Here is a 57,994-nt window from a genome sequence, read left to right as displayed (position 1 = left end):
GCTATATTACTATATTACTCTGTTATTATATTGCTATATTACTATATTACTATATTACTCTGTTATTATATTACTATATTACTCTGTTATTCTATTGCTATATTACTATATTACTATATTACTCTGTTATTATATTGCTATATTACTATATTACTATATTACTCTGTTATTATATTGCTATATTACTATATTACTCTGTTATTCTATTGCTATATTACTATATTACTCTGTTATTATATTGCTATATTACTATATTACTATATTACTCTGTTATTATATTACTATATTACTATATTACTATATTACTCTGTTATTATATTGCTATATTACTATATTACTCTGTTATTCTATTGCTATATTACTATATTACTCTGTTATTATATTGCTATATTACTATATTACTATATTACTCTGTTATTATATTACTATATTGCTATATTACTATATTACTCTGTTATTCTATTGCTATATTACTATGGTAATCTGTTCCTATTTTATGTTACTATGTTTAACCCTTTCCACATTGAAATATTTCAATCACTTTCTTTCTCAATTTTTTCAGGAATTTCCTATGATCCCGGCTTAGTTGCTGCTCGTTGATTCCTTTTTTCCGACTTCACTTTGCTGGTCGTATGTAGGTGATGTTTAGGCTGGGTTCACACGACCTATTTTCAGACGTAAACGAGGCGTATTATGCCTCGTTTTACGTCTGAAAATACGGCTCCAATACGTCGGCAAACATCTGCCCATTCATCTGAATGGGTTTGCCGACATACTGTGCAGACGACCTGTCATTTACGCGTCGTCGTTTGACAGCTGTCAAACGACGACGCATAAAAATACAGCCTCGGCAAAAGAAGTGCAGGACACTTCTTTGGACGTTTTTGGAGCCGTTTTCTCATAGACTCCAATGAAAACAGCTCCAAAAACGGACATAAAAAACGCTGCGAAAATGGCGCGAAAAACGTAAGTTGCTCAAAAAACGTCTGAAAAGCAGGGTCGGTTTTCCCTTGAAAACAGCTCTGTATTTTCAGACGTTTTTGGTCACTACGTGTGCACATACCCTCAGATTCACCAGGTCTGGCCGTAATGAAGCCTAAGACTGTCCGTACGTGTTCATGTTTAGCGATATTGTGCCGCATGGCCAGGAACTGCACTGCCAACTCGTATCTGGTTTTACCGTGTATTATCGTGTTTTTTAAATTCGTTTTTTGGCTGTGCAGCTTCTACAGGGAGAAAAAACAAATTTCACTTGTACAAGCCACGCAGGCAAAAATCGCATAGCAAAACGGCAGTAATTCACCGTGAAACCATGCGCGGGTTGGCCACACGGTTATTCATTGCGCGGCACACGACTGCTATGTGCCCTAATGTGTCTGGTTGAACTGCACCCAATTATTTATAAGATTTGCTTAACTAGTCGACTGATTAACTAAAGGGGGCAATTACTTTCTTTCCACAGAAGCAGCTGATATGAAATAACTTTCTTCCCTCCATAGGAAGTGACGTCATTAATCAGAGTGACAACGTTCCGGTGATGTCATGATTCATTTTGATGGGATTCCTTTTTCTTTCCAGGTCACTGACGGTGACATCAATCAGGATGAATCATTGGGTAGGAAGTTTGAGCGTCCTCTTTGCCTTTATCATGATGCCGACATCGCAGGTACGTTCCTGAGCCGCAGAACTCTTCATGTCCAAGTTTCTAAGAACATCAACCTGATTGGACATAAGGGGTTTCCAACTCACGGGAGACCCTGACTTATTTATAGTGTGAGGGTCATGTTCCCACACACAGGATCTGCAACAGAATGTCTAGAACAACGCTAATAAATCCATGACAGAAATTCGCACCAAATAGTTTGTTTTTGCTGCTCACGTTGCTGCAGTTCTGTTGCGGAATTTCTGCTCCTCACTTAAGTCTATGGGCCAAACCCGCAGCGTCTCCACAGAGAACCCGCGACATCACCGCACAGAACACGCGGCGTCACCGCACAGAACACGCGGCATTACCGCACAGAACACGCGGCGTCACCGCACAGAACCCACGGCGTCTCCACACAGAACCTGCGGCGTCTCCGCACAGAACACGCAGCATAAATTGATATGCTGTGGAGTTGAAAAACGCACCACAGAACACTTTCCGTGCAATTTTTATGCATTTTTTTTCCCGGCCTTAGGGCGTGTTCTGGGTGGATACGTTGTGTCAAGCTTCGCTGCCTAACCGCCCTGAACATCGCAGGGAATGCCGTCCGAAAAATCGCACCACATTGTGGTGTGTTTTTCTTTGCAGAATTTCCACTGCGCATAGCAGCGCCGGAAAAATAAATAAAAACGTTCACACTTACCCGCTACCACTACTCTGGGTGCGGTCCGGCCTCCTGGGGTAACGTTGCAGGTCGTGTGACCACTGCAGCCTCTGATTGGCCTCTGATTGGTTGCAGCAGTCACATGGGATGAAACGTTATCCTAGGAGGCCGGACTATTTATGGACGATCTGCCAACCTTAGTCTTCGTCCTTATCTACCTGACGTTGTCTTGGCCATGGTTTCTTCTTGATTGTACAGATGCTTAGAGCTGCGGTTACTGATGTTCATGTTTGGTTTTTAGGAGCAAAGCCAAACTTTGGACCTTGCAGAAGAAGCATTCGATGACCAATACTTGGGGTGCAAACGGGACATGGAGAATAAACTTGAGCAAAATGATGTTCTTCAGATTGAAAAGAGTAAAAATAAGAAATTTAAGAGAGCCTGGGAAGAAGCCAATCAGCTGTGGGCGCTAAGGAAGAACGACCTACAGACCAAACTTCCGCAAGCGTTTAAAGATGATCACGGGATCGCTCTAATGACCTACACAAGTTTCATCAGAGAAGACTTCAACAACGCAGCGAGATCGGCAGGAAAGTCCTACAAAAGCTACATGGACAACTTTGACTTCAAATGGCTCCATTTTTACCTGACCGCCGGTCACGAGCTCCTGTTACAGAGTAATCTGCGCAGTCGCCACACAGTCTACAGTGGAATCGATGACAATGTCGAGGTGACGCCAAATGGCAGCACCTACGTCAAGTTTGGCCACTTCTTATATACATCGTTACAAGAGGACAAATCAACGGTTATGGGCAACAAGTCGTTATTAGTCATACACAATTATCCCGGGGTCAATGTCGAACAATTCTCCCAATTTTCCTGTGAACGAGAGGTTCTGGTCCCGGGATACGAGGTTTTCAGTCTCTCCCCAACGGAAGTGGAGGATGTTTTCGAACTCAATACAAGAAAATTTTGCAGCAATTTTAACTGTGCTTATATTAAGGGTAGGTACTGGTGCCTTAACCCCTCCATGACCCTGCGGAGGTCTATTTGGGTTTAAAGGGGTTGACATTTTAGCGGTAAAGTTTGTGAATTTTCTTGTCGCTCGCTAAATTTGTAACGTGACGACATAAAGGGCGGGATCTCCAAAGGACACATAATTATCGCCAGAATTTGAATGTAATGCTTCATCTCCCCTATGGGGGTGCTGCAGGGAAATTGAAATCTGCAGGGGTTCACACAGAGATTACAGCAGATCACCGGGGACAACCTGTGATCATCTTATTTTCAAAGAACTCGTCAAACAAAAAGCGATTGTTTAACGTAGAGAACCCCTTTAACCCCTTCAGGACCAGACAATCCTTATTATTTTTTCATCGGCACATTCCTAGAGCCGCACCTGTTTTTTTGCAGGACAAGATGTTGTTTTTATTGGTACCTTTTTCGGGTACATGGGACTTATTGATTAACTATTATTATATATTTTTTTGGGTAACGGGATGGAAAATTAATAATTACGCCATTGTTTTCACCGTGCGACTTAAATAAGGTTCAATCGTGTCAATACCATATATATAGAAAAAAAAAATTATTTTCTTTTAGGTGAACACTTTTTTTTTTTTTTTTAATAAACTTTCTTTTACTTCAATTAATAATTTTTAAAGTCCCGCTAGAGAACTTCACAATGTGATCTGATCGCTTGTATAATACTTGGGTTTACTCCGTCTACCAAAACATATTGACTGTCAGACTACGTAAGTGCCGCTGTCGCTATTGACTTAGTCATTTAAGACATTAAACGGCCGGGATCGAAGATATCTCCGATCCCGACCGTTGCAGCGGCAGCTCAGTTGTGAGTCACAGCCGGAGCCCCACAGCGATCGCGCGCGCACCCCGGGCGATCAGAATGACAAGCATGTACGACAACTAACCGCCGTAGATGACGGGGTTCATGACTGTCATTCTGTGTGGAGGGGTTCATGACCGGTCACATGCGGGTAGAAACGCTGCAGCTTTTATTTTTGACACTAGTAAAGTGATTTTTGCATCTTCTTCGTGGGAAAATAACGAAATACAGAAATAATGAGTGAAAATTCAGCCATTGTAAATGTTAAAATCTCTCATCTCTATCAATATAAATCATTACTACAATAAAATACGGAGAGCGAGTCACGGGAATAGACGGTAGCAGAGCAATGAAAGTTCAATAGCAGCATGATGGCCCGCGACAGCGAAGTATAAAGTGACACATAAAACATATAAAGTGTCAGTGTAGAGGAGCAGCGTACCACAGCAGCACATGAGAAGGAGCCGCGGGGGCGCCGCCTGACCCCGGGACCTCTGTTTCAGCGGGACGCGTTTATTCTTCGCATTTCATTGTTGTAATAATTGACTTTGATAGAGATAATAGATTTTATCATTCACAATGGCTGAATGTTCACGCATTTGTTCTTTATTGGTTATGTTGCTTGTGTTTGAGTGCGATATTCACCGCCGTGTACGATGCGAAGATGTGGCCATTTGTTTGGTGTAGATAGACTGCTATATAATTGGGTAACTGCGCCGGGTCTAGTAATGCCCCATGCTCACGAACGTGCTTTTGCGGCCGCAATTCCCCCGATAATCCACATGAGAATTGTGACCCCATTCATTCCTATGGGGCCATGCACAGGACCGTGGTTTTTACGGTCCGTGCATGGCCCAGGAGCCCGGACCGCAGAAAGAACGGGCATGTCTTATTACGGCCGTCTTCTGCGGTCCAGGCTCGTAGAAAATAATGGCCGCGGCCATGTGCACAGCCCGCGATTTGCGGGTGGCTCGCGGGTGACAGTCCGCTGCCGGCCGACTCTAAAATCACGGCCGTGCACATGGCTACGGTCGTGTGCATGAGGCCTTAGGGCCAGTAACATGATCACGTGGCCGGTCTTCAGTGACCAATGAGAGCCATGTTGCTGCCGCTCCCTCCAATATGTACTATTGTCCGGGTGTGACTGCCACCTCTGCACCCCTTATGGCTATTCTCTTGGCTATCAGTCGACATTAAACCTAACCCTATAAAACTGTGGCACAATGGAATACAGCCCCTGGGGAGCGCTCAGACGCGTCGTAATTGCTTTGTATTTCCACTGCGTAAATATACTCTGCGGAAAACGTTACAATGACGCTGACGGTAAAAATATTCTGCAACGCAAGGACTAGAGACACCTGTCGGAGTTGTAGAATATGTTCCCCCTAGGCCTACAATGCAGTGCGTCCCTGCACCCTTAGGCCCTGTTCACACTTTTTACATTTTTTTGGGCGGAATTCCACCTCCCATTCATTTCATTTGAAGTCAGACGCTTCTTTTTCCGCTAGCTGATTTTTTCAGATAGCGGGAAAAAGAAGCATCCTGGCCGATCTTCGGGTGGATTCTGCCCGAACCTCCTATTGAAGTTAATGGGAGGATGAATCTTCCTGCCGACGGCAAAATCCGCCATGTGAACTGACTATTAATGGTCACTGTAAAAAGACGTATGGGTGGTCATTATGGGGTTAATCTGGCTGTCAAGCGTACGAGCGTCTGGTGTTACACTGCATAACATCACAAATATTCATAACGTAGAAAAGACACACGCAGCGGGGAAGGGGGGACGGCTAAAACACCAAGACATCACAGGAGATTGTAAAGGAGGGGGTCACAAATATACTTACATAGTAGATGTATACGTACACAATAAACATATACACACTGTGACACACACAAGAATATATATATTGTAATACACACACACACACACACACACACACACACATACACGCTGCAACACACAAACACACACTGCAACACACACACACACACATACACGCTGCAACACACACTGCAACACACACACACACGCTGCAACACACAAACACACACTGCAACACACACACACACACACATATATATATATATATATATAGTGATACACATATATACAGACACACATACATATACACAAACATACCGTATACACTGTGGGGTGTTCTGGAGAAATGTCCGTTCCATTGAGGCCGCACCTCCCAACTTACAGGATCTGCTGCTGACGTCTTGTGCCTGAGACCACAGGAACCTTCACACGTCTTGTGGAGTCCATGATGATGGGTCACAGCTGTACAGAGGCACGAGGACGACTACACAATATTAGGCCGGGGGTTGTAAATTTTATGGCTGATCAATGTGTATATATACTCTACTAATCGGAAATGGTTTTCTTTATTCAGGGGAGTACTCCAAGCTGTCTGTCCATGAATGTGTGAAGGCTGTAGGTAAGTGTCCAGTCCGTGCCCCCATACAATGTACATATAACTAAGGAAAAGTATTATAAGTATGTCTCCCCTGCCTCCTGCAATGAACAGATCAGTGAAATAGAACTTCTGTCCCCACCCTGCAGAGTCTGCGTACCCCTTTGTAGTTACAGCCTGTCTCGTCTGCCTCCTGCTATTGACAGATCAGTGACACAGAGTTTCTATCCACACCCGGCAGAGTTTCAGTGTATCCTATTCTATAATACTTCAGCCTGTCTCCTGCTAGTGATAGATCAGTGACACAGAGCTTCTATCCACACCCGGCAGAGTTTCAGTGTATCCTATGTGATGCAGCTTCAGCCTGTTTCCTGCTAGTGATAGATCAGTGACATAGAACTTCTGTCCTCACACTGCAGTCTCAGTGTATCCTATGTGATGCAGCTTCAGCCTGTCTCCTGCTAGTGATAGATCAGTGACATAGAACTTATGTCCTCACACTGCAGAGTCTGTGTACCCCTTTGTAGTTTCAGCCTGTCTCCTCTGCCTCCTGCTATTGATAGATCAGTGACATAGAGCTTCTATCCACACCCGGCAGAGTTTCAGTGTATCCTATGTGATACAACTTCAGCCTGTCTCCTGCTAGTGATAGATCAGTGACATAGAACTTCTGTCCGCACAATGTAGATTCTGTGTATCTCTATGTAGCTTCAGCCGGTCTCCTCTGCCTCCTGCTAGTGATAGATCAGTGACCGAGAACTTCTGTCCTCACACTGCAGAGTCTCCAGTGTATCCTATGTAGCCTCAACCTGTCTCTCCTGCTAGTAATAGATCAGTGACATTCTGCACTCACACTGCAGAGTCTCTGTGTGTCCTATGTACAGTAGTTTCAGCCTGTCTCCCCTGCCTACTGCTATTGATAGATCAGTGACATAGAACTACTGTCCCCTTATTGCAGATTCTCAGTTTATCCTAGGTGATGCAGCTCAGTCTGTCTCCTCTGCATTCTGTAGTGATAGATTTATCTCTGTCAGTTTTTAGGAGGCAGTGAGAAGCAGCATCTCATAGAAATACACTGGACTCTCTGCACAAAGCCCTCACAGATAGTATAGACAGTTAATGTGACACTGATAGAATATTGCTGGTGAGTCAGCATGACATGTGCAAAAAAATGTTTCCCAAAAATTGCCAGAGTGCTTCTTTAGAGGGATTACATGGAGGGAATAAATGCTGAGTTACGTCATGTCTTCTAATCCAGTCACATCCAAGGCTGCAGACTGTATTTTACTCGCTGCCAAATAGAATAATCTTGCCGATACATCCTTGGAATAATTTGATAATCCCATAATGCATTATGTTCTGCTGCAGAAGCGGTTATACACTACAACTACTACAATACAATGCAGCAGAGAATGCTCAGGACAGACACTGAACCAGCAGGGGTTGTAAATTTCTGCAGCTTGTGATATAATAGAAATGTAGAAGAACTGTAAATGAAGGAGTGAATTACAGTATGTCAGATGTCAGATATGATAAGATTTGTGGGGACACCTGTGACTCATCATTTGCATGTGATTATTTCTGCAGCTTCCTCTGGCAGGATACACGGCACAGTCTTCTCCGCTGCAGTCACACTTCTCCTGGTGGTTGTGGTTACTCTCCTGTGAGACATTTGTTACTCGGTTTTGCCTTTATACACATGAATGGCGACACACAGCGCCGTCAAATAATTCATCACAATTCTAATAACCATCGATACAATGTTTCTTCCGTTACTGCTCATCTCTTTCTTGCTGGCAACATTGTTTTTGACCCTAGCGGGATTACTGACTAGGGACTGTTCACTTCAAAGTCAGCTCTGCTACATTACCTGTTTTGCCTCAGCTATACTCAGGTGCATTACACAACCCCACACTGCAGCGGCTAAACAGTCATTAACCCCTCCTGTGCTGGAGTCTTGGGCTTTGCCTCTTGTTGCTGTTCTATTGGATGCTGCTAATGAACTCTGCTATATAAACCCTGTCTGTCCCATCCTCCTTTACTTGAGGATCGTGTATTACTCCTGATTGTGGGTCTGCCCAGACTGGTGGGTTCTGCCACCAGGTCCTACTCTGTTGCTGGTACCTGTGCTCCTAGTATTGTCTCCTACTAAAAAAATGTTTTTCTAATCCTCTTGATAATAAAATTGATCAGATTAAACAATTTATTAATTGCCAAAATAGTGGAGTCATTAATGCGGCACAATGTCCCTGTCCAAAACGATATGTAGGAAAGACGATTCAGGAACTCAGAAGACGTATTTCCAAACATATCAGCTCAACCAATAGGAAAGAAGACGCCTCTCTGTCCCGGCATGTTAGAGCAGTGCATGATGGGAACATTAAATCCCTACAATTGTGGGGTATTACACAACTTAAACTTGGACCCAGAGGGGGCGATCTTGATCGTAGACTTTTGCAGGAAGAGGCTCGTTGGATCCATCGCCTCAGTAGCTTGAACCCCAATGGTCTAAACGAAGGTTTTACTGTCTTGGCCTTTCTGCCGTTTTTATCGTTATTAATACAATTTGTATCATATGATCGTTGTTCTAGTAGGTGTAATATAATAACCTTACTACGTAGGGGAACTTCATGTATTAATAATGTCTTTGGCATCTGTGATGGTGTATTATGTGTGGTTTATTGTGAGTCCAGAGAGGAATGATCCTGTAATCAGGTACCACAGGTCGTGTCTCCAGCCTATGGACAATCAGACGAGTCAGAGGTGCAGCCACAAGACATAAAGTGTCCTCATTGTCCAGTCTCTACAGGGGGTCATCAGAAGGCACCACCATCACTCAGCTAGAGACCAGCAAACCAAGCAGATCCAATTATCCCCCCTGTGTCCTCATCCCGGCTGTGGCAATACCCATAATAGTACAAAGGACACAACTCACATACAGACAGTAGAACTACAAACTAAAGTCATTATAATGATGGTGACTAGAAACTGCCAAGATGTCCCCCCCCCCCCCTGAGGGGTATATAAGGGCTTGTCCTGGCGAGGAGGGGGATCTCCTGGATGTAGACTTTACTGAGAGCTGAAGCTGAGGCCGGCGCTCTGAGGATGTTCCTGTGATTACCTGATTTTGTGGACTGTGTGTTGTTCCTGCAGTGAAGGCGACTTGTTCTGTCAGCATTGGATGCAATAAATTGTGTTGGAGCTGCCCTGTCGTCACTGGCTCTGCTGATCGTGTATTAACATAATGAACCCCATGACAACTGGTGTCAGAAGTGGGATCAACAGAGCGCAGCCACATGGAGAACCACCCAGCGAATGAGTTCCGGAACTGGACCATACTTCGTCTCCAAGAACGAGCCCAAGAACTTGGCCTGTACTACCAGGGAATGTCTAAAGAGTCATTAATTGACCTACTGGCGAGTGCTAGCCAGGTGACCTCCTCCCAGCTGGCTAATGAACATGATCCGGAGACAGGAGCTCTTACCACAAAAAGCCAATGGTTGTTGTGGTACGAGGAGGAAATGGCAGCTCTGGGATCAGTCGTTACTCCGGAGTATCAGTTGGAAGCTGCTCACATGGCAAAACAGAGACAAACTGCAATGGAGGCCGAAAGTGGGCAGAATATTACCTGGGGGTGAGAACCAGAGAATCCGGGAACCTTTACGGGTCACCCGGAAGGAATTCAAGACGTTTAATGAGGAAACTGGGGATGTGGAAGAGTTTTTCCAGGACTTTGAGCAGCAGTGCGCCCTGCTGGATGTACCCACCTCAGATTGGATGCGTGTTTTATTGGGGCTCCTTGAAGGGGGAGCCGCAGAAGCATACCGGACCCTAGACGCACAGTGGAACCGGGACAATGACATTGTATAACAAACTATTTTGGATTACTATGCCGTCACCCCAGACTCACATCGGGCCCAATTCGGAGACCTTTCCTGTACTTCTGGAAGATCTTTTAGGATGTATGCCCATAAAATTTCCCTGGCATGTCAGAGATGGCAGGAAGCCGAGAGCGCCTTCGCTGTGGACGCTATTCTGCAAGCGTTCCTGAAAGAACAGTTTTATACCAATTGCCCACAGGAAATATGGGAATGGGTCCGCGAATGTAAGCCACCAACATTGAATAGAGCTGCAGCCCTGGCTGATGAGGCACTTACCATCAAACTTCAGTGGAGGAGGCTGCTGAACAAAAAACCTCAACCTAACCCAGGGCATCTTGTGCACTCTATCCTGCCTGAGGAAGAGTTACCACCACCCCTACCAGAGTGGACTGCCGAAGCCTGCACCATGGAGACCCCCTCTGGCATGCATGGCATTCAGCCTCTTGCACAAAGTTACCCAGAGAAAAGGCAGCGCCATCTGCAGGATGTTTTGGTTGATGGATACAAAGTGACTGGCTTTAGAGACACTGGGGCGTTCCTGACCCCCTGCCAATCATTGAGGAGCCATTTCAGCGTATAGCTGTGGATATAATAGGACCTTTGGCGCACCCCAGCAGAACAGGGAAATGGTTTATCCTGACGGTGGTGGACTATGCCACCCAGTATCCTGAGGCCGTGGCTCTGTCCAGCATTACAGCCATGAAGGTAGCAGAGGCTCTTGTTACCATCTTTACCCGAGTAGGGTTCCCCAGTGAAATACTATCAGATCAAGGAACTCAGTTCATGTCAGACCTGGTCCAGTCTCTCTGGCACACCTGTTGCATCCGAGCCATTCGCACCACTCCATACCACCCCCAAACCAATGGACTGTGTGAACGTTTCAATGGAACCCTAAAAAATATGCTACGCGCCTTTGCAGACACTGAACGGGACTGGGAGCAATACCTGCCACATCTCCTGTTTGCCTACCGGGGGTTACCCCAAGAGTCAACCGGATTTTCCCCTTTCAAACTGCTCTATGGTCGGAAGGTCCGTGGGCCCCTGACCCTTCTAAAGCAATACTGGGAGGGAGATATCCCCGACACTAGAGTACCTGTCATTCCTTATGTTCTGGAATTTCGAGATCGCCTTACACGACTAACTACCTTGGCTAAAGAACACCTGCAAGAGGCCCAGTACCGCCAGGTAAGATGTTCCTGTGATTACCTGATTTTGTAGACTGTGTGTTGTTCCTGCAGTGAAGGCGACTTGTTCTGTCAGCATTGCATGCAATAAATCCTGTTGGAGTTACCCTGTCCTCACTCGCTCTGTTGATTGTGTATTAACTTATCGAACCCCATGACAACATTATTTCACATTATATCACATGTTACCACATTATATCACATGTTATTGCATTATATCACATTATATCACATTATGTCACATTATATCACGTTTTCATATTATATCCCATTATATTACATTGTGTCACATTATGTCACATTATGTCACATTATATTACATTATATCACATTATATTACATTATATCACATTATGTCACATTATATCACTGTCATGGGGTTCGTTAAGTTAATGCCCGATCAACAGAGCCAGTGACGACAGGGTAACTCCAACAGGGTTTATTGTATCCAATGCTGACAGAACAAGTCACATTCAATGCAGGAACAACACAGTCCACAAAATAAGGTAATCACAGGAACATCCTCAGGGCGCCGGCCTCAGCTTCAGCTCTTCTTAAGGTCTAAATTCGGAAGATCTCCATCCTCCCCAGGACAAGCCCTTATATACCCCTCAGGGGAGGAACATCTTGGCAGTTTCTAGTCACCATCATTATAATGACTTTAGTTTGTAGTTCTACTGTCTGTACGTGAGTTGTGTCCTTTGTACTATTATGTGTATTGCCCAACTATTGTCTGCCACAGCCGGGATGAGGACACAATGAGGGGAGTTAATTGGATCTGCTAGCTTTGCTGGTCTGCACCTGAGCTGAATATAACTGTGGTGCCTCCTGATGACCCCCTGTGGAGACTGGACAATGAGGACACTTTGTCTTGTGGACTTCACCTCTGACTCGTCTGATTGTCCATAGACTTGAGACGCGTCCTGTGGTACCTGATTACAGAATCATTCCTCTCTGCCGATGACTCACAATAATCCACACATAAAGCACCATCACAACCTCTCCCCTCATATAATAAGTGAGCTGGCCATGTGGCCTACACGGGCCGCTGGCCACCTCACTCATAAGCCACTTATTACAGTTCATTAAGAACAGTCCACAGGCTCTAAAGAAAGTCCATTGCACATGTACATCCGGGCAAAGAGCAATGTCTGGAAACACCATCACAAAGTTCAAAACATTTCTGCAAATGTTCCACATCATCTGTTCGTTTTGGAAGAGCTGACCTGGTGGCTTCCAGGATAGTCCAGCCCGTGTGATGGAGTCTCTGGGGTCAGGAGGTTTCTTGGGACCTTTTATCCAGCTTACAGGTTTCTGTAGACTCCGCATGGTCCATCCAAACACTTTCCTCCCCACTGAATCCCACCACAATATATTGGGTAATGCTGGCCTACTATCTGACCCGTCACCCAGGCAAAGATTATACCAGAAAATACAGTCACTGTTCAGAATTGTAGTGAGTCCTGAGAATTTGGTGGCAGAAGATGGGGAGGTAGAAGTCGAATTGGTTTGAGAAAACAAGGGCCATGGCCATATTTGAAAAGGGTCTGAAGTCTCACCATCATGAAGGTCACCACTGCTGTTGGGACCAGTGTCTTGTTGTCCTTCGCAGACCTGCTCCTCCAACGCTCCTTCTTCCACCTTAGAACTCGCTAACACTCCAGTGTCATCCTCATCCATGTTGGAAGACTGTGCGCCTGGAGAATCCACACTGAGCGTAACATCCACAACATCATTGGTCAAAGACAAATCAGACCCCAAGGTAACAATAGAGTTGGGTTCCTCAACCTTTTGGAAATCCTGGGGTAAATGTAACGCAGGAATTACATCGCCAGAAGCACAAACATCACTCACTAGTGGGTCTGTTGCGTGTGCCTTAACCTCAGTTGGGCTTTCAGAACTTGCACTGGTGATCTCAGTGCTAAAGGTTTCAGGAGGTCCAGTGCTAGTTATATCTCCTGTGTCTTCATCATCCACACCAGTGCTAGTTATATCTCCTGTGTCTTCATCATCCACACCAGTGCTAGTTATATCTCCTGTGTCTTCATCATCCACAGAATTTGTCTCTGTAGATATATTGACACCCTCTGTATGCATTCCTTCTGGTCCTGAATTAAGTTCAGAATCTTTTCCCTCTTCCTGGTGCTCCCATGTCTTATGGTATAAGCTGCCCACAGACTTCACATCACTCACCTCAGGACATTCTGGAGCTTTCTCTGGAGATCTGTAGCGATCCGAGCCTGGAGCAGCAGCACAATCCTTATAACACTGTGCTGGCCGTTCACACCATGTTTGCGGCACCTGTCGCTCCGCTTGTGCCAGACACTAATTCCAGTCCCAGTCCCAGAACTTATCATCCTTGGAGGCCAAACATCCCAGAACATCCATGGTCTCCTGGTACAACTCCCTAGCTCGCACAAGAACTTGTTCCTTCCTTGCCATAGTCAGAGCCTTATCACAAGCCCAGCGTTCAATGTCTTCTGTAGACTTTGGTCCGAGACAGTCCATTGTCTCCTGGTAAACCACAATTGCTCTCCTCACGATAGGCATCCTGGTGTGCAGACCTCTGTCCATCTCTCCTGCGCTCTGTTGATCCCACTTCTGATACCAGTTGTCATGGGGTTCGTTAAGTTAATACACGATCAACAGAGCCAGTGACGACAGGGAAACTCCAACAAGGTTTATTGTATCCAATGCTGACAGAACAAGTCATATTCAATGCAGGAACTACACACAGTCCACAAAATAAGGTGATCACAGGAACATCTTCAGAGTGTTGGCCTCAGCTTCAGCTCTCCTTAAGGTCTAAATTCAGAAGATCTCCATCCTCCCCAGGACAAGACCTTATATACCCCTCAGGGGGAGGAGCATCTTGGCAGTTTCTAGTCACCATCATTATAATGACTTTAGTTTGTAGTTCTACTGTCTGTATGTGAGTTGTGTCCTTTGTGCTATTATGTGTATTGCCACAGCCGGGATGAGGACACAATGAGGGGAGATAATTGGATCACGTTTGTTTGCTGGTCTGCACCTGAGCTGAATATAACTGTGGTGTCTCCTGATGACCCCCTGTAGAGACTGGACAATGAGGACACTTTATGTCTTGTGGCTGCACCTCTGACTCATCTGATTGTCCATAGGCTGGAGACACGACCTGTGGTACCTGATTACAGAATCATTCCTCTCTGCTGAGGACTCACAATAAACCACACATAATGCACCATCGGTATAGCACTTTCTACACATCTTGAGTAGTTGGATCGGAAACGAAGCGGCATCCCGACATTACCCAGCATGCATGAAATGTCTACAGAAAATACAAAAAATATACACATTACGTCACATTATATCACATTATGTCACATTATATCACATTATGTCATATTATATCAAATTATGTCACATTATATCAAATTAGGTATATAGATAGATATGAGATAGATAGATAGATAGATAGATAGATAGATAGATAGATAGATAGATAGATAGATGTGAGAGAGATAGATAAATAGATAGATAGATAGATAGATAGATAGATATGAGATAGATAGATAGATAGATAGATAGATATGAGATAGATAGATAGAAAGATAGATAGATAGATAGATAGATAGATATGAGATAGATAGATAGATAGATAGATATGAGATAGATAGATAGATAGATAGATAGATATGAGATAGATAGATAGATATATAGATATGAGATAGATAGATAGATATGAGATAGATAGATAGATATGAGATAGATAGATATGAGATAGATAGATAGATAGATATGAGATAGATAGATATGAGATAGATAGATAGATATGAGATAGATAGATAGATAGATAGATAGATATGAGATAGATATATAGATAGATAGATAGATAGATATGAGATAGATAGATAGATAGATAGATAGATAGATAGATAGATAGATATGAGATAGATAGATAGATAGATAGATATGAGATAGATAGATGATAGATAGATGGATAGATAGGAGATAGATAGATAGATAGATAGATGGATAGATAGGAGATAGATAGATAGATATGAGATAGATAGATAGATATGAGATAGATAGATAGATAGATAGATAGACAGATAGATACTTTATTTATCCCCAAGGGGAAATTGGTTTACAGTTGTAACTCCCATTTTCAGTACATATTTTACAAAACAATACAATATACAACGACAACATGTAATAAAATATGTATTAAAAGCATCATGACACACTATAAAGACATATTATAAAGTGCAGTGGCTTTTGGCATAAAAGATATTTTAAATCGATCACTATAACAGCTTTGTTTATCAATTAAAATAATATATAACTCCTCTACTTTAATTGCACTAATCTTCCTTAATAACCTTTTATTTATTACCCCCTCAGATAACGGCTCCTCACTGACCATCATCACTTTCCCTTTTTGATCACCTTATTCAATTTATTCTTTTCAGCTTCTCTAATGTTACCTCCCAACAGAGAGCACCATAAAATATAACGCCAGCGACCACAGAGGTACCATCATTTTATCACACACATTAAACCAGCGCAAATTATGTAAAAAATACCACCGGCTCATTGCCTTTTTATAGACCTTTTCTGTATTCTTGATCCAATCCAAATTCTGGTCCAAATATATACCCAAATATTTGTACGATGTCCCTCTCTCCACTTCCTGATTCAGAATAGACGCCGGCGCCACTATCTCTTTTTTTCTGCGTAAATCAATAATCATTTCTTGTGTTTTCCCAATATTTAATTCCAACCCGTTATCCACACATCACAAATTCAGATATCACACCCCTATATTCTTTATCACAGTCTCCCTTTACCGCCCCCATAATCACGGAATCATCAGAGAATTTCTGCAGATGACAACTTCCAGTATTGTACCTAAAATCTGCCGTATATAGCACAACTAAAACCGGCGATAACACCGTCCCCTGTGGTGCTCCAATATCACTTATTTCTATCCTCGATGTACATTCCCCACTCCGCACACACTGGGGGCGTCCCCTTAAATAATCAAATATCCAGTTAGACACTCTAGAGTTAATTCCTTCCAATTTATTTTTCATTAGGTCCGGCCTTATTAAGTTAAAAGCAATAGAAAAATAAAAAAACATGACTCTCACTATCACCCCCTGCACCTCCAAAAAAGAGTACGCCCTATGTAAAAAATATAAAACTGCGTCCTCCACCCCAATTCTACGTTTATAGGCAAACTGTAGCGGATCCTCGTATTCTACCACAGCTGATTTAAGGTTCCCCAACATCAGCCTTTCAAACCCCTTCATCATATGAGAAGTTAACACCAACGATCGATGATCACCCACCCTCAAGGGTTTTGGTATTTTAGGAATTGGGACTATACAAGATGTTTTCCACCTTCGGCACTTTTTCCATCATCAAACTCCAATTATATAAATCCGCTGTAATTTCACACAATGCATCAGCAGACGTTTTTCGTACCCTAGTCCTAATCCTGTCCGGGCCTGGCGCCTTCCTAACACTCCATTTTTTTTAGCTGTTCTCTCACATCGTCCGCTGACCCAATAAAAACACCTGTACCACATCCATCCCTATTAATTGCATCATCTTTTCCCATCACATGAGATTTAATCATAGGATCCACTATACCACCCCCAACATTTGAAAATCTTTTGAAATAAACATTCAGTACATTTAATTTTTCCTCATCCATATCGACCATCCTTTGTTTGTTCTCCATCCCTGTTATGGCCTTCATTCCTGACCAGACCGACACCACATTATTTTTAGCAAGTTTGAGCTCCAGTTTCCTTTTATACGCCTCCTTACTTTCTTTTATACTCCTCCTTACTTTCTTTTATATTCCTCCTTACTTTCATTAATACGCCTCCTTACTTTCTTTTATACGCCTCCTTACTTTCTTTTATAGTCCTCCTTACTTTCATTAATACGCCTCCTTACTTTCTTTTATACGCCTCCTTACTTTCTTTTATACGCCTCCTTACTTTCTTTTATACTCCTCCTTACTTTCATTAATACGCCTCCTTACTTTCTTATATACTCCTCCTTACTTTCTTTTATAGTCCTCCTTACTTTCATTAATACGCCTCCTTACTTTCTTTTATACTCCTCCTTACTTTCTTTTATACTCCTCCTTACTTTCCTTTATACGCCTCCTTACTTTCTTTTATACGCCTCCTTACTTTCCTTTATACGCCTCCTTACTTTCTTTTATACTCCTCCTTACGTTCTTTTATACTCCTCCTTACTTTCCTTTATACGCCTCCTTACTTTCTTTTATACGCCTCCTTACTTTCCTTTATACTCCTCCTTACTTTCTTTTATACGCCTCCTTACTTTCTTTTATACTCCTCCTTACTTTCCTTTATACGCCTCCTTACTTTCTTTTATATTCCTCCTTACTTTCTTTTATACACCTCCTTACTTTCTTTTATATTCCTCCTTACTTTCTTTTATACTCCTCCTTACTTTCTTTTATACGCCTCCTTACTTTCCTTTATATGCCTCCTTACTTTCTTTTATACTCCTCCTTACTTTCCTTTATACGCCTCCTTACTTTCTTTTATACGCCTCCTTACTTTCCTTTATACGCCTCCTTACTTTCTTTTATACGCCTCCTTACTTTCCTTTATACGCCTCCTTACTTTCTTTTATACTCCTCCTTACTTTCTTTTATACTCCTCCTTACTTTCCTTTATACGCCTCCTTACTTTCTTTTATACGCCTCCTTACTTTCCTTTATACGCCTCCTTACTGTTATACTCCTCCTTACTTTCTTTTATACTCCTCCTTACTTTCCTTTATACGCCTCCTTACTTTCTTTTATATTCCTCCTTACTTTCTTTTATACTCCTCCTTACTTTCTTTTATACGCCTCCTTACTTTCCTTTATACGCCTCCTTACTTTCTTTTATACTCCTCCTTACTTTCCTTTATACGCCTCCTTACTTTCTTTTATACGCCTCCTTACTTTCCTTTATACGCCTCCTTACTTTCTTTTATACGCCTCCTTACTTTCCTTTATACGCCTCCTTACTTTCTTTTATACTCCTCCTTACTTTCTTTTATACTCCTCCTTACTTTCCTTTATACGCCTCCTTACTTTCTTTTATACGCCTCCTTACTTTCCTTTATACGCCTCCTTACTGTTATACTCCTCCTTACTTTCTTTTATACTCCTCCTTACTTTCCTTTATACGCCTCCTTACTTTCTTTTATATTCCTCCTTACTTTCTTTTATACTCCTCCTTACTTTCTTTTATACGCCTCCTTACTTTCTTTTATACTCCTCCTTACTTTCTTTTATACGCCTCCTTACTTTCTTTTATTTTATACTTCAACTCACTTTTCACTATTCTGATCGCTTCATCATCCCGATCTTTATAGGCTTTTTTCTTTCTGTTTAATAACTCCTTGAGATCCTTTCCTACCCATGGTTTGTTGTTTTCAAAATACTTCACTTGCACCTGAGGTACGATTAAATCAGTGCAAAAATGTATATAATCTGTTATGTGTTCTGTAACCTCATTAATATCACATCCGTCTACCCCAACGCCAAAAACACCCCAATCTGTTACTTCAAAACAGCCATTTAACCGCTCCTCGCTTTCCTTAGTCCATTTTCTTACAAGTTTAATTTCAACCGGGTTTGCTTTTACAATTGGGCAATATACAGGCCGACTTAATACCAAGTTATGGTCCGAAAGACCCAATGGCGGTAGTTTATCGGTACTATATGATTTCCTCACGTTGGCATACAACAAGTCCAGCATTCTGTCGCCTCTTGTTGCACCTTCCACATACTGCATAAAGCTTGATAAGACTCCACTCAATGACACATGATTAAAATCCCCTGTTAATACAAAAAAACTGTCAGGATATTCAGTCATGAAACCTGATATTACAGATGATAAAACATCACATGCCACTTTAGCGTCCCCAGACGGCGGAATATACACCACCCCCACCATCAGAACATTAAATTCCCTCGGCAAGTAATATGGTCTTATTCCCACCGCAACCAATTCGATATCGATACTACAATAAGTCTTTTTCACAGGGATATGCCCTGGATGACTCCATTTACTATTAATGTACAGAACCACTCCTCCCCCTCTATTTTTCCCTGTACTCTCAAAGTCTCCATCCGCTCTTACTAATTCGTACCCTGGAACTTCAATACTTGCATCGGTTATATCCCTGTGGAGCCACGTCTTGGTAAAAGCCAAAATACTACACTCCCTCACATCACGAACAAACAACCCCATTGCTACCAGCTCGTCCATTTTATTTCCAAGAGACCTCACATTTCCCATTAGAACAGGTGGAAGCGCCAGTTTATACCTCCTTCATTTTGCCAGTACCTTATGGTCCGCCCTGCACCCCCTAAACGGCCTCCATACTTCCCTAGGAATCCTCACTAATTTAATAATGCCTTTCGGCATATCCTTACGAATCTGTATTAACTCTCTCCTTGAATATTTAATCACAACAATGGTAGCCCTGCTAAAAACCACAGAAAAACAATTCAATTCCTGTTTAGAATCCGCAAACAGTTCCTCCTTTATTCCTCCAGAATACTGAGGTCCCTTTGGACTTCCGGAGTCCTGAGTGTCCGCTATCTCCATGGAATAACCAGATGATTTAAGGCACGATGATAAATCAGATTCCCCTAACTGCATCCTCAATAAGGATAATATTGGAAGTATGGAAAAAATGGAAAACAGCATGTGGCAAAACAGCCCTCCTAATCCCTCCATCCTTTTTCGCACTGGTTGGCTCATCAATCCGGCATGGGCCCCTCTGTCCGTGCTGGCAATGAATGTCAAGTAATGGCGGACAGGCACCTCCCCGGTAGGCCTCCAGTAGTTTACCAGCAGGTTCTCACCTCTCCGGCAGGCCTCCAGTAGTTTACCAGCAGGTTCTCACCTCTCCGGCAGGCCTCCAGTAGTTTACCAGCAGGTTCTCACCTCTCCGGCAGGCCTCCAGTAGTTTACCAGCAGGTTCTCATCTCTCCAGCAGGAATTCAAAGTCATTGCTGGTCCGTGCTCTTTCACAGCCAGACCAGCACTTCCTCCAACTTCCCTCCAGACACTCCTCAGTCTTTCACTGCCGGCCCCCTGCGGTTTAGGTCAATGCACCATGCGGTCCTGCTCTCTCACAGCGGGTCCAACACCGCGCCTCCTTCTCTCCAGGCACCCCACAGACTTTTTCATCTGTTCACCTACACTTCTCGGTCTGTGTACCACGTGGTCTGGCTCTCTCACAGCCAGACCAACAGCACCTGGAGCACACGTACCTGGAGGTCTGGCTCTCTCACAGCCAGGACACCGCTTCCTCCTACCCCTGTGCTGGAGCGCTGGTTCACCGAGACATCCACCTAGAACTCCTCACGATTCCTCTCCTCTCGTCATCCAGCGCTAGGTCACTCACTGCCGGCTCATTCACGGCTACACAGCCGCACAAAACTGACACACTGCCGTGGGTCGTGCCGCTCAACTGCCGACTCAAACACCCACTCCAAGCTCCCGGGGGCTACTACCTTTGACGAACCGCGTCTCCTCCTGGATCCTCCGACCCGCTCGTCCTCTACACCGAAAACGAGCCGCTTACAGGAGGTAAAATATGTCACATTATATCATATTATATCACATTATATCATATTATATCACATTATATCACGTGTTTTGTCATAATTGTAATCATCACATATTTTAGCTACGTGCTAAGACCCATCATATTTTTAGCTATGCAGCAGATTCATAGTCTGTCTAAGAAAGAGGACGTATCTTTTCAGCTTGCGGTGAGACATTTCAAAAGAAGAACAAAACTGCAGAACTGCAAAAACTTAAATAGATTTAAGATTAGAGAATAAATTTTTAAAATGGATGATAAAGTCCAGGCTTCCATCTCAGGTCAAAATACTCACTACACCCCTAATTTAATTCCTAGAGGGGTAGAGTCTCGGAAATAGGGTCACATCTAGGGAATTTCTACTGCTTTGCAAATGCGACATGGCACCCAGACACCAATGCAGCAACATCTGCGCTCCAAAATCCAAATGGCGCTCCTTCTGTTCTGAGCCCTGCCGTGTGCCTAAACAGCAGTTTATTACCATATATGGGGTATTGCCATAATCAGGCAATACCCCATATGTTTGGAGAAAAAGTACCCCAAATAGCTTTACAAATGTTGGGGCGCTTTTTCTCCTTTATTCCTTGCATTCCTTCTATGTTTTTTCAGAACAAAAGGCGATTTTCATTTTCACAGACGAATTCAAATACATTTAGCAATAAACCTGTGTGGTCTAAATGTTCACTATACCCCTAGATAAATTCTTTGTGGGGTGTAGTTTCCAAAATAAGGGTCTTTGGGGGGGGGGGGGTTCCACTTATTTGGCATTACAAGACCTCTTCTAACCTGACATGGTGCCTAAAATATATTATATAAAAAAAAAGAAAGCCCAAAATCCTGTAGGTGCTCCTTTGATTCTGAGGCCGGTGTTTATCTCACATGTGGGATATTTCTAAAAACTGCAGAATCTGGGCAATAAATATTGAGTTGTATTTCTCTGGTAAAACGTTCTGTGTTACAGAACAAAGAGATTACAATTTAATTTTGGCAAAAAAAAAATGAAATTAGTAAATCTCACCTCTATGTTGCTTTAATTCCTGTGAAACGCCTAAAGCGTTAAGTAACTTTATAAATGCTGTTTTGAATACTTTGAGGGGTGCAGTTTTCAAAATGGGGTGATTTATGGGGACTTTCTAAATTATCAGGCTCATCAAAGCCACTTCACATCTGTACTGGCCCCTGTAAAAATAACCTTTTGAGATTTTCTTGAAAATGTGAGAAATTGCTGCTAAATTTCTAAGTCTTGTAACGTCCTAGAAAAAGAAAAGAATGTTCAGAAAACGATGCAAACATAAAGTAGACATTGCTAAAATTGTCTTACCCGTAATTGTCCTTTCCTTGAATCCAAAAGGCAGCACAATACAAATGGGTTAGTCAGTCAAGAAAAAAACCGCATGAGTGGTTAATCAATGAATCAGCGCACTTAACCAGCATAGCCGGGTGTCATGGGGTTCGTTAGGTTAATACACGGTCAACAGAGCCAGTGACGACAGGACAACTCCAACAGGGTTTATTGTATCCAATACTGACAGAACAAGTCGCCTTCACTGCAGGAACAACACACAGTCCACAAAATCAGGCGATCACAGGAAACTCCTCAGAGCGCCGGCCTCAGCTTTGGCTCTCAGTAAAGTCTCCATCCAGGAGATCTCCTTCCTCCCCAGGACCAACCCTCATATACCCCTCAGGGGGAGGAACATCTTTTCAGTTTCTAGTCACCATCATTTGTTATAATGACTTTAGTTTGTATTCCTACTGTCTGTATGTGAGTTGTGTCTTTTGTACTATTATGTGTGTTGCCCAACTATTGTCTGCCACAGACGGGATGAGGACACGGGGGGGGGGGGGGGGGGGAGATAATTGGATCTGATTGGTTTGCTGGTCTCTAGCTGAGTGATGGTGACAATAAGGACACTTTATGTCTTGTGGCTGCACCTCTGACTCATTTGATTGTCCATAGGCTGGAGACACAACCTGTGGTACCTGATTACAGAATCATTCCTCTCTGCTAAGGACTCACAATAAACCACACATAATGGTGCCATGAAAAACTACAGCTTGTCCCACAAAAAAACAAACCCTCAAATGGCTATATAGATGAAAAAATAAAAAAATTATAGCTTTTGGAAGGTGGGGAGGAAAAAACAAAAGTGATAATCCAAAAAATGACTGAGGGGGGAAGGGGTTATGGCCTCTTGTAGCTATAAACAATCTTCTAGAGAAAATTCCTAGTAGCAAATACTACTCTAAAAATTACTCTAGTAACAAAGATATAGTAACGATTGTAATTCTCTTAAAGTAACTTTCTTACATCTCAACATTACACTTTAACCCCTACCCGCACGAGTAAGTAACTGTACGTCGTTGCAGGAGGTTACTTCCCGTACGAGGACGTATAGTTACTGAGTTTTTCCGGTGCACACTGTCACCGAATTTTAGCAGCGATCAGAGCTGCAGGTAAAAAAAAGAAAGTGTAAAAAGTAAAAAAAAAAAGTTAATAAACAAAAAAATAGGAGTGTAAAAAGTTAATAAAAATGTTTTATAAAAGTGTAAAAATAAAAGTTTTTGTTTTTCCATAATAAGTCTCTTATTATAGGGAAAAAATGAAAACGTTAAAAAAAGTACACATATTTGGTATCACCGTGTTCGTAACGACCCAAACTATGAAACCATAATGTTATTTTTTCCGCACAGTGAACGCCGCAAACAAAATAAACGGAAAACTATGTCAGCATCGCTATGTTTTGGTCACCACCCCTTCCAAGATATAGAATAAAAAGTGATCAAAAAGTCGCATTTACCCCAAAATAGTACCAATAAAAACTACAACCCGTCCCGCAAAAAACAAGACCTCCCACAGCTTTTTTATGACGAAAAAATAAAAAAGTTACGGCTCAGAATATGGTGTCTCAGAAAATAAATTATTTTATAGAAACGTAATTTTATTGTACAAACGCTGCAAAACGTAAAAAACGATACACATATGGTATCGGCGTAATCGTACCGACCCGCAGAATAAAGTAAAACGTAATTTATTGCGCACGGTGAACGCTGTAAGAAATAAAGAATTTAAAGTGCCAAAATCGCTTTTTTTGGTACATTTAAATTTAGAAAAATGCTAATTTTTGCTACAATTTGAAGTTTTTCACAAATAAATATTGAATTTATCGACCACATTTTTTCACTAACATAAAGTACAATATGTCACGAGAAAACAATCTCAGAATCGCTAGGATAGGCAAAAGCATTCCGGAGTTATTACCACATAAAGTGACACGTCAGATTTGCAAAAATCATCTGTGTCCACAAGGCCAAAACAGGCTTAGACACTAAGGGGTTAAAGATTGCACATTTTTACCAGCTTATCTGGAGGTAAACGAAACTCCATAAATCCAGTGTCAATAGTGATACCAAGAAATACAAGACAAGTACAAGGTAAAACCCTCTTTTCTTTTGCTAACGGGATGCCCAAAACAATCAGCCAAATCACAAAACGATTGTAGAACTAAAAAACATTCAGAAGAACCAGAACTTCCAATAAAAAGAATGTCATCGAAATAATGTCAAATTCCACCTCCAGAATCCTCCTTTGACACGACCCATTCGATAAAACTAGAAAATGTCTCAAAATAAAAGCATGACAACGTAAAACCCATGGGGAGAGATTTGTCAAAATAAAAGCTACCATTAAATTAAAATCCTAACGAGTTAAATCCTTTAGTGCAAACTGGTAAAATTCTGAATGCAGATTTAATATTGGCTTTAGCTAATAATGCCGACTGACCGAAACGTCTTAAAAAACCCAATGCCGAGTCAAAAGAAGAAAATTCTACTGAAGCTGAAGACTGGTCAATATCATCATTCAATGACAATTTATTAGGATGAGATAGATGATGTATTAAATGATGAGCGTTTGGTTCTTTCTTAGGGGGACAGCCTAAAATTCTGAAAGGGAGGAGAACTAAAGGGCCAGCAATCCTACCATCTACAACTTCTTAAAGGGAATGTGTCGCTAGAACATTTTTTTTTTTTAGTTAAACAATTCGTATTTGAGTGATTACACATTGTTTTAATTTTTTACATTTTTTCACAAGTTAGGAAATATTATAAATTAGATTCTAATTTATAACATTTCCATGTGCTGGCCACTAGAGGGAGCAGTTCCAAAAATTGCAGTATGGTCAATGTGGTAAAGCAACCTCATTGATTTATGCTGCAAATTTGGAGTGGACACACTCTCTCTAGTGTCCCCACACAGTCCCCCCTCCCTTCTTCTGGCTAGTGCCAGGAGAAGGAGGGGTTTGAATCTTCAAACCTCCTACACTGTGTGCCACCATCTTCTGAGCGACTGCACAGTGTAGGAGGATTAGATACAGTGCTCAGCAGACAGTATCACACGAACATACACGAACATAATACACACATCACATACACGAATATAGATTACCTACTCCTTCCGCCGCCGCCGCCTCCGTTCCTATTCCCTGCGCCTTCGCTTCCTTGAACATATGGCCGGAAGCCGCGGCCGGAAGTGGTCATCTTACTGTACGGCCGCGGCTTCAAGTCCACATGAAAATGGCGCCGGATTTCGCGCTGCGAACTAGCTTCGTTTTGGTCTATGTGGGAGCGGTGCATGCGCCGTTCCCACACAGACAGCGTACACTTCAGAGAATGGAACGGCTCCCATTTGCATTCTCTATGGGGTTGTATGTGCCGTATTCCATCTCTGTATGTGTCGTTAATCGACACATACAGAGATGAAAAGAATGGCTGCCCCCATAGAGAAGTAATAGTAAGAAAAAAGTAAAAAGTAAAACATGAGAACACAAATAAATAAAATTTATGTTAATATCATATTAAAAGCAATATTATATATAAAAAAAATAAATTCATGACACCTTCCCTTTAACAATCAACAAACAGTGGATATAAAAGTCTACACATCGCTGTTAAAATTGCCAGGTTTTGTCATTTCAAAAAAATCAGTCCAAGATGAATCATTTCAGAACTTTTTCCATCGTTAATGTGACCCATAATCTGTAGAATTCCAACTGAAAAACAAACTGAAATCATTTAGAGGGGAAAAATAAAAATAACAAAACTACAGTAATGTGATTGCATAAGTGTGAACACTGTCTTATAATTGGGGATGTGGTTGTGCTCAGAATTAGCCAATCAGATTTAAGCTCATGTTAAATAGTAGTCAGTACTCAGCTGCCATTATTTATAGTGTGTACAAGGGCTGGTCTAATGGTGGATTTCACTTGCTTGTGTCTCCCACCATTACTACCTCCTTTATTATCAGGGTCACTAGGGTTACGCCTAGTTTCCCTACCTTTTCCTTATACTAACGTTAATCTACTTGCTTTGCTGCTACTCAAGGGAATAAGACCGTACAGTAAATACAATTGTGTAGTAAATAAAGGCTAATATTTATTACTAACAATAATCACACTTATATATAAAATACACCAAACACAGAACACAGTAACTGATCAGAGTATAGTATCAGTATACCCCTATACATATAACACGTTAACCTATACTGAGTATACTCACACTATACGTAGTACAGTAAAATCCCACCACCCACTTATCTAAACATACATATGAATACAGTTACGTTACAATACAATACACATGAACATGCTCACTGTTTCTGTCCCACTTCCACCTAGCAATAACTATCCCTGTACACTAAGGGTTAATCAGGTAACAGGCACAGCAAGGGTTAACTTAGGAACTCAGGAGGATAAAGGGTTAACAAGGGGAATGGGTTGCTGTATGCCAGGGGAGAGCAGGTAAATAGTGGGAAAGCAAGTTACTGCAGAGGTTACTCAGGGCTGCAAGGGTTATTTAGGGAACTCAGGGCTACAAGGGTTAACAGGGTATGGGAATGCGCAGGTGAGGAGCTGGGGAGAAATGGTTACTTAGGGTGTATAGGGGGAGAAGATACTTAGCGGTTCATGTGGCCCAAGTTGGTGTGGTCTATCAGGAAGGGCCATGAGGGAAGAGCAGACCAGGAGGGAAGGGGAGTCCGTTGGGAGCCGGGGAGCAGGCAACAAGAGAGCGAAGTGTGGGACCGTTTGTCCTTTTAAAACCCTTCCGTGCACATCTGTGTAACATCACATGCTCATGCACGTGCAAGGGGGAGGGCATTGGCTTATGGCTACCTCATGGAATCACATTACCTGGTGAGGGGGATGGAAGCAGTTGGAACTTCGTGCTTCCTGGATTTGTTCTAATGTCTTCTCCCCCAGAGGGCACAGATATACACCTAACTAATATCTGACATAGAAAACACTTCCCTTTACATAGTGATTCGGAGTAACCCCATATAAAGTTCAGCTCCTCTATTAGGATTTTACTGACATTTTCTTTGTTGCATGTTACAGTAAAAGCTGTGATCCGTAAAAAGCTTACAACACATCAAAGCGATCTGATTGTAGAAAGGCATCAGTCAGGTGAAGGGTACCAAAGAATTTCCAAGGCATTAGATCTACCATGGAACACAGTGAAGACGTCATCAAGAAGTGGATACATTTGGCACAATAGTGACATTACCAATAACAGGATGTCCCTCAAAAGTTGATAAAAAGACAAGACGAATATTGGTCCGGGAGGCTACAAAGAGGCCTACAGCAACATTAAAGTAGCTCAGGACTTTCTGGCAGGCATTGGTTGTGTAGTGCATGTGACAACAATCTCGCATCTTCTTCATATGTCTGGGCTGTGGGGGAGGGTGGCAAGACTGAAGCCTTTTCTAACAAAGAAAAACATCCAAACTCGGCTATGTTCTGCAAAGACCTACATCAAGTCTGCCAAAAGCATGTGGGAAAATGTATGCATGGTGGAGGCAGCATTATAGAGCACGGTGGAGGCAGCATTATGGAGCACGGTGGAGGCAGCATTATGGAGCACGGTGGAGGCAGCATTATGGAGCACGGTGGAGGCAGCATTATGGAGCATGGTGGAACCAGCATTATGGAGCATGGTGAAGGCAGCATTAGGGATCGTGGTGGAGGCAGCATTATGGAGCATGGTGGAGGCAGCATTATGGAGCGCGGTGGAGGCAGCATTATAGAGCATGGTGGAGACAGCGTTATGGAGCATGGCGGAGTCAGCATTATGGAGCACGGTGGAGGCAGCATTACGAAACACGGTGGAGGCAGCATTATGGAGCATGGTGGAGGCAGCGTTATGGAGTATGGTGGAGGCAGCATTATGGAGCATGTTGGAGCCAGCGTTATGGAGCATGGTGGAGGCAGCGTTATGGAGCATGGTGGAGGCAGCATTATGGAGCACGGTGGAGGCGGCATTATGGAGCACGGTGGAGGCAGCATTATGGAGCACGGTGGAGGCAGCATTATGGAGCACGTGGAGGCAGCATTATGGAGCACAGTGGGGGCAGCATTATGGAGCACGGTGGAGGCAGCATTATGGAGCATGGTGGGGGCAGCATTATGGAGCATGGTGGAGGCAGCATTATGGAGCATGGTGGGGGCAGCATTATGGAGCATGTTGGAGGCAGCATTATGGAGCACGATGGGGGCAGCATTATGGAGCATGGTGGAGGCAGCATTATGGAGCATGGTGGAGGCAGCATTATGGAGCACGGTGGGGGCAGCATTATGGAGCATGGTGGGGGCAGCATTATGGAGCATGGTGGGGGCAGCATTATGGAGCATGGTGGGGGCAGCATTATGGAGCACGGCATGGCAGCATTATGGAGCACGGCGGGGGCAGCATTATGGAGCACGGTGGGGGCAGCATTATGGAGCAGGGTGAGGCAGCATTATACTTTGGGGCTGTTTTTCTGCATCTGGAACTGGGGCTTTAGTGAAGGGAATTATGAACAGTTCCAAATATCAGTCAATATTGGCACAAAGCCTGCAGCCTCCGCTAAAAACTGAAGATGAGGAGAAATTTTACCTTTCAGCATGACAACCCAAAGCAACAAAAGAAGAAGATCAGCCGGAACCCAGACCTGAATCCCACTGACAATCTGTGGGGTGACCTGGAGGGGGCCGTACAGAGGAGATGCGAAGTCAGGATGTGCCATGTGATCGACTTCTACCCAAAAAGACTGAATGCTTCATAAAGTCAAAGAGGAATTCAACAAAGTGTTAATTTATTATTTTTGCTCTTTATTTTTATTTTTCCACCTTAAAAGATTTCAGTTTGTTTTTGAATACAATTGTACAGATTATAGGTGACATTAAAGGTGGAAAATGTTCTGATATGATTTATCTTGTACTGATATTGTAACATGACAAATACCTGGCATTGTAACCGGGGTGTGTAGACTTTTTATATCCACTGTATGTAAATCAACTGACTTCAGATTGTTAACCCAATTGCAACCAACACCTGGGAACTCTGGCCCATAAAAGCCACAACTAAAGCCCGATTTAATGAGCTCCGCTTTCACTTTCTCTGGGTACATTTCTAACCAGGGAAGCATTCTGGACATCTCACTGGCGTCAGTGCTCTTAGGTAAGAACTCTTTGGCATTAGGTTATTGTGCATTAGGTTGTTTGGCATTTACCCATATGAGGGGTCCCAGCACAGAACGAACATTCGTGGTCATATCTACAGTTATTAAGCCACTTACATTGACCTTCTTTGAAGGCGAAACAAACTCCTTTACGAAAAGTGCGAGTACGTGTAGAATAAGAATTAGATGAAGAATTAAATGAAGAATTAGATGAAGAATTAGATGAAGAATTAGATGAAGAATTAGATGAAGTATTAGATGAAGAATTAGATGAAGACCTCTGTGGCAACATAAGGTTTAGCCATAGGCCCCAACTGTAATGGCAGGAAGGAGGTGAAGGGAAAGTGAGCCCTAATCTACCCACCGCCCTGTCCCTGCCTACTTGCAACGACCCGCCCTAGGCGACGAGGTACAACTGGGCGGCGGTCCCTACGCTGTCTAAGTGCACAGGAAAACAAACAGGGAACACGCAAGGGAAGGGGCAGTAGCCACGGAACGCCACGAGGAAACGGAGCGGCGAACCAACAGTCAGGACCAGGACGAAGTGAGTACACCCGAGCGGGCACGGAGACAGAAGCAAGCCAGGGGCAAAGCAAAGCAGGTCAAGCAGAACTGCAGCAAGGCAGAAGCACGGCAGAAGCAGGCTGGAGCAAGCAGCAGTGGGGCCAGGAATCCAAAAGAATTACAAGCACTGAGGGAGAGAACAGGGCAGGTAATAAAGGACAGGGGGCGGAGCTAACTCCGACAGACCAGGCCGCGATAGGCTCTCCCACTCCTGAGCCTGCCACCCTGGTTGGTGGGAGATGGTGTCAGTCGAACAGGTCTGGCCTCAGGTGTGGATTGATTAATCCCAGGAGTATACCTAGATGAAGTACCTGGCAGATCCCTAACAGTACTCCCCCTTTTATGAGGGGCCACCGGACCCTTACTAAGGGGACCCGGTTTAGTGGGGAAGAGAAGGTGGAACCTCCTGATCAATACCCCAGCGTGAACATCACGGGCAGGTACCCAAGTCCTCTCCTCCGGCCCGTATCCTCTCCAATGGACCAGGTACTGGAGGGAGCCCTGGACCATCCTACTGTCCATAATCTTGGCCACCTCGAATTCCACCCCCTCAGGGGTGAGAACGGGAACAGGAGGTATCCTCGAGGGGGACCAGGACGGGGAGCAGCGTTTAAGGAGGGAGGCATGGAAGACGTCATGTATGCGAAAGGATGGGGGGATGTCCAGACGGAAGGATACAGGGTTGAGGACTTCAATGATCTTATAAGGTCCAATAAATCGGGGAGCAAACTTCCTGGACGGGACCTTAAGGCGCAAGTTCCTGGACGACAACCAGACCAAATCCCCGACGACAAACCGGGGGTTAGCAGAACGTCTACTATCCGCCTGAATCTTTTGTGCGCTCTGGGACGCCTCTAGGTTCTTCTGAACCTGGGCCCAGACAGTGCACAGTTCCCAATGAACATCCTCTACCTCAGGATTATTGGAACAACCAGGGGAGACGGAGGAGAACCTTGGGTTAAACCCGAAATTACAGAAAAACGGGGAGACCCCTGACGAGTTACTGACCCGGTTATTCAGGGAAAATTCAGCAAGGGGAAGGAATGAGACCCAATCGAATTGACAGTCAGAGATGAAACACCTTAAATATTGTTCCAGGGATTGGTTGGTCCTTTCCGTTTGGCCATTAGTTTCGGGATGGAAGGCGGAGGAGAAGGACAGATCAATCTCCAACTTTTTACAAAAAGCTCTCCAAAATAAGGAAACAAATTGTACCCCTCTGTCAGAAACGATATTGACTGGGGCCCCATGGAGACGCAGGATGTGTTTCACAAACAAAGAAGCTAACGTCTTGGCGTTAGGTAGCTTCTTAAGGGGCACAAAGTGGCACATCTTGCTGAAGCGGTCGACTACCACCCACACCACCGACTTGCCCTGAGATGGAGGCAAATCGGTGATAAAATCCATGGAGATATGGGTCCAAGGTCTCTGGGGAATGGGCAAGGAACATAGTAGGCCCGCAGGTCGGGACCTAGGGGTTTTGGACCTAGCGCAAACCTCACAAGCGGCGACGTAAGCCCTAACATCTTTAGGCAACCCAGGCCACCAATAGTTTCTGGTAATGAGGTGTTTGGTGCCCAAGATGCCAGGATGACCAGATAGAGCGGAGTCATGGTTTTCCCTGAGTACCCTCAGCCGGTATTGCAGGGGAACAAACAGTTTGTCCCCAGGGACGTTCCCGGGAGCTGCACCCTGATCAGCCGCGATATCAGAAGCTAAATCAGAATCCGTGGCAGAGACGATTATACCAGGGGGTAAAATACAAGCAGGATCCTTCTCGGAAGGAGGATTGGCCATGAAACTACGTGACAGAGCATCAGCCTTAATATTCTTGGACCCAGCCCTATAGGTAACCAAGAAATTAAATCTGGTAAAGAATAGTGCCCACCGAGCTTGTCTAGGATTAAGCCTCCGGGCCGATTCTAGGAAAACCAGATTCTTGTGATCCGTAAGGACCGTTACCTGGTGTCTGGCCCCCTCCAGGAAGTGCCGCCACTCCTCAAAAGCCCATTTAATGGCTAGAAGTTCGCGGTTGCCAATATCATAGTTACTCTCCGTGGGCGAAAACTTCCTAGAGAAGTAAGCACAGGGGCGGAGATGGGTGAGGGAGCTGGTACCCTGGGACAAGACGGCCCCCACTCCCACCTCGGAAGCGTCAACCTCCACAATAAATGGCTCCTCTTGGTTGGGCTGAATCAGCACGGGGGCCGAGATAAAGCACTTCTTGAGAGTCTCAAAGGCCTGGACGGCCTCAGGGGGCCAATGGAGGACATCAGCACCCTTGCGGGTAAGGTCCGTAAGAGGCTTAGCGACGACCGAGAAGTTGGCAATAAATCTCCTGTAATAGTTGGCGAACCCTAAAAAACACTGTAACGCCTTAAGGGAGGCAGGTTGGACCCATTCCGCCACAGCTTGAACCTTGGCAGGGTCCATGCGGAATTCATGAGGAGTGAGGATTTGCCCTAAAAATGGTATCTCCTGTACCCCAAAGACACATTTTTCAGTCTTAGCAAACAGATTATTCTCCCGAAGGACCTGGAGCACCTTCCTGACATGCTCCACGTGGGAGGACCAGTCCTTGGAAAACACCAGTATGTCATCAAGGTACACAACAAGAAAATTACCCAGGTACTCTCTCAGGATTTCATTAATAAAATTCTGGAAGACAGCAGGGGCATTACACAACCCAAAGGGCATGACCAGGTATTCGAAATGACCCTCGGGTGTGTTGAACGCAGTTTTCCACTCATCCCCCTCTTTGATGCGGATAAGGTTATATGCCCCCCGTAGATCGAACTTAGAAAACCATTGGGCTCCCTGAACCTGATTAAAAAGATCCGGAATCAAAGGAAGTGGGTACTGGTTCCTTACGGTGACCTTATTCAGGTTACGATAATCAATGCACGGCCTAAGACCACCATCCTTCTTCCCCACGAAGAAGAAGCCAGCACCTACAGGAGAAGTCGAGGGGCGAATGAAACCCTTGGCCAGGCATTCTTGGATATACACCCTCATAGCTTCACGTTCAGGACATGAAAGATTAAATATCCTACCCTTAGGAAGCTTGGCACCAGGCACCAAATCGATAGCGCAATCGTAATCTCTATGGGGGGGCAACACCTCGGAGGCCTCCTTAGAAAACACATCGGCGAAGTCCTGAACAAACTCAGGAAGCGTGTTTACCTCCTCCCGGGGAGAAATAGAGTTAACAGAAAGACATGACATAAGACATTCATTACCCCATTTGGTGAGATCCCCAGTATTCCAATCAAACGTGGGATTATGCAACTGCAACCAGGGAAGGCCTAAAACCAGATCAGACGATAATCCCTGCATCACCAGTACAGAGCACTGCTCCAAATGCATGGAGCCAACCAGGAGTTCAAAAACAGGAGTATGCTGAGTAAAATAACCATTAGCAAGGGGAGTTGAGTCGATTCCTACTACAGGGATAGGATAAGGTAAATCAATACAAGGCATCTTTAGAGACATAGCAAATTCCACAGACATGATATTAGCAGATGAGCCAGAATCCACGAAAGCACTGCCCGTGGCAGACCGGCCAGCAAACGAGACCTGAAAGGGAAGCAAAATTTTATTGCGTTTCACATTAACGGGAAATACCTGTGCGCCCAAGTGACCTCCCCGATGATCACTTAGGCGCGGAAGTTTTCCGGCTTCTTATTCTTGCGCCTGGGACAGGTGTTCAGTAGATGCTTGTCGTCCCCACAGTAGAAGCAGAGACCATTCATTCTGCGAAACTCCCTACGTTGTCGAGGGGACATGGAGGCCCCGAGTTGCATAGGTACCTCCGAGTCCTCCGTGGAGGGGCGAGGAGACGGGACCTCGGGGGGGATCGCAGAAAAGTCAGAGGGGAGCACACTGAAGCGTTCTAGCTGACGTTCCCTGAGACGTCGGTCAAGTCGTACTGCTAGGGCCATAACCTGGTCAAGGGAGTCAGACGAGGGGTAGCTAACCAGCAGATCCTTCAGGGCGTCAGATAATCCTAACCTAAACTGGCACCTTAGGGCCGGATCGTTCCACTGAGAAGCTACGCACCACTTCCTAAAATCAGAACAGTATTCCTCAACCGGTCTCCTACCCTGACGTAAGGTCACCAGCTGACTCTCGGCTAAAGCAGTCCTGTCAGTCTCGTCGTAAATGAGTCCGAGGGCAGAGAAAAAACGATCAACAGAGGAAAGTTCAGGGGCGTCAGGAGCCAAGGAGAAGGCCCACTCTTGGGGCCCTTCCTGGAGTCGGGATATGATGATACCCACCCGCTGGTTCTCGGAACCTGAGGAGTGGGGCTTTAGGCGGAAATACAGTCTGCAACTCTCCCGGAAGGAGAGAAACGTCTTACGGTCCCCTGAAAACCGGTCAGGTAACTTGAGGTCGGGTTCTAGAGGTGAGGTGAGGGGTACTACTAAAGCAGCGTCACCCTGATTGACCCTTTGGGCCAGGGCCTGGACCTGTAGGGAGAGGCCCTGCATCTGCTGGATCAGGGTCTCAAGGGGGTCCATGATAGCGTCAGCGTAGGAGAAATGGTAGACTAGGTAAGGGCTTGTAATTATGTAATGGCAGGAAGGAGGTGAAGGGAAAGTGAGCCCTAATCTACCCACCGCCCTGTCCCTGCCTACTTGCAACGACCCGCCCTAGGCGACGAGGTACAACTGGGCGGCGGTCCCTACGCTGTCTAAGTGCACAGGAAAACAAACAGGGAACACGCAAGGGAAGGGGCAGTAGCCACGGAACGCCACGAGGAAACGGAGCGGCGAACCAACAGTCAGGACCAGGACGAAGTGAGTACACCCGAGCGGGCACGGAGACAGAAGCAAGCCAGGGGCAAAGCAAAGCAGGTCAAGCAGAACTGCAGCAAGGCAGAAGCACGGCAGAAGCAGGCTGGAGCAAGCAGCAGTGGGGCCAGGAATCCAAAAGAATTACAAGCACTGAGGGAGAGAACAGGGCAGGTAATAAAGGACAGGGGGCGGAGCTAACTCCGACAGACCAGGCCGCGATAGGCTCTCCCACTCCTGAGCCTGCCACCCTGGTTGGTGGGAGATGGTGTCAGTCGAACAGGTCTGGCCTCAGGTGTGGATTGATTAATGCCAGGAGTATACCTAGATGAAGTACCTGGCAGATCCCTAACACCAACATCCTTAACTCCCCATATAACTCCGCGATGTTCTGCCTGAATAATTTGTCATAAGTGAACCATGACGTACCCACAAACTTCCTATAGGCACAAACAGACCGGCAGAATTTATTAGTGATTTCTCATTTAAAACAACCGCAACTATACAAAAACCCTGCAGCCAGTTACTAGAGGATTTTGGAATGTTCTTCTCTTCTCTTCTTCTCTTCTCTTCTTCTCTTGTCTTTTCTTCTCTTCTCCTCTCTTCCCTTCCCTTCTTCTCTTCTCTTCTCTTCTCCTCTCTTCCCTTCTTCTATTCTCTTCTCTTCTCTTCTCTTCTTCTCTTCTCTTCTCTTCTTCTCTTCTACTCTTCTCTTCTCCTCTTCTCTTCTACTCTTCTCTTCTCCTCTTCTCTTCTACTCTTCTCTTCTCCTCTTCTCTTCTACTCTTCTCTTCTACTCTTCTCTTCTACTCTTCTCTTCTACTCTTCTCTTCTTCTCTTCTCCTCTTCTCTTCTCTTCTTCTCTTCTACTCTTCTCTTCTACTCTTCTCTTCTCCTCTTCTCTTCTTCTCTTCTCTTCTTCTCTTCGCTTCTTCTATTCTCTTCTCTTTGCTTCTTCTCTTCTTCTCTTCTCTTCTTCTCTTCTCTTCTTCTCTTCTGATTTATTTTCATGTTTAATAATAAACTCTTTAGCTGATGGCAGTATTGACAGTATCTCTACAGACTCATTACACCATATTGTTTCTTTAATACTCCGTGTTAAGTGGAAACCTAAAGCTGATAATTCACAAGTTAAAGCTTCTATAATACAAACTTGTGGAACCCCAACACCCTATTCCAAACCTGGGGTGCTTGTAGGAGGGATAATAACAGTCCTGCCTGACTAATATTAATATTGGCAGACCAGGCGTCACCAGTACTTCCAGTATTAGGGGATTTTTTAAATAAATCAGTTGTGGCTAACAAAAAAGTATTAAGCACAGTCAGGAGCGTATTTGGAGTTGGTGCGGCCCTAGGCACATCTAGTGCTGACGCCCCCAATAAAGCATTTTTTTTTCGCCGCAAAAATCACAACTTGTGCTATTTGTTGTGGGTTTTACCTCCCCAATGAATTCAATGGGGAAAACCTGCAACAGAAATCCAGCGATCCCGCAGCATAAATGGACATGCTGCGGATTAAACAAACGCACCGCAGGTCAATTTATGAACGGTTTATCGGTGGGTTTTTTATTCAGCGCGTGGATGAGATTTATATAAACCTCCTCCTCTCTGCTGCTACTGTATTATGCTGCCGATTTTTCACGATGAAATCGATTGGGGAAAATCTGCAATATTACGCAACGTGTGAACTTACCCTAAAAGAAATGCTCAGTGCTACCCCATTAACATTCCCTCCCCGGCCCCCACATGAACACTGGGGCCCATTTCTCCTAATATTGATTAGGTCACGGTTTATTTATTTACATTTTTTAAATACTCTCTTCCCGACTGGAGCAAATTACGTCCCGCCGGTTACATCAGTACATTGTCACTGTCACTGCTACGTTCACTGTCACAGACCCAGGAAGGTAAGTAGGATAATGTTTTTGTTTTTTTAATGTTTTTTTACAGGTTCGGTCATTGGACTATTTCGGATTCGAGGACTATTTCCATGACAGCGTTTTTTTTTTCTGTTTTTTTTCTGGGGTTTTTTCTGTTTCAATATGTCTTTATTATACAGTTGAGACATCAGAAAATATATGTGAACAGTTCTACTCGCAGGTAGAAGTAAATAGTTAAAGTCTCAAATAAAATGAAATAGTTAATTCCTATGAGTTTTAACATTTTGAGAAAATCGAATTCAAAATAATCTGGATAATAAAAGAAAGATAAATAAAATAAATGTGATGAAGAACGTGTACAGGTCATCATAAAGAAAAAAATGTATACAACAGACCGATCTCTACAGAACCGGCCATGTCTTTGTATACTACGGGCATAAATATATTCATATTGATAGTTTGTATTGACTTTTTTAATGATGTCTGTGATGGTCGGGACGTTACATGTTTTCCATCTGAACGTTACAGATATTAATATATGACATATTACAATTTGGAATTGTTTGGGAATAACATCAATCCCAAGCAGTAGTAACACAAGTTCCGGCGTGAGGTTGATATTTTGAGTTGTAATCTCATTTAGTAGGGCGCTAATTGATTGCCAACAGGTTAATAATAAAGGACATTCCCAAAATATGTGTAGTATGGATCCTAAATGGTTACAACTTCTCCAACATTGGGGGGGGGGGGGGGGGGGGGGGTGCATCACTATATATTCTGGAAAGTTTATACGGAGTGAGATATCATCTATAGAATATTGTATAATATCATTCTTGATGATTCTCGGCAATTTAGATTTAGGGCATGACCACACGTGGCGGATTTCCTCCGCAACTGTCCGCATCAATGCCGCACAGAATCTGCGTTGCAGATTCTGCTGCGGATCTGCACAAAATGTGCAGTAAATTGATGCGGACTAGCTGCTGCGGACTGCAGGAAAAGTGCTTCTCTTCTCCCTATTCAGTGCAGGATAGAGAGAAGGGACAGCACTTTCCCTTGCGAAAGTCAAAGAAATTCATACTTACCGCCCGTTGTCTTGGTGACGCGTCCCTCTTTCGGCATCCAGCCCGACCTCCCTGGATGACGCGGCAGTCCATGTGACGGCTGCAGCCTGTTATTAGCCTGTGATTGGCTGCAGCCGTCACTTAGACTGAAACGTCATCCTGGGAGGCCGGACTGGAGACAGAAGCAGGGAGTTCTCGGTAAGTAAAAACGTCTATTTTTTTTACAGGTTGCTGTCTATTGGGATCGGTAGTCACTGTCCCGGGTGCAGAAACAGTTACTGCCGATCGCTTAACTCTTTCAGCACCCTGGACAGTGACTATTTACTGACGTCTCCTAGCAACGCTCCCGTCATTACGGGAGCCCCATTGACTTCCTCAGTCTGGCTGTAGACCTAGAAATACATAGGTCCAGCCAGAATGAAGAAATGTCAAGTTAAAAAAGCAAGACGCATCCGCAGCACACATGACATGTGCATGACAGCTGCGGACTTCATTGCGGAAATTAGAATCTCCATTGAAGTCAATGGAGAAATTCCGCCATGAGTCCGCCACTGCTCCGCAACAGACAGAGCATGCTGCGGACACCAAATTCCGCTCCGCAGCCTATGCTCCGCAGCGGACTTTTACGCATCGTCTAAACGAACACTGCTAAATTAAAGTGTAAGTCAATGGACAAACGGCTCCGCTGCGGATTAACGCTGCGGAGTGTCCGCAGCGGAATTTAAGTGAAATTCCGCCACGTGTGAACCCAGCCTTATGTGTTTGATTTTCAATAGTAAGTGATTGGGATCCAATCTGATAAACCGTGTTAATACCTTGAATCATTTTTAATTGGTCATTTAAGTACGTAGAAGCCGGCACAGGTAGGGAAAGTCATGGACATGGAATTTCTCTCATAATAATTCTTATTTGTAGAAATTTGTAGAATTGAGTTTTATCTCGTTTGTATCTGAATGATAAGTCAAAGAAGCAACAGCGATTATTCTCCGTACATAGATCATCTATATGTGTTAACCCTGCGTTTATCCAGATGTTTATGTCAAGATCTGGAAGAAAGTCGTTCAAGATTTGGAATGGGATTCTCTCTATTTTGGTGGCATATCAAGATGTTTATATTTAGTCAAATTGTTCCAAATTTGTAAAGTAGCGTGTACTGTAGATGTGGAGCCGTGTTCCGGCTTATATTTCATGGCTTTTAAGTATTAACGAGGGTTGTGTTTTTTTTTTTATTTCAATAAAATATTTTTTCTGTGTTGGTGTCTATTTTAACTTAATTTCTACTGCCTTAGTAATGGCGGCTGTCTGATTGACAGCGTCCATTACTAAGCGGGGCTTAATGTCATGCCAGTGAAGAGGCCAACACTAACCCCCATTATTATCCCGATACCCACCACCACCAGGGGTGCCAGGAAGAGCCGGGTACAATCCAGTACCCAACCATCCGAAGCGATGGACGGGCACTTGGGCGGCCGCAGGCTGGTATTATTAGGCTGAGAAAGCCCAAAAACAATGGGCCTTCCCACCCTGGTAATGCTCCCTGCTGCTGTGTTGTATCTGTCTGGTTATGAAAAATGTGGGGAGCGCATGTTGTTCTTTGCAATTAATATTATTTTTTTCAAAAATGTCGTGGGGTCCCACCACTTTTCATAACCAGCCAGATACAATAAAGCAGCAGCAGCCGAGCATTACCAGGGTGGGAAGGGCCACTGTTTTATGGCGTTCTCAGCCTAATGATACCAGCCTGCGGCCGCCCCAGTGCCCGCCCATCACTTCAGATGGACAGGTTCTGGATAGTACCCGCCTCTTCCCGGCACCCCTGGTGGTGGTGGGTACCGGGGTAATAATGGGGGTTAGTGATAGCCTCTGTACTGGATAACACTAAGCCCCGCCTTAGTAACGGACACTGTCAATCAGCCGGCAGCCATTAATAAGGCGGTAGTAATAAAGTTATAAAAAATACAGACATAGAAAAAATATTTTGTTGAAGTAAACCCGCCCCCCCCCCCCACACAACCCTCATTATCCATTTTATTGAAAATAAAAAACACTGTCATGGAAGTAGTCCTCGAATCCGACGTAGTCCAACGACCGAACCTGTAAAAAAAAGACAAACACAAAAAAAAATATTATTAAAACACTAATAACTAATAAAGCAAAACCATTATAAGGCCATGTTCACAAGCAGTTTTATGCAGGCAGAAAAATCTGCCTCAAAATTACTTTAGAAATTTCGAGGCAGATTTTGACCTGCCTGCACTCTCTTTGACGCGTTTTTTTCGGCGACCATTGAGGGCAAAAAGCGCAGCGAAAACCACTTTCTCTACCAAAAGTGGTCAGAGAAGGAAATGGCTGAAAAAAGGGCATGACGCTTCTTTTTCCCTCTAGGGTTTTTTCGCTTGCGGGAAAAAAAAGCCTCCGCCTCCCATTGATTTCAGTCATTTTGAGGCAGATATAGAATTGATAGCGTTATGTGACAGGGTTTTTTTTTGCGTTTTTTAAGCTGTTGAAGCGAATGCAAAAGACGCAGGAAAAAAATTCCAAACGAGCGACGCAGGAATTTACTGCCCCCTATTAATGTCAATTGGAGCTCAGAGGTGGAAACCACTTGAAGACCATCAGCCCCCCACTCACAGTAAAATAACCATCAGCCCCCCACTCACAGTAATGACCATCAGCCCCCCCACTCACAGTAATGACCATCAGCACCCCACTCACAGTAATGACCATCAGCCCCCATTCACAGTAAAATGACCATCGGCCCCCCCTCACAGTGATGACCATCAGCCCCCACTCACAGTAATGACCATCAGCCCCCATTCACAGTAAAATGACCATCGGCCCCCCCTCACAGTAAAGACCATCAGCCCCCACTCACAGTAAAATAACCATCAGCCCCCCACTCACAGTAATGACCATTAGCCCCCACTCACAGTAAAATAACCATCAGCCCCCCACTCACAGTAATGACCATTAGCCCCCCACTCACAGTAATGACCATCAGCCCCCCCCACTCACAGTAATGACCATCAGCCCCCCACTCACAGTAAAATGACCATCGGCCCCCCCTCACAGTAATGACCATCAGCCCCCCCACTCTCAGTAAAATGACCATCAGCCCCCTACTCACAGTATAATAACCATCAGCCCCCCCACTCACAGTAAAATTACCATCAGCCCCCACTCACAGTAAAATGACCATCAGCCCCCCACTCAAAGTAATGACCATCAGCCCCCACTCACCGTAATGACCATCAGCCCCCCACTCACAGTAGTGACCATCAGACCCCCACTCACAGTAATGACCATCAGCCCCTCACTCACAGTAATGACCATCAGCCCCCCACTCACAGTAATGACCATCAGCCCCCCACTCACAGTAATGACCATCAGCCCCCCACAGTAATGACCATCAGCCCCCCACTCACAGTAATAACCATCAGCCCCCCACTCAAAGTAATGACCATCAGCCCCCACTCACCGTAATGACCATCAGCCCCCCACTCACAGTAGTGACCATCAGACCCCCACTCACAGTAATGACCATCAGCCCCTCACTCACAGTAATGACCATCAGCCCCCCACTCACAGTAATGACCATCAGCCCCCCACTCACAGTAATGACCATCAGCCCCCCACTCACAGTAAAATAACCATCAGCCCCCACTCACAGTAATGACCATCAGCCCCAACATACGGTAAAATGAGCATCAGCCCCCCAACTCACAGTAAAATGACCATAAGCCCCCCACTCACAGTAAAATGACCATCAGCCTCCCACTCACAGTAATGACCATCAGCCCCCCTCACAGTAATGACCATCAGCCCCCACTCACAGTAAAATGACCATCAGCCCCCCACTCACAGTAATGACCATCAGCCCCCCACTCACAGTAATGACCATCAGCCCCCCCACTCACAGTAATGACCATCAGCCCCCCACTCACAGTAATGACCATCAGCCCCCCACTCACAGTAAAATAACCATCAGCCCCCACTCACAGTAATGACCATCAGCCCCAACATACGGTAAAATGAGCATCAGCCCCCCAACTCACAGTAAAATGACCATAAGCCCCCCACTCACAGTAAAATGACCATCAGCCTCCCACTCACAGTAATGACCATCAGCCCCCCTCACAGTAATGACCATCAGCCCCCACTCACAGTAAAATGACCATCAGCCCCCCACTCACAGTAATGACCATCAGCCCCCCACTCACAGTAATGACCATCAGCCCCCCCACTCACAGTAATGACCATCAGCCCCCCACTCACAGTAATGACCATCAGCCCCCCACTCACAGTAATGACCATCAGCCCCCCACTCACAGTAACATGACCATCAGCCCCCCACTCACAGTAATGACCATCAGCCACCCACACACAGTAATGACCATCAGCCCCCCACTCACAGTAATGACCATCAGCCCCCCCACTCACAGTAATGAACATCAGCCCCCCACTCACAGTAATGACCATCAGCCGCCCACTCACAGTAATGACCATCAGCCCCCCACTCACAGTAGTGACCATCAGACCCCCACTCACAGTAATAACCATCAGCCCCTCACTCACAGTAATGACCATCAGCCCCCCACTCACAGTAATGACCATCAGCCCCCCACTCACAGTAATAACCATCAGCCCCCCACTCAAAGTAATGACCATCAGCCCCCACTCACCGTAATGACCATCAGCCCTAACACGGTAAAATGAGCATCAGCCCCCCAACTCACAGTAAAATGACCATAAGCCCCCACTCACAGTAAAATGACCATCAGCCTCCCACTCACAGTAATGACCATCAGCCCCCCTCACAGTAATGACCATCAGCCCCCACTCACAGTAAAATGACCATCAGCCCCCACTCACAGTAATGACCATCAGCCCCCACTCACAGTAATGACCATCAGCCCCCCACTCACAGTAATGACCATCAGCCCCCCCACTCACAGTAATGACCATCAGCACCCCACTCACAGTAATGACCATCAGCCCCCATTCACAGTAAAATGACCATCGGCCCCCCCTCACAGTAATGACCATCAGCCCCCACTCACAGTAAAATAACCATCAGCCCCCCACTCACAGTAATGACCATTAGCCCCCACTCACAGTAAAATAACCATCAGCCCCCCACTCACAGTAATGACCATTAGCCCCCCACTCACAGTAATGACCATCAGCCCCCCCCACTCACAGTAATGACCATCAGCCCCCCACTCACAGTAAAATGACCATCGGCCCCCCCTCACAGTAATGACCATCAGCCCCCCCACTCTCAGTAAAATGACCATCAGCCCCCTACTCACAGTATAGTAACCATCAGCCCCCCCACTCACAGTAAAATGACCATCAGCCCCCACTCACAGTAAAATGACCATCAGCCCCCCACTCAAAGTAATGACCATCAGCCCCCACTCACCGTAATGACCATCAGCCCCCCACTCACAGTAGTGACCATCAGACCCCCACTAACAGTAATGACCATCAGCCCCTCACTCACAGTAATGACCATCAGCCCCCCACTCACAGTAATGACCATCAGCCCCCCACTCACAGTAATGACCATCAGCCCCCACTCACAGTAAAATAACCATCAGCCCCCACTCACAGTAATGACCATCAGCCCCAACATACGGTAAAATGAGCATCAGCCCCCCAACTCACAGTAAAATGACCATAAGCCCCCCACTCACAGTAAAATGACCATCAGCCTCCCACTCACAGTAATGACCATCAGCCCCCCTCACAGTAATGACCATCAGCCCCCACTCACAGTAAAATGACCATCAGCCCCCCACTCACAGTAATGACCATCAGCCCCCACTCACAGTAATGACCATCAGCCCCCCACTCACAGTAATGACCATCAGCCCCCCACTCACAGTAATGACCATCAGCCCCCCACTCACAGTAATGACCATCAGCCCCCCACTCACAGTAATGACCATCAGCCCCCCACTCACAGTAACATGACCATCAGCCCCCCACTCACAGTAATGACCATCAGCCACCCACACACAGTAATGACCATCAGCCCCCCACTCACAGTAATGACCATCAGCCCCCCCACTCACAGTAATGAACATCAGCCCCCCACTCACAGTAATGACCATCAGCCGCCCACTCACAGTAATGACCATCAGCCCCCCACTCACAGTAGTGACCATCAGACCCCCACTCACAGTAATGACCATCAGCCCCTCACTCACAGTAATGACCATCAGCCCCCCACTCACAGTAATGACCATCAGCCCCCCACTCACAGTAATGACCATCAGCCCCCCACTCACAGTAAAATAACCATCAGCCCCCACTCACAATAATGACCATCAGCCCTAACACGGTAAAATGAGCATCAGCCCCACAACTCACAGTAAAATGACCATAAGCCCCCCCACTCACAGTAAAATGACCATCAGCCTCCCACTCACAGTAATGACCATCAGCCCCCCTCACAGTAATGACCATCAGCCCCACTCACAGTAAAATGACCATCAGCCCCCCACTCACAGTAATGACCATCAGCCCCCACTCACAGTAATGACCATCAGCCCCCCACTCACAGTAATGACCATCAGCCCCCCCACTCACAGTAATGACCATCAGCACCCCACTCACAGTAATGACCATCAGCCCCCATTCACAGTAAAATGACCATCGGCCCCCCCTCACAGTAATGACCATCAGCCCCCACTCACAGTAAAATAACCATCAGCCCCCCACTCACAGTAATGACCATTAGCCCCCACTCACAGTAAAATAACCATCAGCCCCCCACTCACAGTAATGACCATTAGCCCCCCACTCACAGTAATGACCATCAGCCCCCCCCACTCACAGTAATGACCATCAGCCCCCCACTCACAGTAAAATGACCATCGGCCCCCCCTCACATTAATGACCATCAGCCCCCCCACTCTCAGTAAAATGACCATCAGCCCCCTACTCGCAGTATAATAACCATCAGCCCCCCCACTCACAGTAAAATGACCATCAGCCCCCACTCACAGTAAAATGACCATCAGCCCCCCACTCAAAGTAATGACCATCAGCCCCCACTCACCGTAATGACCATCAGCCCCCCACTCACAGTAGTGACCATCAGACCCCCACTCACAGTAATGACCATCAGCCCCTCACTCACAGTAATGACCATCAGCCCCCCACTCACAGTAATGACCATCAGCCCCCCACTCACAGTAATGACCATCAGCCCCCCACTCACAGTAATGACCATCAGCCCCCAACTCACAGTAAAATGACCATAAGCCCCCCACTCACAGTAAAATGACCATCAGCCTCCCACTCACAGTAATGACCATCAGCCCCCCTCACAGTAATGACCATCAGCCCCCACTCACAGTAAAATGACCATCAGCCCCCCACTCACAGTAATGACCATCAGCCCCCACTCACAGTAATGACCATCAGCCCCCCACTCACAGTAATGACCATCAGCCCCCCCACTCACAGTAATGACCATCAGCCCCCCACTCACAGTAATGACCATCAGCCCCCCACTCACAGTAATGACCATCAGCCCCCCACTCACAGTAGTGACCATCAGACCCCCACTCACAGTAATAACCATCAGCCCCTCACTCACAGTAATGACCATCAGCCCCCACTCACAGTAATGACCATCAGCCCCCCACTCACAGTAATGACCATCAGCCCCCCACTCACAGTAAAATAACCATCAGCCCCCACTCACAATAACGACCATCAGCCCTAACACGGTAAAATGAGCATCAGCCCCCCAACTCACAGTAAAATGACCATAAGCCCCCCACTCACAGTAAAATGACCATCAGCCTCCCACTCACAGTAATGACCATCAGCCCCCCTCACAGTAATGACCATCAGCCCCCACTCACAGTAAAATGACCATCAGCCCCCCACTCACAGTAATGACCATCAGCCCCCACTCACAGTAATGACCATCGGCCCCCCCTCACAGTGATGACCATCAGCCCCCCCACTCACAGTAATGACCATCAGCACCCCACTCACAGTAATGACCATCAGCCCCCATTCACAGTAAAATGACCATCGGCCCCCCCTCACAGTAATGACCATCAGCCCCCACTCACAGTAAAATAACCATCAGCCCCCCACTCACAGTAATGACCATTAGCCCCCACTCACAGTAAAATAACCATCAGCCCCCCACTCACAGTAATGACCATTAGCCCCCCACTCACAGTAATGACCATCAGCCCCCCCCACTCACAGTAATGACCATCAGCCCCCCACTCACAGTAAAATGACCATCGGCCCCCCCTCACAGTAATGACCATCAGCCCCCCCACTCTCAGTAAAATGACCATCAGCCCCCTACTCACAGTATAGTAACCATCAGCCCCCCCACTCACAGTAAAATGACCATCAGCCCCCCACTCAAAGTAATGACCATCAGCCCCCACTCACCGTAATGACCATCAGCCCCCATTCACAGTAAAATGACCATCGGCCCCCCCTCACAGTGATGACCATCAGCCCCCACTCACAGTAATGACCATCAGCACCCCACTCACAGTAATGACCATCAGCCCCCCACTCACAGTAATGACCATCAGCCCCCCACTCACAGTAATGACCATCAGCCCCCCACTCACAGTAAAATAACCATCAGCCCCCACTCACAGTAATGACCATCAGCCCCAACATACGGTAAAATGAGCATCAGCCCCCCAACTCACAGTAAAATGACCATAAGCCCCCCACTCACAGTAAAATGACCATCAGCCTCCCACTCACAGTAATGACCATCAACCCCCCTCACAGTAATGACCATCAGCCCCCACTCACAGTAAAATGACCATCAGCCCCCCACTCACAGTAATGACCATCAGCCCCCACTCACAGTAATGACCATCAGCCCCCCACTCACAGTAATGACCATCAGCCCCCCCACTCACAGTAATGACCATCAGCCCCCCACTCACAGTAATGACCATCAGCCCCCCACTCACAGTAATGACCATCAGCCCCCCACTCACAGTAACATGACCATCAGCCCCCCACTCACAGTAATGACCATCAGCCACCCACACACAGTAATGACCATCAGCCCCCCACTCACAGTAATGACCATCAGCCCCCCCACTCACAGTAATGAACATCAGCCCCCCACTCACAGTAATGACCATCAGCCGCCCACTCACAGTAATGACCATCAGCCCCCCACTCACAGTAGTGACCATCAGACCCCCACTCACAGTAATGACCATCAGCCCCTCACTCACAGTAATGACCATCAGCCCCCCACTCACAGTAATGACCATCAGCCCCCCACTCACAGTAATGACCATCAGCCCCCCACTCACAGTAAAATAACCATCAGCCCCCACTCACAATAATGACCATCAGCCCTAACACGGTAAAACGAGCATCAGCCCCACAACTCACAGTAAAATGACCATAAGCCCCCCCACTCACAGTAAAATGACCATCAGCCTCCCACTCACAGTAATGACCATCAGCCCCCCTCACAGTAATGACCATCAGCCCCCACTCACAGTAAAATGACCATCAGCCCCCCACTCACAGTAATGACCATCAGCCCCCACTCACAGTAATGACCATCAGCCCCCCACTCACAGTAATGCCTCTGTACTGGCTAACACTAAGCCCCGCCTTAGTAACGGACACTGTCAATCAGCCGGCAGCCATTAATAAGGCGGTAGTAATAAAGTTATAAAAAATACAGACATAGAAAAAATATTTTGTTGAAGTAAACCCGCCCCCCCCCCCCACACAACCCTCATTATCCATTTTATTGAAAATAAAAAACACTGTCATGGAAGTAGTCCTCGAATCCGACGTAGTCCAACGACCGAACCTGTAAAAAAAAGACAAACACAAAAAAAAATATTATTAAAACACTAATAACTAATAAAGCAAAACCATTATAAGGCCATGTTCACAAGCAGTTTTATGCAGGCAGAAAAATCTGCCTCAAAATTACTTTAGAAATTTCGAGGCAGATTTTGACCTGCCTGCACTCTCTTTGACGCGTTTTTTTCGGCGACCATTGAGGGCAAAAAGCGCAGCGAAAACCACTTTCTCTACCAAAAGTGGTCAGAGAAGGAAATGGCTGAAAAAAGGGCATGACGCTTCTTTTTCCCTCTAGGGTTTTTTCGCTTGCGGGAAAAAAAAAGCCTCCGCCTCCCATTGATTTCAGTCATTTTGAGGCAGATATAGAATTGATAGCGTTATGTGACAGGGTTTTTTTTGCGTTTTTTAAGCTGTTGAAGCGAATGCAAATGACGCAGGAAAAAAATTCCAAACGAGCGACGCAGGAATTTACTGCCCCCTATTAATGTCAATTGGAGCTCAGAGGTGGAAACCACTTGAAGACCATCAGCCACCCACACACAGTAATGACCATCAGCCCCCCACTCACAGTAATGACCATCAGCCCCCCCACTCACAGTAATGAACATCAGCCCCCCACTCACAGTAATGACCATCAGCCGCCCACTCACAGTAATGACCATCAGCCACCCACTCACAGTAATGACCATCAGCCCCCCACTCACAGTAAAATGACCATCGGTCCCCCACTCACAGTAAAAGGACCATCAGCCCCCACTCACAGTAAAATGACCATCAGCCCCCCACTCACAGTAACATGACTACCAGCCCCCCACTCACATTAATGACCATCAGCCCCCACTCACAGTAATAACCATCAGCCCCCCACTCACTGTAATGACCATCAGCCCCCCACTCACAGTAATGACTATCAGCCCCCCACTCACAGTAATACGACCATCAGCCCCCCAGTCTCAGTAAAATGACCATCAGCCCCACACTCACAGTAATGACCATCAGCCCCCATTCACAGTAATGACCATCAGCCCCCCACTCACAGTAATGACCATCAGCCCCCACTCACAGTAAAATGACCATCAGCCCCCCACTCACAGTAAAATGACCATCAGCCCCCCACTCACAGTAAAATGACCATCAGCCCCCAATCACAGTAAAATGACCATCAGCCCCTCCTCACAGTAATGACCATCAGCCCCCACTCACAGTAAAATGACCATCAGCCCCCCACTCACAGTAAAATGACCATCAGCCCCCCACTCACAGTAAAATGACCATCAGCCCCCAATCACAGTAAAATGACCATCAGCCCCTCCTCACAGTAATGACCATCAGCCGCCCACTCACAGTAAAATGACCATTAGCCCCCCACTCACAGTAATGACCATCAGCCCCCCACTAACAGTAATGACCATCAGCCCCAACTCAGAGTAAAATGACCATCAGCCCCCTACTCACAGTATAATAACCATCAGCCCCCCCACTCACAGTAAAATGACCATCAGCCCCCCACTCACAGTAAAAGGACCATCAGCCCCCACTCACAGTAAAATGACCATCAGCCCCCCACTCACAGTAACATGACTACCAGCCCCCCACTCACATTAATGACCATCAGCCCCCACTCACAGTAATGACCATCAGCCCCCCACTCACTGTAATGACCATCAGCCCCCCACTCACAGTAATGACTATCAGCCCCCCACTCACAGTAATACGACCATCAGCCCCCCAGTCTCAGTAAAATGACCATCAGCCCCACACTCACAGTAATTACCATCAGCCCCCATTCACAGTAATGACCATCAGCCCCCCACTCACAGTAATGACCATCAGCCCCCACTCACAGTAAAATGACCATCAGCCCCCCACTCACAGTAAAATGACCATCAGCCCCCCACTCACAGTAAAATGACCATCAGCCCCCAACCACAGTAAAATGACCATCAGCCCCTCCTCACAGTAATGACCATCAGCCCCCACTCACAGTAAAATGACCATCAGCCCCCCACTCACAGTAAAATGACCACCAGAACCCCACTCACAGTTACATGACCACCAGCCCCCCACTCACAGTAATGACCATCAGCCCCCACTCACAGTAATGACCATCAGCCCCCAATCACAGTAAAATGACCATCAGCCCCTCCTCACAGTAATGACCATCAGCCCCCACTCACAGTAAAATGACCATCAGCCCCCCACTCACAGTAAAATGACCACCAGAACCCCACTCACAGTTACATGACCACCAGCCCCCCACTCACAGTAATGACCATCAGCCCCCCACTCACAGTAATGACCATCAGCCCCCTTCACAGTAATGACCATCAGCCCACACTCACAGTAAAATGACCATCAGCCCCCCACTCACAGTATTGACCATCAGCCCCCCACTCACAGTAATGACCATTAGCCCCCCCCACTCACAGTAATGTCCATCAGCCCCCACTCACAGTAATGACCTTCAGCCCCCCACTCACAGTAATGACCATCAGGCCCCACTCACAGTAATGACCATCAGCCCCCCACTCACAGTAATGACCATCAGCCCCCCACTCACAGTAATGACCATCAGGCCCCACTCACAGTAAAATGACCATCAGCCACCCACTCACAGTAATGACCATCAGCCCCCCACTCACAGTAATGACCATCAGGCCCCACACAGTAGAATGACCATCAGCCCCCCAATCACAGTAATGACAATCAGCCCCAACTCACAGTAATGACCATCAGCCCCAACTCATAGTAAAGCCCCCCACTCACAGTAAAGTGACCATCAGTCCCCACTCACAGTAAAATGACCATCAGCCCCCACTCACAGTAATGACCATCAGCCCCCCACTCACGGTAATGACCATCAGCCCCAACTAACAGTTAAAGGACCATCAGCCCCCCACTCACAGTAATGACCATCAGCCCCTCACTCACAGTAGAATGACCATCAGCCCCCCACTCACAGTAATGACCATCAGCCCCCCACTCACAGTAAAATGACCATCAGCCCCCCACTCACAGTAGAATGACCATCAGCCCCCCACTCACAGTAATGACCATCAGCCCCCCACTCACAGTAAAATGACCATCAGCCCCCCACTCACAGTAATGACCATCAGCCCCCACTCACAGTAATGACCATCAGCCCCCAATCACAGTAATACGACCATCAGCCCCCCACTCTCAGTAAAATGACCACCAGCCCCCCACTCACAGTAATGACCATTAGCCACCCACTCTCAGTAATGACCATCAGCCCCCCCACTCACAGTAATGACCATCTGCCCCCCACTCACAGTAATGACCATCAGCCCCTCACTCACAGTAATGAACATCAGCCCCCTACTCACAGTAATGACCATCAGACCCCCACTCACAGTAAAATGACCATCGGCCCTCCCTCACAGTAATGACCATCAGTCCCCCCACTCTCAGTAAAATGACCATCAGCCCCCTACTCACAGTATAATAACCATCAGCCCCCCCACTCACGGTAATGACCATCAGCCCCCCACTCACAGTAATGACCATCAGACCCCCACTCACAGTAATGACCATCAGCCCCTCACTCACAGTAATGACCATCAGCCCCCCACTCACAGTAATGACCATCAGCCCCCCACTCACAGTAATGACCATCAGACACCCACTCACAGTAAAATAACCATCAGCCCCCCACTCACAGTAATGACCATCAGCCCCAACTTATGGTAAAATGACCATCAGCCCCCCAACTCACAGTAAAATGACCATAAGCCCCCCACTCACAGTAAAATGACCATCAGCCCCCCACTCACAGTAAAATGACCATCAGCACCCCACTCACAGTAAAATGACCATCAGCCCCCCACTCACAGTAATGACCATCAGCCCCCACTCACAGTAATGACCATCAGCCCCCCACTCACTGTAATGACTATCAGCCCCCCACTAACAGTAATGACCATCAGCCCCCCACTCACAGTAATGACCATCAGCCCCCCACTCACAGTAACATGACCATCAGCCCCCCACTCACAGTAATACGACCATCAGCCCCCCAGTCTCAGTAAAATGACAATCAGCCCCACACTCACAGTAATGACCATCAGCCCCCCGCTCACAGTAATGACCATTAGCCCCCCCACTCACAGTAATGACCATCAGCCCCCACTCACAGTAATGACCATCAGCCCCCCACTCACAGTAATGACCATTAGCCCCCCCACTCACAGTAATGACCATCAGCCCCCAATCACAGTAATGACAATCAGCCCCAACTCACAGTAATGACCATCAGCCCCAACTCATAGTAAAGCCCCCCACTCACAGTAAAGTGACCATCAGCCCCCACTCACAGTAAAATGACCATCAGCCCCCACTCACAGTAATGACCATCAGCCCCCCACTCACGGTAATGACCATCAGCCCCAACTAACAGTTAAAGGACCATCAGCCCCCCACTCACAGTAATGACCATCAGCCCCTCACTCACAGTAGAATGACCATCAGCCCCCCACTCACAGTAATGACCATCAGCCCCCCACTCACAGTAAAATGACCATCAGCCCCCCACTCACAGTAGAATGACCATCAGCCCCCCACTCACAGTAATGACCATCAGCCCCCCACTCACAGTAAAATGACCATCAGCCCCCCACTCACAGTAAAATGACCATCAGCCCCCCACTCACAGTAATGACCATCAGCCCCCACTCACAGTAATGACCATCAGCCCCCAATCACAGTAATACGACCATCAGCCCCCCACTCTCAGTAAAATGACCACCAGCCCCCCACTCACAGTAATCACCATCAGCCCCCACTCACAGTAATGACCATCAGCCCCCCTCTCGCAGTAATGACTATCAGCCCCCCACTAACAGTAATGACCATCAGCCCCCCACTCACAGTAATGACCATCAGCCCCTCACTCACAGTAATGAACATCAGCCCCCTACTCACAGTAATGACCATCAGTCCCCCCACTCTCAGTAAAATGACCATCGGCCCCCTACTCACAGTATAATAACCATCAGCCCCCCCACTCACCGTAATGACCATCAGCCCCCCACTCACAGTATAATAACCATCAGCCCCCCCACTCACCGTAATGACCATCAGCCCCCCACTCACAGTAATGACCATCAGACCCCCACTCACAGTAATGACCATCAGCCCCTCACTCACAGTAATGACCATCAGCCCCCCACTCACAGTAATGACCATCAGCCCCCCACTCACAGTAATGACCATCAGACACCCACTCACAGTAAAATAACCATCAGCCCCCCACTCACAGTAATGACCATCAGCCCCAACTTATGGTAAAATGACCATCAGCCCCCCAACTCACAGTAAAATGACCATAAGCCCCCCACTCACAGTAAAATGACCATCAGCCCCCCACTCACAGTAAAATGACCATCAGCCCCCCACTCACAGTAAAATGACCATCAGCCCCCCACTCACAGTAATGACCATCAGCCCCCACTCACAGTAATGACCATCAGCCCCCCACTCACAGTAATGACTATCAGCCCCCCACTAACAGTAATGACCATCAGCCCCCCACTCACAGTAAAATGACCATCAGCCCCCCACTCACAGTAAAATGACCATCAGCCCCCCACTCACAGTAAAATGACCATCAGCCCCCCACTCACAGTAAAATGTCCATCAGCCCCCACTCACAGTAATGACCATCAGCCCCCAACTCACAGTAATGACCATCAGCCCCCCACTCACAGTAATGACCATCAGCCCCCCACTCACAGTAATGACCATCAGCCCCCCACTCACATTAATGACCATCAGCCCCCCACTCACAGTAACATGACCATCAGCCCCCCACTCACAGTAATACGACCATCAGCCCCCCAGTCTCAGTAAAATGACCATCAGCCCCACACTCACAGTAATGACCATCAGCCCCCACTCACAGTAATGACCATCAGCCCCCCACTCACAGTAATGACCATCAGTCCCCACTCACAGTAAAATGACCATCAGCCCCCCACTCACAGTAATGACCATCAGACACCCACTCACAGTATATATAACCTAAAGAAAGGATGCCAGAAGACTAGAAGTATAAGAAATTGAAAAAATACTTTATTGAGAACAACATATAAACGTACAGGAATAAAAAACGAATCCCTAAACTAACAGGTTAAAAGGACATACAAGCCATGCAGCTCATGAGGTAAGTAATGTATAAATATAAATGCATAAAAAAAAAGCCTGGTATTAGACACTATCACTATAACAAGTAAGATCCTGCCCAACACAGTTTGAATCAACATAGAATGAAGAAATCCACAATGAAATAATTGAATTAACAAGTATGTGTGGAAATGGCAGAAAATACACATTGCTAATGAATGAAACCGTATAAGAACAAATTGTGATAGTAGAACGTACCCATAATAAGTCCAGGACTGGATGCACAGCAGTATGTCCACCCCAACGCGTGTTTCGGCGCTAATGCCTTCGTCTGGGGGTAAATAACCATCTGCCCCCCACACACAGTAATGACCATTAGCCCCAACTTACGTTAAAATGATCATCAGCCCCCCAACTCACAGTAAAATGACCATAAGCCCCCCACTCACAGTAAAATGACCATCAGCCCCCCACTCACAGTAATGACTATCAGCCCCCCCTCACAGTAATGACCATCAGCCCCCCACTCACAGTAATGACCATCAGCCCCCCCACTCACAGTAATGAACATCACCCCCCCATTCACAGTAATGACTATCAGCCCCCCACTAACAGTAATGACCATCAGCCCCCCACTCACAGTAAAATGACCATCAGCCCCCCACTCACAGTAATGACCATCAGCCCCCCACTCACAGTAAAATGTCCATCAGCCCCCACTCACAGTAATGACCATCAGCCCCCAACTCACAGTAATGACCATCAGCCCCCCACTCACAGTAATGACCATCAGCCCCCCCACTCACAGTAATGACCATCAGCCCCCCACTCACAGTAATGACTATCAGCCCCCCACTCACAGTAATGACCATCAGCCCCCCACTCACAGTAATGACCATTAGCCCCAACTTACGTTAAAATGATCATCAGCCCCCCAACTCACAGTAAAATGACCATAAGCCCCCCACTCACAGTAAAATGACCATCAGCCCCCCACTCACAGTAATGACCATCAGCCCCCCTCACAGTAATGACCATCAGCCCCCCACTCACAGTAATGACCATCAGCCCCCCCCACTCACAGTAATGAACATCAGCCCCCCATTCACAGTAATGACTATCAGCCCCCCACTAACAGTAATGACCATCAGCCCCCCACTCACAGTAAAATGACCATCAGCCCCCCACTCACAGTAATGACCATCAGCCCCCCACTCACAGTAAAATGTCCATCAGCCCCCACTCACAGTAATGACCATCAGCCCCCAACTCACAGTAATGACCATCAGCCCCCCACTCACAGTAATGACCATCAGCCCCCCCACTCACAGTAATGACCATCAGCCCCCCACTCACAGTAATGACCATCAGCCCCCCACTCACAGTAATGACCATCAGCCCCCCACTCACAGTAACATGACCATCAGCCCCCCACTCACAGTAATACGACCATCAGCCCCCCAGTCTCAGTAAAATGACCATCAGCCCCCACTCACAGTAATGACCATCAGCCCCCCACTCACAGTAACATGACCATCAGCCCCCCACTCACAGTAATACGACCATCAGACCCCCAGTCTCAGTAAAATGACCATCAGCCCCCACTCACAGTAATGACCATCAGCCCCCCACTCACAGTAAAATGACCTTCAGCCCCCAATCACAGTAAAATGACCATCAGCCCCCCAGTCTCAGTAAAATGACCATCAGCCCCCACTCACAGTAATGACCATCAGCCCCCCACTCACAGTAACATGACAATCAGCCCCCCACTCACAGTAATACGACCATCAGCCCCCCAGTCTCAGTAAAATGACCATCAGCCCCCACTCACAGTAATGACCATCAGCCCCCCACTCACAGTAAAATGACCATCAGCCCCCAATCACAGTAAAATTACCATCAGCCCCTCTTCACAGTAATGACCATCAGCCCCCACTCACAGTAAAATGACCATCAGCCCCCCACTCACAGTAAAATGACCCCCAGAACCCCACTCACAGTTACATGACCACCAGCCCCCCACTCACAGTAATGACCATCAGCCCCCACTCACAGTAATGACCATCAGCCCCCCACTCACAGTAATGACCATCAGCCCCCTTCACAGTAATGACCATCAGCCCACACTCACAGTAAAATGACCATCAGCCCCCCACTCACAGTAATGACCATCAGCCCCCCACTCACAGTAATGACCATCAGCCCCCACTCACAGTAATGACCATCAGCCCCCCAATCACAGTAATGACCATCAGCCCCCCACTCACAGTAATGACCATCAGGCCCCACTCAGAGTAATGACCATCAGCACCCCACTCACAGTAATGACCATCAGCCCCCCACTCACACTAATGACCATCAGGCCCCACTCACAGTAAAATGACCATCAGCCCCCCACTCACAGTAATGACCATCAGCCCCCACTCACAGTAAAATGACCATCAGCCCCCCAATCTCAGTAATGACAATCAGCCCCAACTCACAGTAATGACCATCAGCCCCCACTCACAGTAAAATGACCATCAGCCCCCACTCACAGTAAAATGACCATCAGCCCCCACTCACAGTAAAATGACCATCAACCCCCACTCACAGTAATGACCATCAGCCCCCCACTCACAGTAATAACCATCAGCCCACCACTCACAGTAATGACCATAAGGCCCCACTCACAGTAATGACCATCAGCCCCCCACTCACAGTAATGACCATCAGGCCCCACTCACAGTAAAATGACCATCAGCCACCCACTCACAGTAATGACCATCAGCCCCCACTCACAGTAAAATGACCATCAGCCCCCAATCACAGTAATGACAATCAGCCCCAACTCACAGTAATGACCATCAGCCCCAACTCATAGTAAAGTGACCATCAGCCCCCACTCACAGTAAAATGACCATCAGCCCCCACTTACAGTAATGAGCATCAGCCCCCCACTCACGGTAATGACCATCAGCCCCAACTAACAGTTAAAGGACCATCAGCCCCCCACTCACAGTAATGACCATCAGCCCCTCACTCACAGTAGAATGACCATCAGCCCCCCACTCACAGTAATGACCATCAGCCCCCCACTCACAGTAAAATGACCATCAGCCCCCCACTCACAGTAGAATGACCATCAGCCCCCCACTCACAGTAATGACCATCAGCCCCCACTCACAGTAATGACCATCAGCCCCCAATCACAGTAATACGACCATCAGCCCCCCACTCTCAGTAAAATGACCACCAGCCCCCCACTCACAGTAATGACCATTAGCCCCCCACTCTCAGTAATGACCATCAGCCCCCCCACTCACAGTAATGACCATCAGCCCCCCACTCACAGTAATGACCATCAGCCTCTCACTCACAGTAATGAACATCAGCCCCCTACTCACAGTAATGACCATCAGACCCCCACTCACAGTAAAATGACCATCGGCCCCCCCTCACAGTAATGACCATCAGCCCCCCCACTCTCAGTAAAATGACCATCAGCCCCCTACTCGCAGTATAATAACCATCAGCCCCCCCACTCACAGTATAATAACCATCAGCCCCCCCCCACTCACAGTAAAATGACCATCAGCCCCCCACCCACAGTAATGACCATCAGCCCCCACTCACCGTAATGACCATCAGCCCCCCACTCACAGTAATGACCATCAGACCCTCACTCACAGTAATGACCATCAGCCCCCCACTCACAGTAATGACCATCAGCCCCTCACTCACAGTAATGACCATCAGCCCCCCACTCACAGTAATGACCATCAGCCCCCCACTCACAGTAATGACCATCAGACACCCACTCACAGTAAAATAACCATCAGCCCCCCACTCACAGTAATGACCATCAGCCCCAACTTACGGTAAAATGACCATCAGCCCCCCACTCACAGTAAAATGACCATCAGCCCCCCACTCACAGTAATGACC

General features: G+C 46.3%; 1 protein-coding gene across 1 annotated transcript; it reads left to right on the top strand.

Annotated features, from left to right (window-relative positions):
- The first annotated feature begins 1,590 nt into the window (after positions 1-1,590).
- Positions 1,591-8,746, top strand: LOC142740350 (T-cell ecto-ADP-ribosyltransferase 2-like). The gene is made up of 4 exons (XM_075849899.1): positions 1,591-1,666; positions 2,611-3,313; positions 6,552-6,596; positions 8,160-8,746. Exons 1-4 carry the CDS (start codon positions 1,604-1,606, stop codon positions 8,237-8,239), a joined length of 891 nt encoding a protein of 296 aa, XP_075706014.1. The 5' UTR covers positions 1,591-1,603; the 3' UTR covers positions 8,240-8,746.
- Positions 8,747-57,994: the final 49,248 nt, after the last annotated feature.

Source organism: Rhinoderma darwinii, chromosome 2, assembly GCF_050947455.1.
Source record: "Rhinoderma darwinii isolate aRhiDar2 chromosome 2, aRhiDar2.hap1, whole genome shotgun sequence".
Classification (NCBI taxonomy): Eukaryota; Metazoa; Chordata; class Amphibia; order Anura; family Rhinodermatidae; genus Rhinoderma; species Rhinoderma darwinii.
This window is presented reverse-complemented; position numbering and strand designations above follow the sequence as displayed.

Excerpts from the sequence above, each read along its gene's own strand:
- LOC142740350 (XM_075849899.1), top strand. The coding sequence starts at position 1,604 with ATGAATCATTGGGTAGGAAGTTTGAGCGTCCTCTTTGCCTTTATCATG. Across the intron at positions 3,314-6,551 it reads TAACTGTGCTTATATTAAGG|GGGAGTACTCCAAGCTGTCT; the intron begins GTAGGTACTGGT and ends TTCTTTATTCAG. Across the intron at positions 6,597-8,159 it reads TGAATGTGTGAAGGCTGTAG|CTTCCTCTGGCAGGATACAC; the intron begins GTAAGTGTCCAG and ends TTATTTCTGCAG.